At 39.5% G+C, this 64,019-nt stretch overlaps 1 protein-coding gene across 1 annotated transcript; it reads right to left on the bottom strand.

The window, feature by feature from the left end:
- Positions 1-27,402: 27,402 nt before the first annotated feature.
- On the bottom strand, positions 27,403-59,606 carry DCT (dopachrome tautomerase). The gene is made up of 8 exons (XM_081129212.1): positions 59,235-59,606; positions 52,088-52,387; positions 49,690-49,790; positions 49,404-49,570; positions 47,057-47,236; positions 44,750-44,885; positions 31,412-31,613; positions 27,403-27,831 (listed from the first exon to the last, which is right to left on the bottom strand). Exons 1-8 carry the CDS (start codon positions 59,527-59,529, stop codon positions 27,638-27,640), a joined length of 1,575 nt encoding a protein of 524 aa, XP_080985338.1. The 5' UTR covers positions 59,530-59,606; the 3' UTR covers positions 27,403-27,637.
- Between the last annotated feature and the right edge of the window lie 4,413 nt (positions 59,607-64,019).

Raw genomic sequence — 64,019 nt, 5'->3', positions numbered from 1 at the left:
AACATCTCTAGGAAGAACCAATCATTTATGTTGCTCATTTCATTGTATGTTCAGAAATCAGTATTGTCTTTCTCCAAATAATTAAGGTGCAATACAAATTAAATCAACCTTGATTTGCCAGAATATTTGAGTAATAATTTGTTTTTATGGCTTTAAACCCCAAGTCTTTCCTTTTTGAAATATGTCTGCATTGTCTTCTATGAAACAGATCAGAATGCCTTGCTTTTCCCTTGCTTTCACCCCCAAATGATTTTGTGCATGTGTGTGAATACACATTGTGTTAACAAATATGAACCCATGTTCTGTACATACTAAACACACAGATAACATATAAACACTTGTTTCATTTGTTTCAGCACCTTGGTTATTAACCTATTCATAATGGTTAGAAATAGTGATCCATATGAGCCAGGCAGAGAGCTGAAATGACTATCAGTTAATGATGCCACAATATTAGTCACCTGCATGAAGGTGGTCAAAATATTATTCAAATTGTACTTTCTGGTTTTTATCATCATCCTAATATGTCATATGATGTTCAGACTAATTTAACATGGGGTGTTTGGGGTTCTTTTTGCCTTATGAGAATTAGTTTAATCCAGTTACCCCATTTCAGAAGTATTTTGGAATTTCACCTCACCCCATCCCACTCCTGGCCAAATTACTTTCTCTCCTTTCAGCATCGTGATAGGGGAAGCAATGATGCTGCATTGTTTTTCATGACCTGACTTCTTTGCTTTGATGTCCTCTAGGTTCTGTAATGACATCATAACCTCTGTTACAAGTAGAGAGGAATGGGCTCACTGAAGTCGGACACTAGAAACTGTTGGGTGATGCTCATAACTGCAAACACTTAGCTTATTGAAGTGCCTCTATTTACATGTTTAGTTATAATATGTATTTTTCTAACAGAAATACACGTCTGTAATTGGTGTATATTATACTTTGTATATGTTATAACAAAAGCTAAACAGAGGCTAAAGTCTTTAGCAGAGGAGAATGAATTACAGATTCATGAGTTAGAGCTCTGCTATGGTTCTGTACTGAAGGACAGCCATGACAACCTTCTGTCATCTTAATGAAGGTCAAGTCGGCACTTTGATTATAGCCATCCTAGAACAGCCTTAGCAATAGCAATCTGACTCCCTTACAGTGACTTACCCAGATGAATATCTTGTATGACCTTGTTTTAATTGTAAGGGATGGAAATGCTACTTTGTCTACACTGAAAAACACTATTATTCATTGACAAGCTGTATTAATTATAAAAGGAGCATTCTATAACTCACACACACTGAAAATATTATTGGATGCAGAACCCTGCTATTTAATTTATATTCCCTGCTGCAGACATTAGCCTACTTTAATTCTTTAGCCATTACATACATGTTTTGGCTACACACTGAACACCAACTAAAGTCCCCAAGGAGGAGTAAAACCTTAGCAAATTCCTGAGTTGTGATTCTTTTGTTACTTCTGTTTGCAAGGCTAATTGTCAAGTGGTTTGATTAAAGGTGAAAGTGTTAGCAAATGCAAGTTTTGACTTATCCAAAACTTGTAGAAAATTCAAACTCATTTTCATTTACTTACAGTGACTAACAGACCTTTTAACTTTAACAAAACAAACAAACAAAAAATGACAGTTTAGCTTTGCCAGCAGAAGAGTAAAGGAGACCCTAACTTACAAATTTGCGATATGTTCCTCCTTGGTGGAGACATTAGCTAGTGTTTAGTTTTAGGCCAAATTATACAACTAGAGTATTGATCTGTATGCATTCTGGAGCCTTGCTATGTCATGGTTTGCTACAACACAAGGACTCAGCCTAGCATGGGGCCGTGTGAACTGCATTCAAAGTTGAGTAGCTACTGGAATCTTTGACCTTGCCTTGCAATGAGGTACTTCCATGAAAGGAAACCCAACGATGGCCTAATAGTGAGGTCTCTGTGTGCATAAGCGTAATATACATGCAGGAAAAATGTGTGCACCAATCAAACCTAAAATTTTATGTGACTGTCAAATGAATATTATTTGGGTTAAGATTTTTCATTTCTGATTTGGATAGAAAATTGCTATTAATCTTGTATTAAAATAGTTTTTAAAAATCTACCAGTGCCCTTTCTGCATTTTCTTAATTATTGTCATAGTCTAAATTTCAGAGTTTTTTATATTTTTTTTTTGTTTGAGACCTTTTTAGCAGCTGTAATATTACAAAAGAAGAGAAAAGGAACATAGATTAAATTAGCACCACTCACCTAAATACACTTGGCATTTGAATCCATGAACTTTTAAAACTTTAGAATATTTAGAACTTTCCAAACACATGTGGAATATACTATAATCTCTCATCTTTTGAATTAGTTTCTTCTCTAATTTAAAATTTAGTGGCTTAAGAACTGACCTCACTTTATGAGGTCAGAAAAATAAGATAATATGTGAAAGAACTAACAGTAACATGTTAAAGATTCGCTTAACAAGTATTTATTAAATTCCTACTCTCTACGAAACCTGCTGCAGGTGCTGATCACTGGTTGTCAAAACCACCAGTTGGAAATTATTCACTTTTTACTACAGCTAACCATAATTATTATAGATACATCATATATTTCAAGATGGTCTTTTAAATAAAGGAACCCATATAAATAATGTTATCAAGAATATAATGTTTAACTGTAAGCAATATTATAATTTAGTTCGCGTTATGACTATGTTGGTCTCTATTGAGAAAAGTGGTATCTACAAAACAATTAAGGAACTTTGGGATAATTTAATCTATAAAACTAGAAAATAACAAATTCTATTTGGAAATAAACTGAAAGCAATTTGATGGAAAGGAGACCCTTTCTGAAAGAGGCCATAGTTGATCCACATGGATGGTTTGAAAATTTACTTTATTTTATATTTTTATTGATTTTTTTATTGATTTGAGAGAGAGAGAGAGAAACATTGATTTGCTGTTCTACTTATTTATGCATTCATTGGTTGATTCTTGTATGTGGTCCAACTGGGAAGCAAACCTAAAACTTTGGCCTATCTGGACAATGCTCTAACCAACCTAGCTACCTAGCCAGAGCCTGAAAATGTATTTCAGAGTGAAGCCAAACAGATTAATGATGGGTTGGATGTAGCATTAAGGAAAAAAAAAGAGGACTCTATAGCACTCCTAGGTTAAGTGTGGGTGAACCAAGGACTTAAAATCCACATGCATCTACTCCAAAAGATTAGTGATCCAGGAAAGCCTCCCCAGGAACAATCGAGCTGTTTTCTAATGACAGGAGGGAGACAGCCTTGTGCAGACCTGCGAATAGAGATTTTCAGGCAGAGAAAAATCAAATCCAAAGTCTCAGCTCAGGAATGATCTTTGTGTACTCCAGTGTAGCTGGGGACCAATAAGTGAGCTGTCGGTGGTGGGAGATGGTCAAAGAGCTCAACTGCTGCAGCCATGTTAAGTTTGATGGCCAAAGCCGTGGTCTTTTACCACCTGGTGAAACCAAAACCCTGAAAGAACCCATCCCGAGGCAGCAGCCCTGCTGGTAACACTTACTAGCATTTTAAACCACATTTTAGCAAGGAACTATGCTAATATCTTTATGTACTTCATCTTTATAGGACCTCTATGAAGTAGGAATAGTAATGCCTGTTTTTATGCTGAATAAAATGAAGCACAGTGAGATTAATTAACTTGCCCAGTCACACAGGCGAGGCTGTGATATGAACTGAGATCTGTAACAACTAAGCAGAAAAGTGGCAGTATACAAAGATAATTTTTGTCTTTCATTACAAATGCCATTGAATTATCCAAGGGTGTTCTAAGAATTGGCACAAGCACATGAACAGGAATTCAGATGTTTACTTGCACAGAGCGTATGTATGAAAATTTTATTCCAAGTAGTGCCATTTAGCTGCTTTCTGCTTTAATTTTTTTATCCAAAATTAAAATTCTAAGTAAATAAACTACCGATTCTGAGTTCTTGCATAGTTTTGAACTTAAAGCCACTGTGACCCAAAGTTTGTGCCTAGGACAGGAACGTGTGTATCAAATCTGCTTTCCCCTTATTTGCATATTTGGCTTAAGCATGATGTTGACGGAAAGCAGTCATCCACAGTGCTTAGCCCAACTCTCCGTGGCTCTTCCCATACATTAGCCTTGTCTGTAATTTATTCAGGTGGTCAATCGGACTCAAGATATAAATCCAAACAATATAACAATTAGTCAATTCAACCAACCAGTTTGGCTGCTTGTTGACTAAATTGACTGTTAGAGCATCTTGCAAAGTCTATGACCTTGGAGACCCATCTAATCGAAGTCCTGAGGATGGTTTTCTCTGTTAAAAATAAGACCAGAGAGTGAGATACCTTTGTGCTTTTCTTCTTGTTTTTTATATTCCACCTTACACCTGATCAGAAAGCATGGGTCATTGTCCTCCTTACCTGAGAGAATCGAAGCTATTGATTTTATCCCTTTTAAAAAGGTTCTCCTTAAACATTTCAGAAAGGTAGGTGAATATCAAGTTAGGGAAATGTTTGTCTACAAAACTCTATTTCTCTTGCTTGATATAAAATGCCTTCTATTTATAAAAAGCATTTCATCCTAAAGGGAGCTTTCAAATTCATTTGCTGTCATAATCTTCACCACACCTCCATGAAATAGGCAGGAATTACTCTCTATTTTAAAGATCAGAGAAGCTACCCGGTGGATCCAAGGTCTCTCGCTATGTTATTTCTCTCCCTTTCTCCTTTTTCTCTCCCTCACTACCAGCTCTCCCAAATCTTAAGGACTTCAATGCAAGTCATTCTGGTTCCTCTAAACCACTCACTAATTTATAAAATCAGCCTAAGAGCTCTGCCACAGGAACCCAGTAACAAATTTTTCCAAGCCAAGTCCGGTAGAATGATGCCCCGACAATCTTCTGATTTATCTCTGGTCCTGAATCACATACTGTGAATTGGCATATACTGAGTTCCTGCTTGTGGAAAATTATATTAATCCAAACAAGTTTCACCCAAACTGTTTTATTAAAAGCTTGTTAGTGACACAATAATGATTTTATTGGTTTTTATTTGTTTGAACCACTTGCATATGAATTAGCATATTCATGCGATTTTTATACAGCCAAAGAAAAGTCCAGGTTCTGTGCATGTATTTATTTTTAAGCTTGAGGGTGTTGTGTGTTTTTTAATGGAAAATGGGAAAATTTACATGTAGTAGTATGTTATTAGACAGAGAGAATGGGCCATGAGAAATGTGCAACTAAATGGATTTTTCTGGGAAAAAATAAAAAAGATTTCCCCACATACAAAATCTTTCTTTCTCTGGAGCAATCCTATGATCTTTGCCCTCCTTGTGCCTCTTGAGCAAGGAGAGTGACATAGGGTGGCTTGGAGAAAGCAAAATGAAGACCGAATGAAATGAAGAAAGAATAGAAATCCAGTGCCACTTGAAACACATGATGTTTCCTACACGTATTTGATCATTTCTGAACCTTCACTGGGAAAGCCTCCTCTCAAAAGAAAGACTCTCTTTGGACAATATAAAATAATGGCACTTAATGAAAAACTTAAAAAGAAATCACAAAGAATGCCAACAAGCATATGAAAAGATGGTCAACATCACTAATCATCAAGGAAATGCAAAGCAAACTCACAATGAGATATCACTTCACACCCAGCAAGACTGTTACCGTCAAAGATAATAATAATAAGTGTTAGTGAGGATGCAGAGAAATTGGAACCCTTGCGCACTGTGGGTAAGGATGTAAAATGGTGCAGCCACTGTGGAAAATAATGTGGAGGTTCCTCAGAAACCTTCACATAGAATTACCCTATGTCCAGCAATCCCACGCTTCCAGATATATATCCAAAAGAATTGAAAACAGAATCTTGAACAGATACTAGCACGCCCATGTTCACTGCAGCATTATTCACAACAGACAAGAGGCAGATGCAACCTAAATGTCCATCAACAGATGAATGGATAAAGAAAATGTGGTCTAGCCCGGCTGGGCGTGGCTCAGCAGTAGAGCATCAACCAGTAGGTCAGGGTTCGATTCTCGGTCAGGGCACATGCCCGGGTTGCGGGCTCCATCCCCAGTAGGGGGCGTGCAGGAGGCAGCCAATCAATGACTCTCTCATCATTGATGTTTCTATCTCTTTCTCTCCTTCTCCCTTCCTCTCTCTGAAATCAATAAAGACATATATGAAAAAAAGAAAATGAGGTCTATAAATACAATGGAAAATTATTCAGCCTTTAAAAAGAAAAAAGTTCTAAAACATGCTATAACATGGATGAACCTTGAGGATATCCTGTTAAGTGAAGTAAGGCTGTCACAAAAAAGACCACAGTAGAAAGGGAGGAAGGGAGGGAGGGAGGGACGGAGGGACGGAGGGAGGGAGGGAGAGAAAAATCCCTGTTTTCAAGAAGTCCAGAGTCTAGTGTAATTGTGGGATACAGAACAAATTCACAAATAGCTGACTGTATAAATGCTGTGATAAGGGTTGTGATAGAGGCTTCTACCAAGTACCACAGAATAAAGAAAGAGACAAAAAGGTGCTGTGGAAATAAAACTGGTTAAAAAGAAAAGAAATAGAGTAGTTATGATACATTGAATGAATAAACACTCTTCTTCACACACGCAGTATAAATAAGACATCTGTGTGTCCCAACTTGTCCGACAGTCCCCCTTATGTCTGTTGTCCCAGCGTAATTATTAATAGCACCACTTTCACTCTCCACAGTGTCCCCTACTTTGAATGATAAATTATATGGTCTCTGTAGCGGTGAATAATGGCTATGCACATGATCGATTTACACTCAAATGTATATGACACCTTATAATTTTTCAAAATACCCACACAGATGGAGATGTACTGGGTTATGTTATTCATCACAAAACTACCTATTTAAATCCACCCTGCCTACCTGTTGTATTGAAAAACATCTGGAATCAGAATCAATAATCCAAAAACAACTTGAACATTGTCGAGAATGCTATACAATCCCAACTCACAAACACCCAGCACTAAAGATTAGCCTGCTTTCATCTCAAAATGAACCACACTTGGAACTTGATCCCAGGTGATTGACCCTTTCTACTTTTCAGCAATTTTTGTTGGATGTCAGTGAACAAAAGCACTGACAATTGATACTGCCCCAGAAGTTGTATTTTGATTGCATTTGCTGCTGCTGGAAAGATGTGATTTAAGGCATGTTTTCTACATTTGCCAATCTTAGCAGTCCAATAACAACTGTAATCATTTTCTTTGTTTTTTTGAGTCACATGTAGGATCAATTTCTTGACCACTATGGATAGGTTGGCCATCTATATCAGAGTTCTCTGCCCTAGCAGGAAGGATACATAATGTTCACATCAAGTGATATCTGTAGTTTCTTATGCATTCAATGTAACCCCAATCCCTTTTCCCCACTTAAATGAGCATACCAGAATGCAAGGAATCAATGGGTATAAAGTTGTCAGAGAGCTAATGATGAATTCACTCTAACTTATAGTCATTCACAAATTTTAGTCATTCAATTGCTGTTTCTAACAAAGTTCTTTTAACACTTTCTAATCAATTCCTACATTGGATTTATAAAGCTGTGTACTGTTCCACTTAACATCTGGGAGAATGTGTTCCAAAGAGAACAAAGTATGTTATAAAAGTGCCACCTGCTGATACTGTAGGGGAGGAAAAAGTTTTCCCTACCCTTCTAGGTTCTTTTGGCTGGTCTAATAATTAAATTGACATAAGGCAGACTAACAGGAGAAAAACAAATTTAATTATGTATGTACAGGAGCCCCACAAAGACAATGAGATTCCAGGATGAGTTGGGCAATTGAGGCTTGTATACCATCTTGAGCTAAAGAATTGGGATAGGGTCCTGGAGCTTCAAAGGGGAGGAGGGTAATTCACAGCACATAAGAAGAGCAGATGTTTGACAATTAGATGTTTGCCCTGTAATGCAGACAGGTCATTCAGATAAAAAGTTATCTCTGGTAATAGCTCTCTTTCTGGGCCAGGCTTCTTTTAGGTAGTTAAGGGAGAGGTAAAAGTTTTTCTAGAGTCTGCTGGGTCTTGATTGCCCTTAGCTCAAAACAGTCCACATGCCAAAGTGGCACATTTTGGGGAGGCTCATTCAGAACCCTTTCAATACCCAACATAAGATAAGATGCTTCTTAGATTGAAGGCCACTGACAGAGAGGAAAGTCAGCCCTTTAAGAGTACTTCAAGCTCCCTTTTGCAGGAGCACCTGTTACTCAGGATATTCTTAAAGGGTATTGAATGTGAATGTGTAGATTTGTATGGGAATAAAGATGAAGGTTTCTACTAGAATTAAAAATATTATGTAAGACTTCCAAAATCTAGCCAGTGATCTAAATTTAATTTGTAGATTTACACTATGATATATGTTTGGGAAGGTATATAATTGATCAAGACATACTCCCTCCCCTCAAAGAGAATAACACCTACTAAAAAATAATAACAGCCCAGTCAGCATGGCTCAGCGGTTGAGCATCACCTTACGTATGATCTAGGAGATCGCAGTTCCATTCCCTGTCAGGGCACATGCCCAGGTTTCGGGCTTGATCTGGGGGGGGGGGGGGGGGGGGGGGGAGGGGCATGCAGGAGGCAGCCAATCAATGACTCTCTCTCATCATTGATGTTTCTCTCTCTCTCCCCCTCTCCCTTTCTCTCTCTGAAATCAATAAAGATATATTTTTTAAAATAATAATAGTAATAACAAAAACAACACCAATAATAACAATGCTTAGAAACCCTTTCCATATACTAATTCATATTCTTCTAAAAATAAAATATCCTTAAAAATTAATAGGTACTATTATTGTCCTAAGTAGAGAGGTGAAGAAACTGAGACTCAGATAAGTTAACTTGCCCAAATCCCAAGTAGCTGGAAATCAGCAAATATAGAAAAATGCTGAAATCATTATTCGTAATAGCCAAGATATGGAAACAATCTAAGTCTCCATTAACAGATAAATAAATAAGATATATACATAAATATTATTAAGCCATGAGAAAGAAATTATGTCATTTGTGATAATGTGGATGGACATTGAGGACATTATGCTAAATGAAATGAGTCAGACAGAGAAAGACAAAGAATATATGATATGATATATGTGGAATCTAAAAAAGTTGAATTAATAAAAACAGAGTAAAATGGTGGTTACCAGAGACTGGGGGTGTGGGGAAACCTAGAGAGATGTTGGTCAAAGGGTACAAACTTCCAGTTATAAGGTGAATAAGTTCTGGGGGCCTAATGTACAACATGGTGAATATAGTTAATAATATTGTATTCTATACTCGAATGTTGTGAAGAGAATAGATCTTAAGTGTTCTCACCACAAAAAAAAAAAAAAAAAATGTAGTTATGTGACCTGTGACCTGAAAAAGGTATTAGCTAAGGCTTTGGTGGTAATCATTTTGCAATATGTGAGTGTATCAAATCAACATGTTATACACCTTAAATTTACATAATGTTATATGTCAATCAAATCTCAATAAAGTTGGAAGAAAAAGAAAAGAAAGTTGCTGAAATTAACCAGAGCTGGAAACACAGCATGGTTATTTGAAGAGGTATACATCTCTGAATGAATGGAGGCAAATTCTCCCTTCTATGCAGTAGCATAAGGGGAGAAGCTGTCTTTTGGAAATACTGATCTAGTGTGGGCTCCACTGCCGGCAAAGTACATGAAAAATAGTCAATGATCACCTCATTTCCATATATGCTTTTACTCTGCCAAGATTTTAAAAATTGTGTTTCCTGTACATACCCTGGGGTATGGGGAGAATGCATAGCTCTGGGAGGGTATGCATAAAGCCGTATGTATATGCACATAAATATATACAGGTTAGAATAATTGATCAAATGGAGACCTAGAGGTCCCCCACAACTCCCTGTGCTCTGGAGAAACAAACAAGGCAAAATATTGACTAGAATACTTCTGGCTCAATCTTCAGGTCTTGATGACATCAAGACAAACCACAGTGGCTTGTGCTGTTTATGAGATCATCTAACCTCTTGACTGAATTACAGCTCTATAACCATACTCTCCCATTTATTACCCTGCATTCAGCACTCCATTATCTAGAATGCTGTCAGAAAACACCTTCCCAGCTGCTGAATTACCCTAACCACAATTCTTTTCTAACCTGGCCCTGCTCTGGGCTGTGGGGATGGGGGAAGGAGCAGAGGGGAGAGTGCAGTTTTCAGTGACATCTAGAAGAAGGTGCTTGACATTTCCTCCATGCTCTCAGTCAGTGCAACACTCGACACTTTGCCCTAAGCCTTTATTAACCCAGTGTGAAATATGGCAATTTCCTAAGCCATGGTCATTAAAGTAAATACCATTTCTCCCCACAAGGCTCCTTTTAGCTGCTGTGTTCCTCATGCTTGTTTAGATCATGATATTTCATGCCAAATATTTCAGAGACAGTGCTCAGAACTGGCCTAGCCGCTGGATTGTGAAACGTGGTGCTCCCATCCATCAGGGGAAGGAGCAGGCTGCAGGGATGTAGTGTTTTGTATTTGCTTTACATTCATTATGTGTTTCATGCTGAGCCGGCCTTTTCTGCAAATATTGAAGACTGAGCTGACTAATGACTCTCTATTAACACCAAGTCATGTTGGTGATTCCTCATCTTCGGAAAGTACTTAATAAACACTATTAAAAGATTTTGCTTTACAGCGATGGCGATCAGGCCAGATGTGATATTGTGCTATTAGACAAAGGCAATCTTGAGAAGGTTTCAAGGTAACATTTAAAAAGTAATCCTACATTAGGTTGCCTAGCAAGATGCCCCGTAAGCGCTTAAAAGGTTTGAATTCATGTACAGAATGTGCTACCAGATGGCGACATAATTACCCTGTCCCCAAACTCAAATCGTATTTCCCCTGCCTTTTGCCTACAGAGTTGCCAATACAAGATGCAGCTTTCGGCTGGAGCACAGCACTGCCTGTTTCCTGCTGGCACACATGCATTAGCGAGCGTGGGCTTTTATTAACGGCGTAAGGCAAGAATATTGCAGGCAAGCTGCTGCACCCACTGCCTCATATAGATCACAAAGGGCAGGGATAAAGTTTAATTGGCAAGAACTCTTCGGAGCCGGAGTCATAGTTGCCCAGGAGTTCTTTGTCAGAGCATCCCGGCTCTTCATTAAGTACTCAGATGCTAAATTTTCTTCAACTCCGGCAGAGCAGCCAGGGAAGACTTTGGAAGCTCAATAAAAGGCATTCTCCTAATCTTCAAACCATCGGAAAGACTCTTTAGCATCTGTTAAAATATTGCTTCCTTCTAATCTGCCTGAAACGATAGGGAGAAAACCCTGAGATGTTTCTTAATTAAGCAATAAGAAATGGTGAGGGTGGTCTGTGCTGAGTTAATCACAGTTGTAAAGCATGAAAAAAAAGCAAGAGTTAAATACCTTAAGTCCTTAGGCATCTAACTTCTCTCGGAATGTGCCTTACAGCTATTATTAAGAAGTCTTCTTATATCAAAATAGGAAGACCCAAATGTGGAAAAGCCCAAAAGCAAGAGAGGGTCAAGGCTGTGAGTGGGTGCAGAAAAAAAACACACCTGATGCAAACAAAAAACAAACAGAAAAAAACCAGCAAATTCTGACCTTTGGCCTGGAAAAGGGAGGAAGGAGGGATGCAGGGACTAGAAGGGGCTCTTGCTTTGGACCCTTTATCATTAGCACCCTGGCTTCTGGGAGTGGCCTGCAGAACTGCCTCCTTACCCAAGCAGGAAATACAATTGTGAGAAATGCGAGAGGAGATGTAAGACGACTGGCTTGGAGGCCACTGCAACTAAGGAGCACCAGCAGCCTCCCAAAGGAATTCCTGGTGCTATTCCCAGATTTTCATTCAGCCCGCAGCTAGGCAGCTGGTAAAGAAGACGCATCTGAGAGCACAAATCTCACTCCCCAAAACCAGTGTGCAACCCCTTTTTTAAAATAACCAAAAAGGCAGCACCTAAACCCTCAAGCCTACTTTCTAGACACGATTTTCAAACTAGGACTCAGAATCCCTAGGAAGTCCATACTAGTGTTAAAAAATGATTAAAGACCATTTAAGTGATACAAATTTAACACTTCAGGAAGTGGACAGCATCTGTGAGAGAAGGGCAAAATGGGAAGGGAGCTTCTTGGGTAAAGAAGAAAGAACAAAAAAGAGAAAATACCTTATGGTTGGGGCCACACGGTCAATGGTCAACGGGATTGGCTGACCGGACAGCTGCGTTTCTAGTCAAACAAAGCCTTAGCAGGGACACAAAAGTTTTGGGTTTTTGTAACCCCAGAGAAACTTCATTTCTTTAATATGACCTTTCTTCCTTTTTTTTCCCTTTGATTCCAACTGGCCTTACCCGGCACCAGGACTCACCTGCCCCCTTCTCCCTTACACGGCCACTCCCTTAAGCATTGGGCCCTCAGGACAGTGAAGTTCTGATCAGCATCAAATAATCTCAGGAACAAAGCCTCGGGCCTGTTGACCACAGACAGGGTTAGCTCACACTAGAGATAATGTCTGGTCAGTTGTGTTTCAGCTCCAGGCCCAGGAGAGTGGCGAAACCAGACAAATTGACACCATGGCTGACATCTGGACCAGGTGCACTGATTACCGGTTACCCCTACCCTAGCTCGACCAATCGGTAGAGACCACGACCCTAACTCCCTTAGTCACCATGATTAATGGATTTTCCCCTATATAACCCACCCCCTGGAAGCCATCAGGGAGCCAGGTCTTTTGAGAATTAGCTCACCTGTGTTTCCCCTGTGAGCCACTTCATGAAAATAAACCCTCACTTCGTTTGCTTATTGAGCTGTGATACATGTAGGCAAACAGACCCCTTCAGTCAGGTAATATTTTGCTGACAAGGTACCGGGGCTCCAGGAGCAGCTCCATCTTGGGCCTGGAAAGTTATTTCAACACTAGCAAATCTGGAGTTTGCCAGAGGAGCAAAGCGACTCAAACATGCTCTCTCTCCAGGCCATTGACCCAAGAGGCCTTTCTATTATGATTATTTAACTCTGAGATCAACAGTAGCGATTCGCTTGGGAACAGTCTTTGACCCTATTGTATACCTTTCTCACCTCTGTGAAAAATTTACTCACGCCTTAGTTAACTTAATTTCATGGAATGTCTTGTTAAAATAGCTGCAATAACAACAAAATCCTTTATCCGCTCTGCCATTTCGATTGTGATTTTCATCCTTTTACCCATTTGAATGGAATAAGTGCACCATGCCACTCACACACTTCAAATTGCTTATCTTTTCACTTTAAATTGACATTTTATCCCACAAAAAGAGGAAAATCTGTTGGTTTGAAAGTCTACATTAAATACTAGAATTAAGTACCTAACTGGTGTTTTTGTACTTTGCCCTCAGTCCAGTCAATCCTCATGATGAGTTTCTGCCAATGTGCCTCCTGGTTAGAAATCATTTGTAACCCCAAATCAATCCTCAGGCACTTCCATGGTCATTCACAGACCTGCGTATGCACAGAGCAGTGAAAAATATGAGTCACGTGATACACACATCCCAGCTGAGGTCCAACAAGGTGATGGTTTGCTTTTTCACTCAGCTTCCCTTCTGTAAACTTGTGTCCATTGTGTAGTCTATTTAGTGCCATGGTTTCACATACTTGTGCTTGTTGGGTGGTGATTTCACTATTTAAAATGGTCCCCAAGCATAGTGCTGCAGCACTGTGTAGCCTTCCTAAACTCAAGGTGCCTTACAGGGAAAAGAAATGCATTAGGTAAGCTTTGCTCAGGCCTGTCATAGTGTTCTTGGCTGTGAGTTTAATGTTAATGAATACTGTTGAGTATATATTAAATAAGATGCCTTTAAACAGAAACACATATAAAACAAAGTTACGTATTGATTGGTTGATGAAAATGCTGTGGCCAGAGGCTTGCAGCAACCTAACCCTGTATTTTCCCCAGGGACAATAATTTACTATTTGCTAATTCACTGTTTGCTGTGACTTTATAGAGCATAACTACCATGAAAAATAAAAATCAACTGTGTTATCTAAACTGCTGACTTCATGTTTTCTCCTACTCAGCTCATACCAAGACTGATAACATTTGTGATGGTCGTGGGGTTAAGTCATGTCCACATTAAACAAGGTGTTTTTTATAGTCTTTTCTTTAGCATTATAGATTTAAATTACAGATTTTTTTTAAAAGCTTTTGATCTCAGACACAGCTGGACCTCTTTAAGGCCACGTTTCCCAACCTTCCCCTCCACTTATAAGTTTCTGATGTGAATGGTTGGGGCTACGTGAGCACAGAGGAGCCCTGCCTGGAGGTCTTGACCAGCTTTGGCCCTGCCCACATCTCTGAGGACTGAGAAAAGCAATATCTTGGCTATAAATTGGCTGTAATATCTCTCTTATAACTCTCCTTTAAGGAATCCGACATTGAAATGAGCTATCACAAGGAATATTCGGAAGCCTTCTTCTAGATTTTGCTGGCCTGGTGACTCCACTGACGCCCTATATGCCTTTGTAGCTCAATCAGTACCCCCGGCGGCACAGCTACATAACTTAGCAGGCCCACAGCAAAATAAAAATGTGAGGGAAAGCTTTATGGGTATGTGACCTGTACACTTGCACAGGTCCGGTGACCAGAAAGGCCATGTGGTTGCTTTAATGCACTATTAATTTCTCCACAATTGAGTGTGTATGTTTTCCTGGAGGCTCTACTGCTAATTATAAAAACCAATGTATTTCTAGGTTTCAATTAGCTGCTAAAAAACTCATAGCTAGATTTGGCGCCCCACTCTGTAATTAAATTATGCCAGGAACAAGATATTATCAATTCCTCTGCTCCTTTTGCTTCATTTTTATCCTTTTGATATTTCCAATTATTTCCTGCTTTACATTTTATTTACTTTTGTCAGCCAAAGTTTCTGAAGGTAAACAAGGCAAAAATCTCATGGAAATGAAATGGTCCTCCAGTCCTTTTTGTAATCACAAAATATGAACTTCAGATTCACTAGCTGAGATTCAGTGATTGGTCATAGAATACCTGAGTGTCAGCATCATTTTTAGTGCCTCCATACATGCTCCTAACTCAGTCTTATAGTGAAAGAGGTACTGCCGTCACTTTATAAAAGAAACTTGAGATTCTAAATAAACGAATGAGCAAGATAGATCCAGAGACATAGAAGCATGGAACAGACAGGAATCTCAGAGGGAAGGTGGGGGTGGGGGTGGGGCTGGGGGAGTGGATGTGGAGAGATTAATCAAAGAACTTATATGCATAAATGCATAACCCATGGACACAGACAATAGTGTGGGGAAGGCCTGGGGGTAGGGTGGATGTGGGGTGGAGGGGATCAGTAGGGGGGAAAAGGGAGACATCTGTAATACTTTCAACAATAAAGATAAATTAAATGCAAAAAAAGAAACTTGATGTTCAGAGAATATATATAATTTGCCCAAGGTCTAGAATTAGCAAATATTTATTTATTTATTCATTTTTTATTTTTTTTAAATTTATCTTTATTGTTGAAAGTATTACAGATGTCCCCTTTTTTTCTCATTGATCCCTTCTACCCTGCACCCCCCGCCCCAGGCCTTCACCACACTATTGTCTGTGTCCCTGGGTTATGCATATATGCATGTACATTCTTTGGTTAATCTCCCCCCCACACACACCCCCCACCTTCCCTCTGAGATTCGTCTGTCTGTTCCATGCTCCTATGTCACTGAATCTGTTTTGTTCATCAGTTTTATTATGTTCTTTAGATTCAACATGTAAGTGAGATCCTGGGATAGTTGTCTTTCTCTACCTGTCTTATTTCGCTTAGCATAATATTCTCCAGTCCATCCATGCTGTCCCAAAAGATAAGAGCTCCTTCTTCTTTACAGCTGTATAGAATTCCATGGTATGAATGTCAGAACTAGCAAATATTTAAAAAGAAAGTATAGACCCAGCTTTCTGCTTCTTAGTTCAGTGTTCCTTCTCTTATAAGATGCAGTTTCTCCTCTTTACCTTAGTGGAATCTTAATGATCATTTAATCCCAAACTCCCCACTTTTACAGATGGGCAAAATGGAGCTGGGAGAGGTCAGGTTGATTACCCAAGATCATTCTGCCAGCAGATGGAAGACTTGAGATTCGATGCCCTGTATCTGGACACACATTGTGGCCCTCCCTATGCTCTTTTTCTTTAATCCTTCCCACCTTTTTTACCTCTAGGGTCATTTCGGGGATCTCATCACCTTCAATGGTTTGATGATCACTTCCTGCAGATGAGATCCCAGACCAGTAACTCCAGCTCTGAACTTCCTCCTCAATGCCAATTTGCATCTTTAATTTTCTAAAGGTTGCTATTTCAGATAGTCAAAACTGTTATTTATTTATTTATTTATTTTTTATTTAATTTGTGGGCAATTTTATTTATCGATTTATTTATTTATTTATTTTGCTTTTCTTAAAAATTTTTATTATTATTATTATTTAAATTTATCTTTATTGTTGAGAGTATTACAGGTATCCCATTGTTCCCCCCAAATTGACCCCCTCCACTTCACTCCCACCCCCTCCCTAGGCCTTCACCCCATCATTGTCTGTGTCCATGGGTTATGCATATATGCATATAACTTCTTTGGTTAATCTCTTCCCACTCTCCACCCCCTTCCCTCTTTCCTCTGAAATATGATCATCTGTTGCATGCGTCAATGTCTCTGGATCTATTTAGTTCATCAGATTCTTTTGTTCACTAGCTTCTTCTTAAACAAGACTCTTCAACTTTTCCTGTAGTGCTGGTCTGCTGGTGATGAACTCCTTTAGCTTTTTCTTGTCTGTGAAGCTCTTTATTTGACCTTCAATTCTAAATGATAGCTTTGCTGGGTAGAGCAATCTTGGCTGTAGTTCCATGTTTTTCATCACTTTGAATATTTCTTGCCACTCCCTTCTGGCCTGCAAAGTTTCTGTGGAGAAATCAGCTGACAGTCATATGGGTGCTCCCTTGTAGGTAACTAATTGCTTTTCTCTTGCTGCTTTTAAGATTCTCTCTTTGTCTTTAACCTTTGGCATTTTAATTATGCTGTGTCTTGCTGTGAGCTTCTTTGGGTTCCACTTGTTTGGGACCCTCTGTGCTTCCTGGACTTGTAAGTCAATTTCTTTCCCCGGGTAGGTAAAGTTTTCTGTAATTCTTTTTTCAAATAGGTTTTCAATTTCTTGGTCTCTTTCTTCCTCTTCTGGCACCCCAATAATACAAATGTTGGGCCTCTTGAAGTTGTCCCAGAGGCTCCCTATACTATCTTCATATTTCTGGATTCTTTGTTCTTTCTGCTCTTCTGGTTGGGTGTTTTTTGCTTCCTCATGTTCCAAATTGCTGGTTTGATTCTCAGCGTCCTCTACTCTACTGTTGATTCCATGTAGATTATTCTTCATTTCAGTTCCTGTAGCCTTCATTTCAAATTGGTTCTTTATTATGTTATCGATTTTCTCAGTTATTTCCCTAATAGTCTGCTTAAACATCCTTATAAACAAAATTCTGAACTCTGTACCTATTAGCTTGCTTGGATCTATTTCATTTAGACCTTCTTCTAGAGATTTCTTCTGTTCTTTCCTTTGTGACATGTTTCTTTGCCTCCACATTTTGGCTGCTTCCTGGTGTTTGTTTCTATGTATTAGGTAGAGCTGCTATGTCTCCTGGAATTTGCAGAGTGGCTTTGTGTAGTAGGTGTCCTGTAGGGTCCAGTGGCTCAGCCTCCCCAGTCACCTGAGCTGGGCCTTCTAGGTGCTCCCCTGTGTGGACTGTGTGCACTGTCCTGTTGTAGTTGAGCCTTGGTTGCTCTTGGCGTCACTGGGAGGAATTGACCCCCAGACCAATCAGCTGTGAGGACCAACTGCAACTACAGCCAAAGAGCTGCTGTGCTGGAGACACCCCTATGGAGTAGGATTTACTTCAGTGGAGCTTTGGTGTTCACCAAGTACGCCCCTTGAGTGTCACTAGTGGGTGTGGTAGGGTTGTAATCCAGTGTGGTCGAGTCTGACCACCAGGTGCACTGTCTCTGGTGCAAAGTCAGCCTGTGCCAGTGCCTTGCCCAGGGCCACCCAGCATGAGCTACACAGCAAACCAAAGTTGGCTGCTACTTGTGCTGGGCTTGGAGGTGCCCAGGAGAGGCAGCTGCCGCTAGTGCCAGGCCTGGGGCCCCTTATCAAGCCGTATGGGGCCCGCTGCTGCTTGTTTGAGAGATTTTAGGAAAGTCCTAAGCATGAGGCTCGAGAGGCCACTTGCACAGAAAAGCCCCTGGAAATGGCCTGGATGAGCTGCAGGTGGGAGGGGCGGGGCCTCCGGGAATCACGGGGCGGGGCCACAGGTGAGAGTCAGGTGCTGGCGATTCAAATATGGCGCCTGCCTGCCGGCTGTGTGCGGGGAGGACTCGCCAAAGGAGCCATGGCCTCCACCAGCCCTTCTGCCTGGGAGGAAGCCGCCCCTCCGCCTCTCGCCCGGATCTCAGGCAGGTTAGTTCCTCCCCGAGTGTCCCAGGTCCTTTCAGGCCGCTGCTCGGCGCTGGGCTCAGAGGGAGCGTCCGAGTGAGTCCGTGCGCGGCCCTTTAGAGGAGCTGCTGGGGCTCCCGCAGCCTCCGCGACCCTCAGGGACAGTCCCGCTGGTTTCACAGCCCGGAGTCGTGGGGACGTCTCTTCCCGGCCCTGGAGCCCTGGGCTGGGGGCCTGCTGTGGGGCTGGGACCCCTCCCTCCTCCGGGAAACCCCCACCGCCGAGATTCCCTCCTGGGTTTTAACCACGGCACCGGGTGTGGGCCGGCGGCCGCGTCTCTGGGATTCAGCCCCGATCCCCCCGCGTCTCCCCCCTCCTCCCAGTCTCGGTGCTCCTTCAGCTCCCTGGTTGTGGGGCTTCTGTGCAGCCAGATCTCAGGAGGCTCCGAGTGACGGTGGTTCTGTGTTTTAGTTGTGATTTTGATGTGGTTGCGGGAGGCGGCGGGTGCAGCTGTGACCTGCGCCCCCATCTTGTTTCTCTCCAAAACTGTTATTTATTTATTCAGTTGTTTAACCAACATTTACTTGGTGGCTTCTGCGTGCCAGTGGGGGAAATATAGGTCATTTTGCTTAGGTTTAATAGTTTAAATAAATAGGCTTTACTTTGGTATGTTTCATGGCCCAGTGAGAAAGAATATCTGAGACAGGGACTGCAGATTAAAATTAGCCTCCGCCAAATACCATTTACCTGACAGCAGCCAATTCTCATTCTAATGCTAGTTAGTAAATATCCAAAGACCTAAGACATCGAACTTGAAAGCCCAACAACAAACATATATTCCAGAAAGTAAAAAAAATTCTAAAAATTTTAATTACACCTCACCATTGCCATGTAATCTTTGATATTTTTTCAGGATTTTTATTCTTATTCTTTTCCTTTGCTTTTGAACCTGCAGTTAACCAGTTTACATTCCACTGAGGTTAAATCTACCCACACTCGGTTTTCATCTTTATCCCAAATAGATTAAATTTGTGAAACTTATCACTAGTATTAATCTTCCCCTTTTTGCTTCATTTTTCAGTCACTTTTCTAAAATATTAAGGAGTAAACATAAAATTAAATACTCCAATAAGCACACAAATACTGTGGAGCAAAAACAAAATAAAAAACCTAACAACTCTGTTGAAACTGAGCAGTTGCCTGGCAGGTGGCACCCTGTGCAGCGTAGCTCACAATCTTCATCGGTTTGGCGATAAATGCAAATCCAACGTGCAATTTGCAAGGCAATCTAAGGGTATCAATGCATAATTTTTGGAAGACTCTAAGGGTACCACGGTCACATATGTGAAAGACAACAGATAAAATATGCAAAGTCAAAAAAAAAAAAAAAAGACCTCAGGGAGGTTGAAATTACATGTTGAAAACCTAAAGCATCTAGTCATGCATAAGCAGGGGGGCGTGTGGCAGAGCAGGGAGAGTCTCTTCATTTCTCTTGCTTGTTCTAAAGGCGATAAATAGCTCAAGCTCCAGCCTGAGGGAGGTGGAGAGTGAGTCACCCTATCCCTCCCAACTATCCAGTCCCCTTGCGTCCCTCTCTCACTTCCCAAGGATGCAAACTAAGGAGAGAGCAGGATCCAAAGTAAGTCTGCGGTAAATCCAACTGGAGTCGGCCATCCAAGTTCTTCATCTCTTAGAAAGAACTGGAAATTGGGAAGATTTTCCCTGGCCTCACTAGCACAGAAAAAAAAATGAAATTGGTAATGAAGCAGAAGCACCGTGTCAATTGCTTCAAGTTCGCTCACATTTAACATTTCACACACCATTTACACTTCCCTTCTCACCAGAGAGGGAGGGGAAAAGGGAAGAGAGGAAATGACAGAGAAAGGCCCTTCAAGGAGAGCCAGCCGTCCTGTTCCACCCCAAAGGGCACCACTGCCAGTATTTTATCTTCAAAGTGACCCATGGCATTGAAAATATCCCTTGAGAGCCCTCCCTAATTCCCAAACCAGTGCCAGACAAACAGGCGCGGAAAGAAACCTGCCAAATGTCAAGAGAGAGGATTATGTTCAGATTGTATTGGACACTGACTTGTGACTGGGCTCAGGAAAGACAGTGCTATTCATGGGAGCCCAGCACCCTTATCTTAGACTGTCAGAGGTTTCACACAGGAAGATAATTAAGGTCAAATCACTTACTGGTGGTTTGAATGGGGAAAAATAGGGGGCTTTTTAATGAATATTTTCTAGTGGCATTTTTAATGTACAGAGAGGAAGGAAGCAAGTTCTAGCAGGAGAAAGCTAGAATGGGAACTGAGCTGTGGCATCTTTGTTTTCTCCTGGGACTATGTATCGTCAGGTACATGCCGAGAAATCTCAGCAAAATCTTCCAGGGAGCGCAGCGTTCTCCCCTTCTGACAGTTAAACAGAGGTGAGCGGATTGCTCTGCGATAAAAGCCGCTCGGTTGCACTGTCTGTCCAGCAAGCGGAAAACCAGGTCCAAGGCAGCCATCTAGCTGCAAGGTCAGATCACACTGACTTGACGTTTCGAGTAACTTGTTTAAAACAATACATTTATCTGTGACGCCCAATGTCAACTTCAGAATGATTGCTTTTGTACAGCTAAGCTGGAAAATGTGGGCTATGACAGACTGAAGCAGAAAAGGAACAAATTTGCATGTTACGTGGGTGGAAGAGCCCTTGGGTTGTTGGAGAGGCCCAATGATGCTGTCAAGGGCTGGCAGACAGTGCACCTGCGACGCACCAGATCTGTGCTCCCGCTGGCTGACAGCACGCAGCTTAGAGTCGGCACCGGATCAAAGAGTTGGGACTATCACAAGTAAAAATGTTAAAAACACAAAGCAGCCTGCATCTTGATAAGAGGACATCGCTGCGGAGAGAAATGAACAGAAGGAAAGAAAACGACCTTGAGTCTATAAAATGTTACAAGCCTCAGGATTGTAAAATGCCTGAAATGAAAAGAAAATGTGCTGATCAAATAAGAGTTTCAGAGCTGAAAAGCTTGGGAGCTGTGCGCATACCACAATCGAAGCAGAAAAGAGGTTCAACAGATAACTGCACGGATTCTTATTTAGATTGCATTTCCGTTTTCAAGGCTGATCATCTGCCGGCGTAAAGAGGTCTGTGACTTAAAGCACTAATAATGCACGTGTGCATTGTAGCCGAGCATGCCTCTTTGGTATGAAACGCAAGGCTTTGAAATAAGAATATGTATATATTTTTAATATGTCTTTATTGATTTCAGAGAGAGGAAGTGAGAGAGAGAGAGAGAGAGAGAGAGAGAGAGAAACATCAATGATGAGAGAGTCATTGATCCGCTGCTTCCTGCACGCCCCCGACTGGGGATCGAGCCCACAACTCGGGCATGTGCTCTGACCGGGAATCGAACCGTGATCTCCTGGATCATAGGTCAGTGCTCAACCACTGAGCCGCACCAGCTAGGGGAATTTTTTTTTTTTTATAAGAAAAAACACTGATTAGTGGCAATAGTCAGACAAAACTTGCATTTTAAAGAAGCAAATAAAAGTATCAAAGATGAGACATTAAGTAGAAACAAATAACAAATTTGCTGCTTTGGAAATTAAGTTTTCAGCAAAGCATTCCATATAGTAACATATTTATCAATTGGGAGTAAATGAATGATTCTCCTGCAGGGAAGATTGCTTCTTCTGGCAGCATTCTAAGTGTATCCAATCTGACTGACTCCCCCAAACAGTTTTTTGTTTATTTGTTTCCTTTTTTCTACTCTCCATAAGAACAGCTACTGTCACCATGCCTGGAATCCCCATTCAGGGAGAACCAGAGAAAGAGGACAACAGGTAGAGCCAGCTGGAGCATTTGAGCCCCAATTTTTTCACTTAAGCAAAACTTCTCAGAATAAGCAAATAAATGCCCTGCTCCTGCTTTTCCACCTTAACCTTTACCTGGGTGCACCTACTAGAAGGAAAAGCTTTACACACACTAGCTAGACACCGTGTTTTCTTTATTATTTGAGTCCCTTTTTCAATCACCTAACATAAGCCACTGTGGGCGCTCAGATAAATATTTGCTTTTGGTGCCATCAGGCCAATAGTCCTGTTGTGAACAGTGAATTTCCCAGAGTGAAGGACGCTATCTGACATGCACGCCCACACCCATATTCAGGTATTTATAACTGGTTTCAATTCACTCATCCAGTATTTTTTCTAAAAACTTTTTCAGAATTTACCAGCTTCTCAATAACAGTTTTAATAGGAAAAAAAAAATCTTCCCAATCTCCAGCTGCAGTAGGATCATATAAATAATATTTAACTAAATTATACCCTGTGTGTTTTTGACAAGCATAAAAGAGTTTTGCCCAGCAGCCTGAAATGTTCCCCCAAATTTTTATGGCTTGCTGATGAACATTTAACATTTCCTAATATATTAAAAAGGAAATTCTAAGAGCCTTAATTATATGGTGACTTTACCTGCACAGAAAATTATTTCCTTCTAAGTAGTGTGCTTTATTTGTTCTGATTTCTGGATTCGTGGCAAATCTTCCAGCATTTCTTGTTTTTTTTCTCTGACCCAGGCAATGAACCACAGTAGAGAAAAGTAGCTGTAAGAACCTGACCAGATTGTGCAATGTTCTAATAAAACACAAGGGGGCAGGTTTTGCTTTATTGTGAGCCCAGTGCAGCTGCGCTGTTAATCCCGAAGGTCACTGTGCTAATTACATGTTCAGAGCCGCTCAATAACAGGCACACTGAAGGAGTAATCAGAGTGTGTGCTCTGGCAGGAAACCTCCGGTATTTTAATAAAGAAAAACAAGTTTAAGCGTTTATTTACAACACAGAACAATTATACTTGGGAGACACTGTGATAGTTTTAGCTTATGTTTATAAACCTGCAAAGGAGCAGAGAGTGGCTAGAAGAAGAAAGGACCAAATTCAGTCATATTATGCCCAAGAAGTCTGGCTTGAATAAAGGGGGCTAATGATTTCTGCCAAATAGATATGGTCTTGGTGAAAATAGATAGAATATACCAGCCTTGAATAGGAACCTTATGCTTTTGTTTGCTTTGTTTACTTTTAGAAATCTTTAACGTATCTAATTGACTCACAATTTTCTTATGTGTTGTTTTCAAGATTCCATTAAACTACCTGCAAAACAAAGCTTTTAAGATGTCAGGTAGTGGAGGGCCCTAAAATGACACTGTGAGGTCCCAACTTCCTATCTTTGTCCCTAGAAATGGTAGAAATAAGGCCTACCGATAGTGGGGACTTAGCCACTTTCTATACCCAAAAAGAAAGTACAACTAAAAAGTGTACATTGTATTAGGTTGTTTGAAGTAAAATTTTACCTACCATATGCCCAACTCAGAATCTGAAATATAGGTTATTTCATGTTCAAGCTCTACTTTGAGCTTATTCACGCAAAAATATTGAGTATTCTTGATGAGCAAGGCACCATAGAAACAGGAAAAGTTCAGCCTGGGGTTTTGCGGTTGCACTGAGACAGTGATAATCTCCCAGTGCGAGGTGCATTGCCTATGTCAATTAACTACCAACATTTTCTGAGCACTTAAAGTGCTTTGATACCATGGCATTGGAGCTGTACAGAAAGGTGTACAACCTGACCTCTAGAAGCTTCAAGTCTAGATGTAGAAGCAAACAGGGTATAACCATTACTTCACTGGCTCTGACTTCCTTCTTCTGGGATCTCCAACAAGGTGATTGACCTAGAAGGCTTTCCAAGAGGCTCAGTGAGTTAGCTGCGTCAGGGCGCCCCCTTGCTGGTCAGTGACTTGAAGTGGCCACCCTACCACACTCCCACCCCCGGATCAGTCTTCAGACTGTGAGGACATCAATAGTAACTCCTCACCTGGGGAAAGGGTGATGTTTAATTTTCCTACCTAGGTAATAGAGAGCCAGGAAGTAGCAATGTCTTAGAAACTCAAAAAAGTAGAAACACCAGTTGAAGAACTTACTTTCCAAAATGAAGTAGCTATTATGTATTTTATATTTATTTTCAAAAGTGAACTAGTTATTATGTATTAATAATTCCCAAAAATGTATACACACACTTTGAATAATTATTTTTTTGAATAATTATAAAGGCAGTGTTTATTAAAAATATATTTTATTTTCAAAATTGAGCTATTAGCTGTTAAAGTGTGTATACATTTTTTTGGGACACCCTAAAATACAGTTTGATAGATGATAATGATAGATAGATGATAGATAGATAGATAGATAGATAGATAGATAGATAGATAGATAGATAGATGATAGATAGATAGATAGATAGATATAGATAGATAGATGATGATAGATGATAGATAGATAGATATAGATAGTGATAGATAGATAGATAGATAGATGATAGATAGATAGATAGATAGATAGATAGATAGATAGATAGATAGATAGATAGATGATAGATAGATAGATGATAGATAGATAGATAGATAGATAGATGATAGATAGATAGATAGATAGATAGATAGATAGATAGATAGATAGATAGATGATAGATAGGAATTGATGCTCACAAATTAAAAAACAATAGCCCTCAACAGATGAACAATAATCTGCAAAACAACATTTATTTTTATTTTCTTCTTTACTAAGTTTTCTACTTCTTGTAAAATTAGTTGTTAGGATTATTATAATTAACAATGTTAAATTCTAAGCAAGACACAAATTAATGTTAAAGAATTTTAGAATTAGAAGAGAAATTAATTCACAAAAGAAAGATGTTATTGGATTTCATCTTACTTCTATATTAGATTTATAAAAACATTTCTTTTGAAATCATAATTCATATACATATAATTTTTCTAACACTAAGGATATAGCATATAAAATTACCTACTCAATTTCAAGGTTGAATTTGTTTCCCCTATCATTGAGAAGTATAGCCCTACAGTGCTTGGTGATATTTTCTGAGTTTTATTTGCATAATATTCAATGTACGTAAATACTAACTTTTTTATTCTACAGGTTTGTTCTACCTTTAAATTTGTTAAAAGGCATTCATCATTGATTTATTGTAATATTAGAAAATTTTATTCCTCTTATATGAACTATAAAATTAGGAAATTATTTCTTTCAGGAAAACATTATAAAATACAACATTTATAATAAGGTTCAGCACTACAGATAAAAGTAGCTAAGTATAAATGACTACTCTTTACTTCTACCTCAGATAGATCTTGCTTTAGTCAAATCTTAGGAGAACATGATGTATGAAAATTCTGATATACCTGAAATAGAAGCTAGAGGTGGTTATTTGCTTTATAGGATTATTCATAATAGTTCACCTATAAAAACTAATTTCCCCTGGTGATTTAATGTATAATTGATTTATACACAACTTTTCAGGAACATCCTACCACACACAACTATATCTTCATTTTAATATATATCTCATTTGGTTTGAAAATTGGATGTAAGAATGTGTTCTACAACAGCCCTGAGTCAAGAGCATAAACTGTAAAAGTGGAGCATGTGAATGAAACATTGTTGAATTTTCTATGAGCGCTGTTAAAGGCAGGAATTCAGATGTAGCTGTGGCTAAAAAAACGTCCCAGCAGGGGTTCCTCCCATGAAAGACTCTGGGCTACCTTGATTCTTACTCTCAAATATACCTGTATCTTTATGAAACTCAAATTCAGTTCAGACTGGGCCTTGTCCATTTCCCTGGCTTTCTCGGTTCTATTCCAGTGCGCAACACTGGGTGCTGGTGAATCTTGCACCTTCTAGGCCCCCGTAAGTAGAAGGCAGCTCCAGGATCCTCTTAACACCCACTCTTTACACACATCCATTCCAGAGAGGGGCTGAAATGAGCACACAGACAGGCCACCCTCTAGAACTTTGGCCTCACTCCAGATGCACAGATACCAAATATGAGCAGATGAAATCTTAAGAGCTGTTAACTTCTGCTCAGAAGTGGGATCATATTGCTAAGTCTAAACATCTTAGTAAAAAATGCCTCATTCTTCTCTCTCATGATCTGATGATTACTTAGTGGGACATAACCATTTAATTCTAAAGTGTTATATTTTGTATACATGGTTTGCTTTAAATGATAAGACTTAATTGATTAGCATTCAATAAGTAACTGTCAGTACAGTGCAGCATTAGTGAATCCAAAGTCAACTCTTTAAAACAAACCAAATGCATTTTAAGTGAAAAATTTTTCATATGAGGCTACCTAGCAAAGGAATTTGGTTCAGGGTCAGTCAAACGAGACCTCAGAGCAATGGAGCTCAGATCAAATTGTTTTCATCGTCAGGATTATAGCCTCAGCAGCCTTCTTCAGTCAGCCTTTCCTGGAAAGAGGGATTCTATTCTTGATAATATGTTGAAACTGCATATTAGTTAACTAGAAAGCTCTATAATTTAATCCCGCACCCATTTATTTATCACTGTAGAATTCGTTTATCCAGCTATTGAATCTCGTGATATATCTACTGTTAAGAACTTCAGACTTTTGATAAGTTTAGCAAAGTCTAATTTATAAAAGAACCAAATTGCTCATTCACTCATTCATTTATTCTCTATCCTACTTGGGAAATAAGGCATATTTTCATCCTCATGACCATTTTAAAGGCTGAAGAGGAAAAGACAGAAAAAAGAAAAGGAAGCCTCAAAAAGATAATCAGAAAGGCCCCTAAAAGCATAGGTATTTATAGCTGAAAGGGAGCTTAGAGACCATTGAAGCGCCTGCCGGCCTACCCCCACCCCATTACAAATGGAGGCACTTGAGCTAAGAAAGACTGAACCATAATCTTATTCAAGTCACAAATTACATTAACATGCAAATTACAATGAATCCACACTATCAACTTTTATATATATATATATATATATATATATATATATATATATATATATATATATTCTCAAAACATGAGGAGACTTAATCAATATGGGGAACTATTATGAGATACCATTAATCTTAGCTCTACCTTTGTTTGAGGGTAGAGATGGCCTCAAGCACGTCAGCTTGAGTCTGTTACACACAAAAAGCAAACCAGAAACTACAGCAAAGCATCTGTATCTGGGATCATCACCACAATGGAATGAGCTGTGCCAAAGACCGTCAGCGAAAGGAAGAACAGGGAGGGTTAGTTTGTCGTCAGGCTCCCACCACAGCTTGGCTGGCCTCTTCTCTAGGGTAAGGCGTGAGCACCGTAGGCTTCTTCTGTGTATCTTTTGTTGTTTAAATGTGTCTCCATTAAGGGTGCATATCCTTTGCGAAGTCTTCTGTACTGAAGGAAAGCCAGCAGCGCCAAAAGGCCAACCAAAGCTGCCAGCGTTCCCATAACCACTGAGAGAGTTGTGGTAGAACTTGGAGTTTCTTCAACTGAAATTAAAGCAGAAGATAAAGGCTTATGATTGAGGTTTTCATCATCTGAATACCCTTCGCAAAGGGAAAAATAAACCAATTTCCCTTTGACACATGCGTTTGTGTTGATAAAGCAAAACTACAATGGCTAGAATAAAATTTATCTTCTCCTTCCTCACCAACTATTTATCATATCTGCAATTGTTTTCTTTCTTGAGGAAGCAGGAAATGTCATTCCATTATTTAAATACAGCTTATTGCATTTTTAAATTTTTCTTACAATAAACATTTATACAGAATAAACCCTCCAAGGAAGTGTGTGTGACTACTTTTGTGAGTTAGAAACTCATTTGTAACTGCATACTAAAATGGTATCTGGTGAACTGCAAAATATGCAACCCTCAGGTGGAGAATTTCTGCCATTGTCTCTACCTTTTTTATAGGATGATAAATGTGCAAGACAGATCAGATGGGTTATTATAGCAGGAGGCATTCAGTAGCATCAACGGACAAAATTTGTACCCATTTAGATAGTTGTGAATAAAATCTGAATCTTCCACATGATAAATCCAATCCTCTACTCAAATGTATTTTATAATCATTCTTCCATAAAAGTAATGGATTTATTTCTAGTATATTTATGCTTATTTGTCATTTCTTTTAAAGTTATATTAACCTTGGACAACTGTTCTTAAATTCAGTTTCTCTGCACTGGGTTCTTCTTCTATACCCTACACTTATCTAAAAGGAGATTCTCCTTCTTTGCCTTCAGTCCCACAGAGGGCTCTGACCCATCCTGGTGGGATTCATCAAATAGGATTTTAATTCGTCTCCTTTTGCTATAATCCAGCAAAGTCTGTTGCCAGTCTCAGCTTCTTAAAACAGATTTTGACTCTGCCTTTCTTTGTTCAGGAACCAAATATGATTGCATTTTGCCATTGTCCAAACTCCCCTGCCTAGCTTTTTCAAAAGTAGTAGTATTTTTTTAATTGTGGTAAAATACACATAACATATATCTTACCATTTTAGCCATTTTTAAGTATACAGTTCTGTGACAGTAAGTATATTCATATTGTTATGCAGTTATCACCACCACCCATCTACAGAACTTTTTTCATCTTGCAGAACAAAAATAGGAACTCACTCACCTCCCATCTCCCCAGACCCTGGTGAGCACCATTCCACTTTCTGTCTCTATGAACGTGACTACTCTTGATACTTCATAGAAGTGGAATCATACAATGCTTGGTCTTTTGCACTGATTTACTTAACTTGGCATACTGTCTTCAAGATTCATTCATGCTGTAGCATGTGACAAGATTTTCTTCCTTTTTTAAGGCTGAATAATACTCCATTGTATGGACGTACCACTTTTTATTTATCCATTCACCCATCAGTGAATACTTGGGTTGTTTCCACCTTACATCTATTGTGAATAAAGCTGCTATGAACAGAGGTGTACAGGTATCTGTTTGAGTACTTGCTTTCATTGTGGTATATACCCAGAAGCAGATTTGCTGGATCATGTGGTAATTCTGTTTAATTATTTGAGGAGCTGCCATATTGTTTTCCACAGAGTCTATGCCAGTTTACATTTCAGCCAGCAGTGCACAAGGTTCCCAATTTCCCCACATCCCAATCAATACTTGTTTGTTATTCTCTGCTTTTTTTGGTAGTAGCTATCCTAATGGTTATAAAGTGGTATCTAATTGTGGTTTTTGCCTATCTTTTAAAGCCCTAGGTAATCAGGTCCTTCTCACAGATCCAACTTTATTTTTTTTTTTTAATTATTCAATACTCATTTTTTAATTGAATTTATTGGGGTGACATTGGTTAATAAAATTATATAGGTTTCATGTGTACATCACAGACCCAACTTTAATTCCCCATAATCTTCCACCCAAACCTTCTACTACAACCAGGCTTTCTTCTCACAGTTGTCTATCTAGACTACATGTGCCTTTCACAGTACTGATCCCTGGTCTTTTCAATGTAAAATGCTGCCTTCTTTCTTCCTCTGCTACCCAAGATCTACCATCTCTTTGAATCTAGCTCAAGACCTATCTCCTTTTCCAAATCCTTCATTCCCTTCTCCAACTGTCGGTTACAGTTATGTTCCCCCAGACAAGATTTTAAACTTATTTGTCAGACCAATAAATGAACATGAATGTGTATCTTCTAGTGTGTTAATGCATTTAGGGCATAGTTAGTCTCTCAGTCTATATCTGTTAATTGACTGATTTCAGAGATGGAAACATAGTCAAAATGCACATTGCAAACTTTTTGGTTATTATTATGTTTAGTCCCTGAGAAAAGAAAAAGAAGTTTCAAAGAGATATCCTCAGCTGCCCAAAGAAATAAAATTTCAAATCGGTAGGGAACACAAGCAGCAGTCGATGCAGAGCTAGAAGGAAAAGCAGGAGACAGTTTCTGGGGCCTGAAAGACTCTGAAGCCAAAGAGACAGATGCGAGCTGAAATTGTCCTGATTACTTTGTAGACTGAGATTTAGTGAAGATGAAATAGATACGAATGGGAAGAGCCACTGGCAGAGGGACTACGTATTTTTTGACTTCTTGACAAATTAAGATTTTTTCTTGTTCTAGCTTCTTTTCTCAATCTGTTTTAAGATTCTTTTCTTAATAAGGTATAATTGACATACTATATTAGCTTTGGATGTACAACGTAAGATTTAATATTTGTATATACTGCAAACTAAGATTTTTAATGGCACACGGAGCTATATTAGGGCCTGAGCAAGTTAAAAAAAAAATGTGTGCCCCTATGTAAACTTATCAAAATATCCTCTCATATTTTGAACCAAGTGGGAAAAGCTAATAAAGAATCTACAATTTAAAAACATGACTTAAAAAAAGACATTAGTTTATAAAACATATACATGAAGTTCCATGTGGTCCAATCTGTTGGCAGGCGATTGTCAGCTTTGCAAACCCGCCCATAAGGGGTGGTATGGGAAAATTGGAAAAAATGGTCTAGTTACAAAATAATGCAGGGATATAAAACAAACAACAGCCTGTCTTATTTAAAATTTTGATAATGAATTCATCAAAGATTTTTTGAATTGTTTTAAAATATTATATTATATCTTTACTTATCTAGATTGCTAAACTCTTTGGCCTCCCCTTGATCTTTGCTCTCCAAACAAGTGCTGCACTTGCCTTACCCTAAACCCAACCTTGCCTTCCAGTAATGATCGCCTGTAAGTCCCTGTCCACATGAGGCTAATGCATTTTGACTTTACTCATTAAACAGTTCAAAGTATGGCCAGCTTCCGATTAATTCAGACAAAATTGTCAAATCAAGTGTAGGAGTAGATACTTCCTCTGTGGAATAAGGTCTCTTAACAACTTTCAGTTTTCTAAAACAACAGTCATCCAACCAGTTCCTTTTCTGATGTTTAATGAGTTCTTTAAAGGCTCATTTTACTAAATATATGTATCCTAGAAAATTGCCAATAAACTTAACAAGACCTGAATGCTTCAATTTAAGGCCTTGGTTTACATTTTTAAAAGAGAGAGAAGGAAAGAAAGCTCCTTTAAAAGATCAGTGAATCACCCATTTAGAAGTTGTATTAGTTACCTGGCAGGTCAATGGCGTAGTTGTAGCCAAGCTGATCTGCGGTTTTAAAGAATTCCTGATTAGTCACCGAAGGAAAGAAAGGAACCATGTTGTACATCCGGTTGTGACCAATGGGTGCCAGCTCCTGAGGCCAAGCATCTACAGAAGGATTAAATCTTCTCATCCACTCATCAAAAATGGCATCAGTAAAGGAATGGAGGACCTGCAAGACAGGTGATGACGACGTTTAACATTTATCAGACTGTTTCAGTTAGATCGATCCGATTGGAGCTTTCTCTAATATGGAACAGGGTTCTTCTTGACACTAACAATTCTGTATACCCAATCTAATATCAGTGACATGTCCACTGGCGTTTTTAGTTAAGTTTCCAAGAATGTATGACATAAATCTCCAAACAGGATTACAAATCCCTTTGTCAAGTGAACAAATGGAGGTTCTGTTGCAGATTTAATATTGGTTTGGGAACATTTGAGGCCTTCCACTAGTGCTGTTTAATGATTAAGTTCAGAAAAAAGGCGAGGAAGGTGAGGTGCATGGTCTAGTCATTTTCCAAGTGCTTTCGCTTTAACAGGAGAGAAAGAGGAGGTTGTGTTTACCAGTATTGTAATACAAATGGACAGTTCAAAAAATATATCCAAATGGGTTTTCAATTTTTTTCTCACCTGGAGTACCCTTCTGTGTACTCATTTTATAACCCTCTCATGTGAATTTTCGGCATTGTGCCAGCAAAAGAAAGTCTAAAAATGTTATAATGAACATAGTGCTCATTTTAATTTTCTCAAGGAAGCTGTTAAAGTCCTTAAATACAGAAATTATTACATGTTTTAAAATTCCAACAGCAAGATTTACACATAGATAGCCCTGATTTCACAGCAGGATGTACATGTGAGTTCAGCTTAGGTTTTATGCCTGGTCATTAGAGTTCCCCTTTCATTCCTAGATGGTAAGTTCAAGGAGCTCAGAGGCACTGTCTGCTTTTCTTTCCTCTGTGTCCCCAGTGCCTGTCATCCCAGGCCTGTCACATGGGAGAGGAAGATACTTATTTCAATAAATACTTATTAATAAATTTATTCATCCATTCACCACTGTTACTTATACCCCAAACGTAGCACTGGTCAAACTATATTATAACTTGTTTTTTATTTACCTATTCACCCTAACAAGACCCCTAACTCCTAAATGTCAGAGATAAGGTCTTTTCACCTTTGAAGCCTTAAGCTTAGCACGCAACCTGGGCAGAGTTGATGCTAAGTATTTGTTGGCCGATGACAGTGACGGGCAAAGTAGTTATATTTTTTGTACAATTCACAGGCACCTTTCTAGCTGATCTGCAAAGTCATTCCGTCTGTTTTCTGGCATCACAGTCTTTCAAGGACAAACAAACTCAATGGTTCAGGCACATCTTCCCTGATTGCCCCCGGTCTGAATTCTTTGCTCTTTGCACTTCTTAACCCCTTTAATTATATTGCCCTTCTGGCTTATATTGCTGTTGTTTATTCAGAAGATAACATTTTCATATCTTACCCTAAGTTCCTTGCAGTTTAGTTGCCCCTGTCAGGCAACAGCAGGGGCTTTCTAGCTGCATTGTCTCAAGGGGCTGCATTCGGGATAGTAACAGGAATCAAGTGATTTACTGAAGGGAATTTGTTGTCATGAATGGATTTTTAAAGTTTATGGCAGAGACAATCATCTTAAAAACCAAAATATCAAATTATAAGACCTGGGATTTTAGAGAGAGAAAAGATTTCTGAATTCTAAAGTCTTGGCTTTGAGTGACAAAATTTACACCCCAAAAGGATAAAGGCATAGATTATTGTGAAAGCAACATCTTTGGAAGAATACTTGATAATGCAAGTGATCAGTGTTTCTCACAAGTAGATTTCAAAAAGAGTCATCTTTGAGGAGGGTCATCATTCCCGGGAAAGGAGCTAAGCATTTGTTGGTGTGTGTCCCTGAAAAAGGTACCACATGGCCTGTATCCTGGAACATCCAGAGAGGGCTAGGAGTTTCCCAGAGAGGGAAGGTACGCGTCACCCTCGGGCTGTGGCCTGGGGAGCCTGCCAGCCTCAAAAGGAAGTTTTGCCTCATGCATGGAGCCCAAGCCCTGCAGGGGGAATGTCTCGGGGCGGCAAACACTGTTGGCTGCTTACCCAATGCCCATTGCCTTCTTTCTCTCCAGTAACTTCCTTTGTATATTGAGTGAAGCAATATGCCAAATTATCCGTGAGATTTAATTGGAAGTCGTTGGATGGGACTTCTAGGGAAGTTCTTTGAAGGTGGCTGTTTCAGGTTTAAATGTCCCTTTCTCCCTTTCCGTCTCTTCTTGCTGCTTCCTGGAATGTGGATGTGATGGCCAGAGCTGCAGCAGCCACCTTCAGAGCCAACAACCGAGTTAAGAAAAGAAGCCACTCGCCAAGGATGGTGGAGCAAACAGACAGAAAGTGTCCATCATGACTGGAGATACTATACCAGCCTGGACTGCCTGCCACTGGAGCTCTTCTACATAAGAGAAAAATAAACTTATTTTTTGTTTAGGTTTCTGTAATTTGGGTTTTCTGTCCTAAGCAGCTGAACCAAATCTTAAGTGATACACGGAAAAAGTATCTAAGGGCTGTACCAGAATGTATTTTCCAAAGAAGTCCATACAATATTTCTTGAACTTGATGATACTGTCTGAATTCAAGTCAGAAATCAAATTGTGATTAGAAAAAAAGACAAGAGACTCTCTGGACATAGAAAGATCCAGATTTAGGGCTGAAAGAGGCAAATAACTTTTGGAAAGTACCAGAATTCACCCAGTACAGAGTGTAAATAATAAAGAAGGAGACAAGACTCTTAAAGCAATTGACGGTGTGAAGAGATAAAAGAACAGGAAAAGTAATAGGGAGAGATTACAGGTCTCAGAGGGCTATAAAACATTATACAATAAATGCTCTGGAAGGAACTCTATATAAAGTACCCAATTTATAGAATGTAGTTTAAAAAAAGGTGTAGTGTGTGCCAAGAAAATGCAAAGAATGCAATAAACAAAATACTGGAAGCAATAACATATCCACGGGCTAGAAAGAGAAGTAATACAACCTGTAGAATAGGTATTTTTGTAAAAGTTGTGAGCATTGTTCCTAAACAATATACTTTGAATTGCTCTTGAGAAACTAATGGTACCTTGGTTAGACACAAGTTGAAAATGAACTCAGATAATCTCTCTGTAAAGGCCAAATATAATTTTACAAATAAAAGCAAAAGTAAAATAAAAGTATGCTGTTGTTGCCTTATTTCTGTCATAGAGATACGTAGCTATATTTTGGTATTAAAAATAGAGTGCTTCAGAAATGAAGTTACAAATTTTGGTATATGAACCTATTCTATCTTTTCCCAACAAAATAAACGTAGATACAGGAAGAAGAAAAAAACACTAAATTTCAACTTGGAGAAATTTCTTCAACTATTGAAGAAAATGTAATTATACGAGCTTTCAAGGTAAAAAATTTAAATGTAACCCTTGCAGAGGAAAGTAATCAATCAACAAATATTGTGCTTACAGGCATAAAGAAACTTAACAAATTATAGAGAATGCATGCTTCTCTTTTTCATGATCATTGGAGGATAAAGTTACTTTCAAACTTAACCTTAACTCAGATGGTCGCAAATTCAGAATCTTGCCACACTGGTGACATGACAAGAGTATTTGCATCTGGGGGAGCAGCACCATGACAACCAAAGCTGGCCGCAAAGACGACTGTGCGTTACCAAAGACCAGCACGTGGGTGTTCATCATTTGGGTGCACGTGTGCTATCCAGAGACGCTGTTCAGTTCAGAGCGACTCTTCCTGTGGTAACGTGATAATGCTCTGGTCCTCTGAGAACTGATATGTGAGCACCTAAAGGTCATAAGAGAGACACACAGTTCCCTATGGGAAGTTCCAACTTAAAACTTCAGGTAGAAGGCATAATTAAAAAGTTGGGTCTGAATTCCTAACTAAGAGATTCCTAATGGTAATTCTTAAAAAATCATATTTAACCGTGCTTGTTATTTTATGGTAATATTTATTTATTCTTGCCTTGTTCTACCAAGGATTTGAAGCAGTGCGTAATCGGGATGTTGCATTTACATTTTCCTAAATAGTGGGGGGGGGGGGGAGGCATGGGGGAGTTAAACAACACCCAAGCTTCCACTGAGCTACCTAAGCTCTCCCACAGGGAGGTGTGTACTCCATACACAGCACAGTTGGTGAGACAGGAAACCATCGTAGAAAAAAGGACATCTGAGCAAGAATAGTCTTCTGGGCAGTGTGTAGCCACGATGAGGGGCTTCCCATTTTACTATACAGCAGGTCCTCGAAATGGTGTTTCATTCATCATTTTGTTATAAGATTAACAAAAAAACAAATTAATTCCCAGCCGAGGCCACTGTCTGTGTGCAGTCTGTACATTCTCTCCACATCTGCGTGGCTTTTCTTTGGGGACTTCGGTTTCCTCCCACATCCCAAAGATGTGCCTGGTAGGTGAACCGGTGTGTCTGCATATCTCCCTCTGAGTGGGTGTGGGTGTGTGCGTGAGTGTGCTCAGCGATGGAAGGGGGCCTGCCCAGGGTGGGTGCCTGCCTGCGCCCGGAGCTGCCGGGAGAGGCTCCGCCCACCGGAGGCCCTGAACTGGAATAAGCAAGTTGGAGAATAATTATCTTAACTTCTTATCCATCTTTCTTAAGTGTATGAATAGCTCACATTTATTTCCATATTTTATATTAGGAGTGCTTGGGGTCTTTATTTAGAAGTTTGGTGATGTTTTTGTGACCAGAAATATGCCATAGGAACTTCACTCTTGTTTTTATCAATTAGCCTATGTTAAAATTGGTTCTGGCCCGGCCGGGCCTGGCTCAGCGGTTGAGCGTCGACCTGGGATCCAGGCGATCAGGGTTCGATTCCCGGTCAGGGCACATGCCTGGGTTGCGGGCTCGATCAATGACTCTCTCATCATTGATGTTTCTGTCTCTCTCTCTCCCTCTCCTTTCCTCTCTCTGAAATCAATAAAGATAAAAAAAAAAAAAAAAAGAACACCAAAAAATTGGTTCTGTTACAGGTTGTTTCACTTAAAGTCACACTTTCCAAGAACCCATTGATGACATTAAGTGAGGACTTATCCTTCCCTATCCACCCTGCATCCTGAGCAGACAGAGTAGGAGGCATTTTTCAGGCATTTTGCAGGAGTTATATAAGTAGGGAAAACACACTTTCTCCATATATTAGTTTAATAGTACTGCAATAAAAATGTACATATGTATATGTAAAATGTTTTCAACATACATTGTATACAAGATATGATAGCATGCATAATAAAAAAGTATCAATAGCATTAAAATTTCAGTTGCTAAATTCTTGAGCAAGAAAGCTTGTAGTTTAAGGGTTAAACTTTAAGCAGATGTAAATAGAAACCTATGAGAAGTTTCTGCTATTAGTATGTCAGCTTTAATAGAAGTGACCAGTTCAGCATTCCTCATAACCAGATAATACAGGTTTCAGAGAGAGAGCCAGTGATGTTAAAAGAGAGTCTAGGTAACTGAGATACTCCCAGGCCATTCATGGCTAAGGAATCACCAAAGTTTTAGGAGAGAGTAAATCAAATCAATTCTAGAAGCATCTCAGATGTGTATAAATTGTGGTTTGCCATTATGCTACTTAATTTCATCAATAAGGAAATATATATAGTTCATCTCTTAGTATAGGTTTTGTTTTTCTCAATAGAGCATGGGTTTATCCTTATAAAGTCTAGAACCCCTTCAACTCTATCTAGGATTTAGCACCTGCCAAGTTAAGAAAAAAGAAAAAACAACAGCACAAAGCATCCCCCAGACTGAGCCTATAGAAATCCTGCCACTCTGGGAGGCCCTGCCCAAGCAGGTGGCCAGCCACCCTCTCTGGCACCCTAGCTCTTAAAAAATTCACCAAGATGTTATATTACTTACTGAATTGGTGATTGTATGTCTCAGTTATTTTTAAATATATATATTAAATAAGTAAATGTGGCATTTTAGAACTCATCGTAAAACCAATGCCCTATCTTTTTAAAATCTAAGCAAAAACTTTCAGACCTGCCCTTCACCAATTAGTGTTAATTCTTATCAACATAATCTAACAAGATTACATTTCCTCAGCTATAATGAAAGCAATTGTGAAGGGATCAAACTAAAAATTGTCTAAAATGACAAAAGGCTAAATTGTAGCTAGAGGCATGACATGGGGAAAGTTTCTAGAGTAGGAAATTTTTCTTGTGTTCTCTGCGCAGCCACTTACTGGTTCATATGAGCTTATACTCATTTCTTAGCCCCTCTGAACTTTATTTTCCCCATATTTAAAACAAAGAGAGTGCTTTATCATACATATTTTTTGTGAAGTTAAAAGGTTATGTTTTCATGACAACTAGATAGACACATTAATAAATACTCAATAATATAACATTTTCCTAACAAAAATTTACTGAGCATGTACTAAGTGCCAGGCACTGTTCTAGAGGCTGGATATGGTGTCAATGATCACGTTAGCTTATCATAAGCTAGTGAAACCTAGAAAACACATTTTATATGAGGAGAGTGTTAAGTTTTCATGAAAATAAAATATCAAAAGACCATGTTGTATTTTGTTACTAGCTTACATAGAGAAGAGATCTTTCACTAATTCTCTTCCAAAACTAGCTCTGTGTTTTTTTCTCTCCCCAGTGGTCATTATCCTAATGAACAAACAAATCACAGAAAAGCAAGTGCAAATAGTTCTTTAAATATATAAAAAAGGTGCTGAACTTCATTTATAAGAAGAGAAAGAAAAAATAAACTCACTAAAATATTTTCACCTATCAAATTGGCAAAGATTAAAAAGCATAATAACACACTGTACTAATGAAAGAGAACAGAAAAAATGTCACTCTGCTACATAGCTGGTAGGAGGGAAAATCATTCTACCTTCTAAAGGGCAATTTCTCTAACCTGGTCAAGGAAAAAGTCACACAAATTCAGGAGGCACAGGGAGTCCCAAGCAAGAAGAACCCAAAGAGGCCCACGCCCAGGCACATCATAATTAAAGTACCAAAAATTCAAGACAGAGAGAATCTTAACGGCAGCAAGAGAAAAGTGAGCCATTACCTACAAAGGAGCTCCTATAAGGCTATTAGCTGATTTCTCATCAGAAACTCTACAGGCCAAAAGGGAATGGCATGAAGTATTCAAGGTAATGCAAAACAAGGATCTGAAACCAAGACTTCTCTACCCAGCAAGGCTATCATGCAAAATAGATGGTGAAATAAAGAGCTTTCCAGAAATAAAAAAAATGCTAAAGGAATTTATCACCACCAAACCAGCATTGTAAGAAATGTTGATGGGACTGCTATAATAAGAAATTGAAATAGAGAGAATGACAAACATAGGCATAAAGAAATAAATTGGCAATAGATATGTACCTATCAATAATAACCTTAAATATAAAGGGATTAAGTGTCCCAATCAAAAGACATGGGGGGTAGGGAAAGATTAACATTAAAATTTATATGCATTTATGGACACAGACCCATGGATGCAGACAATAGTGGGGTGAAGGCCTGGGGGGACAGGTAACAGGGTGGAGGGAATCAGTGGGGGGGGGGGGGAGTGGACATTTGTAATACTTTCAACGATAAAGATAAATTTAATTTAAAAAATTTCAACTGTATAAACATAAAAAATATGAAAGGAAATAAGCAGAAAAACTGAGATGGAATTACAGACATTTTAAAACCTTTTGACAATATTTCTGCAATTATAAATCATTTAAAAATCATTAAACCATTAAAAATTTTAAATTGACAGAGGATTCTTGTTACTACTCAAACTACTAATCTAATTATAAACATTTTAAGAAAGATAAGTAAAATATATCTATTTTTATAAGTGCTTCTCTCTTGGGGAGAGAAAAGCAATGTCCTATGTACTTCTTTTTTACAATTGCAACCAAAGTCATATTAACTCAGAAGTATTGTATACTTGTTATTTTTTACTAATTATTAATATTACTAATTTTACTACAGCTTACAACAATAGAGTCACAAGGGGTCTTACAGGATTAACCTGGTATAGCCCATCAGATCTTTGTTTTCAGAAACTCATTTTCTCTTTTCTTGCTTTATTTTCCTAAATTCCTACATTATTCAATTGATTGTCATCGTTAAGAAATGCCAGTGGTATTAAGGCTACATGCTTGTCTTATTCCACTTAGAATTTCAGTGTAAAAGGTGGAGAACAAACACGAGCTGTTGAGTGGGTATTAACCATGCAATCTACTCATCCCCCAGCCACTGAGGAGTAGAAAGAACGAACCTGCCAATGTACCTTTCTAAAAGAATGGCATTCAAGCACACTAGAAGAATAGTATCTTTAGGAATCGGGAAGAGAATTACCAGTCTCTATCCTAGTTACTTCCATGGCAGCTAACTCAGCTACTTAACTCTATAGTCATTGGGCTCCTTTTTTTTTTTTTTTTTTTATAGGTTATATCTATAATTAATAGAAGACAGCACTATTTAGCTGTGACCTGATCTTATTTTCCATGATAAATGTGTGCATTTCCTTCGATTACTTTAGGAATTATTAGAATTTCAGAAATTGGTTCGGAGACTTTTTTCTGTATTTTATCATTATACCTTCTTTTACTCATTACTGTGATCTCATAGAACTTTATACCTCTCTTGCCTGAAGAGCTTTCACAAAAAATAATTTTAATAAATGCATGCAGCATATTTGCATGAATTGCCTCATGAATTTGAAATTCCAGAAGCTATTACTCTGTTAACTTAAATGCTTTTAACCTGGCTCTCGATATGTGAAAAATCATTTAAGGCTAAATTGGTTTCAGAATGAAACTCTTTGTAAATAGACTACAGTATTTGTGAGTTCTTGAACTAGTGCTAAAACATTATTCTTCTGTGCCTTCAAAGAAAGGCTGTAGCTTTTTGTTTATTTATGTGTACATGATAACATATCCCAAAGAAAACCAAATGTTAAATATTAAAGGCATTAAAAGTAATGAAGACAAGGATCATTAAACATCTAGTATCTTTGAACTACATGTAAGTCATGGAATTCCCCATCCATAAATTCATATGCGGGCTTCCAACTAGAACAGGAAGAGAAGAATAGCTAAAGAGATATCCCTAGTGCAGAGAGGGGACACTGATCCCTTAGAGCAGGGTTTGGCAAGCTAAAGCCTGTGGCCAAATAAGGCTTACCACCAGTTTTTATAAATAAAGTTTTATTAGAACACCACACTCATTTGTTCATGTATTGTCTATGGCTGCTTTCATGCTACAGTGGCAGAGCTGAGTAGCTGCAACAGAGGTTGTCCAGCCTGCAAAGCCTAAACACTTGCTATCTGGCCATTCAGAGAAAAATGTTGCCAAGCTGTGCACACTTAGTGGGCTTCCTCAAAAGGAAGAAATAAGACCAGCAGACCTTGAGACTTAAGATGCTGAAAATCAAATTACTAGGATCATCTTTATTGCCTTTAGTAGGAGAGAAAGATTTGGAGTATAATTCTCAATCTGTCAGAGGATTCTGCTTTTCTACTCGTAATATTTTGGAGTATTGGATAAGGAGTACTGTGACATTTTTCTTTATAAATATGGATTGCGTGTACAAACAACACACAGTTGAAAATGTATGTTTTAGGCCATAAAAATTAAATCTTACCATTGTGACAGCATGGATGGACTTAGTGGGTATTATGCTAAGTGGAATAAGTCAGACAGAGAAAGACAAATACCATATGATTTCACTTCTGTGAAGAATCTAAAGAACAAAATATTTGAACAACAAAACAGAAACAGACTCATAGATTTGGAGAACAAACTGATGCTTGCCAGAGGGGAGGGTGGTTGGAGGGCGGGGTGAAAAGGGTGAGGAGATTAAGAAGTACAAGTTAGTAGTTACAGAATAGTCATGGGGATGTAAAGTACAGCACAGGGAATATAGTCAATAATATTGTAATAACTATGTATGGTGTCAGGTGGGTACTGGAAATATCGGAGGAATCACTTTGTCAAATATATGATTGTCTACCTACAATGCTATACACATAAAACTAATATGAAATAATATTGAGTGTCAACTGCAATTGAAATATAAAACTGAAAGAAAGAAAATGTATGTTTTAGTAAAAATTTATTTAGAAATATAGTATGGGTAAATAGATGTATAGCAGAGAAGGTAGGCACCAGAAATGCTTGACATAAGCTGATTGTTGAGATGATAGCCAGAAAAATGCTGTGAAATACCACATTAGAACCATTGAACAGGGCAGACCTCTTACAGAGAAGCAAAGATAGCTGGGGAGACCTAACAGATAAGCCTTCCCCCTTATTAGACGTTGAGACCAATAGTCCACATTTGTGACAACCTTCATTTATTGCTTCCACACAGATGGGAGAGACATTTTTTAGAAAGAAGGAACAGCTCCACCGACTGCTCCATCTCAGGATTTCTTACAACTCACTCTTCCCATGCTTTTTTCTATCTGAGAGTCCAGAACACTACCTCAACCTTCACGCCACCAGGCAAGCTTAGAGTCGTGACAGCTAAACTTTTACCCCCTTCCCTCTTTGAATCTCCTTTTTTTGTACTGTGGATGGAATAAAAATAATAATCACCTTTGAAATACTTCTGACTTTGTGCTTGTCAGTAAATCATCTCAAGGCAAAACTGTCTGCTATGGAGAACAATATGAACCTTAATTAAGGTTTGGAAATTCAAATGCAACACATAGTTCTCTGATTCTTTCCCACCAACTACTATAAAACATGTCGATATTTTTATGATAACATTTGTATTGGATTTGACAGTTTCTAGACTAGCTTCATAATATCCTAATTTATTATGAAGCTGCTTTAATGAGCACAACACTTTTCCCCAACACCAGATCAGGCCTGTGACCGGAACTTTGCAGAGTGGGAAAAAGAGGCTCCACATATTTCAGTGAAGGTCCCAGGCTGCACAGGGCAGGACTGAATGAAATGGATTTGATGTGTAATCCTGCGCTCTTTTGATTATGTTGTATGGCCTTCCAGGAGTCCAGAAAAATAAACTGCTATAAACTAATTGTTTTAGGATGCACTGTGCTATGGATGGAATTGTGACCCCACCCTGCCCCCAAATTCTTATGTTGAAGCCTTAATCTTCAATGTGCCTATATTTGGAAATGAGGCCTATTAGGAGGTAATTAAGGTTAAATGATGTCATAAAGGCAAGACCCTGAGACTATAGGATTAATGTCCTTATAAGAGGACACACCAGGAGCTCACTGCCTCTCTCTTTCTACCATGTAAGGACACAGCAAGAAGGCAGAGGTCTTTCACCAAGAACCGGATAAGCCATCACATTGATCTTAGACTTCCCAGTCTCTAGAACTGTGAGAGATAAATTTCAGTTGTGTAAGCCACCCCATCTGTGCTACTTTGCTATGGAATCCTAAGCAGACTAAAACACATTGCTAAGGCTAACATCAAGGTAAGGAAAATCCTGGGCAGAAAAAGAACGTATAGTGTTTGTTATAGTACGATCTAATCTGAATAATATAAACTCAAAATACTAGCAAAATAAAAAAGTACCAGTGGTGAAATCTCTTCTTGTAATTGCTCTGAAACCATCTATCCAAGTCATATCGAGACAGGCTAGTAAGCCAGGACAAGTGGAACAGGGAAACCGACACAGGTAGTTAAATGGCCACACAGTTTACAGCCATTTAGTAAATCGCAAAACCCTATCTTCCCCAACTGGGGACGCTTAAGAGTAAATGGTTTGCACATTTCCTCCACAGCTACAGGGAAAATAGCTTAAATCACCCTACTCAGGGAGATAGATAGCAGAAATCCAGTTTCTGCCATTTGTGCCAACCACACCCAAGGATGAATAAAGTTAAGGGGATATATCTCTTTTTGGTGCATCAGCATAAAGCTGATGAAATTCTGCTAAGATCCTCCCCTAAAACCTTCCTTAAACTCCCAGCCTTTAAAGCCCTCAAGATGAAGGAGCCAGGGCATGCTCTCCCCCGAGGAGCACACCCACACCTTTCTTCCCCCCAGGCGTGCATCTCCTAAACTCTAAGGCTCCCCACTAGACTTGCAACCAGGAGAGAACTGGGCAGTGGCAGCTCGTCCTGAGCTAACCCCCTGAATCCATCCCCAAGTTCCCCTTTTCTCTGACTTCCTAGTGAGCCAAAGCCTTACCTCACTTCTTTCCCATAACATTTCTAGGGAGCCAAAGCAGCCTGGCTTAGGCTCTCACCTGTTGTTTCTTCTATCCTAAGCCTTTCCTTGTTTTACTGTTCTCAGCTTTAATAAACGCACTCTCAGAATCACCTGGACTCATGTTGTGAAACCTTTCCTGCACAAAGTCAAGAACCCACACACTATAGGCCCACCAGAGGCAGACCCATTCCAGGTTTCTGTCAGGTAACAACAGGACCAAAGAAAACACCTTCAAGTTTGCAAATGACCTAGCTTGGCTTGTCCATTCAGCTCTACCAGCTTGTTTTATATATTAGAAGCTCCTGCAATTGGGGTTGGACAGTGGCCATGTGTCCCACCATCTCAAGTATATTTGCTACTAGGTGTGTGAAACAATGAAAGCAAATATAAGACCAAATTCTAGTAAACCTACAAACACTTATTAGCAAGTAGACACAGAAGTGAAAGAACCTGTTCTTGTACACCCAGGGAAGTCCAAGCTTTCCTCTGGCAAGTGTCTTGCATGGAAGATTCACTCCAAAGTAAACACAATGATATTCTGACAGCAGGAGCAACTGATGTTCAATTAGAATCCTTTGTGAAGTGAGGGGACCAGGGCCAAACACCAAATAGAGCTTTGGACTTTGTGTGCTGTTTCTAAGGTGCCAGATTTGCTGGACTTCATGCAAGGATCATGGTGTCTACAAAATCCATCTAGCCCACCACTTACCTTCAACACCACTAATTCCACCAATTAAAAATCATTCATCATTATGCTAATTTATAGTATAAATTATGCTAAATTATGACATAATTTATAATATCATTACGCTAATTAACAAATCTACCCCTCGACTGTAAGCTCTTATCTAGAATCATTCCAAAGCTAACCATCTCTAAAGTGCAAGTTTCTGATAAGGGCACCTCAAACGCTCTATAACCACCCCTATGGTGCAGATTAAAGTTAGTTTTCATATGTATACATCCCATTGTTTGCACAGAGAATAAAACACATACCAAACTTTAATCTTATTGAAAAGAAAATAAATCTAACATATTATCTAGAAAATCTTTTCTCTATTCTGAGTCCTTGTACATACCACAAAAACAGGATCATTGGCAGCAGAATGTGGAAAAGCATTTGTCCCGTTCAGGAAAGAGTGAACCAAATTATGAAGGTTCATCACTTGAGAGTCCAGGGTCCCATCTGCTTTATTAAACCCCTCCAGGGCATTCCTAAGAGAAAGCAGTATGTCAGCAGCAACAGTCACAAATTGATAAAGGTCTTTTTATTTGCTCCAGCCTACATAATCATCTTCTAATTTGAGATTGGGTAGGGAAATGGGAAGCTCTGCCATGGCTCATTAACTAAGAAATAATCCTCTAAGGGGAGGGAATTCATATTCAGCACCAGTTCTTCACCTGCTCAGTTAGATTATATCTCTTTTGTGTCCTGTATGACAATTTTTTACCTTCACATCTGTCTCCCATGCCAGGTGATGAACCCCTAGAGGGCAGTTTTCTTCAGAGTTTTATTGTCAGGGCTCAGTGCCATACCCACCACTTGGTCTGTGATCAATAGACATTTTTTGAATTAACATATAATATTTTATTCTTATTTCTCAACTAAATAAACCTGAAGCTTACTGTAATTTATATTCAGTGTTCTAAACATCCCCAAATTTCCCTATCCTTTTTTTTCAACCTCTCCATTTTCAGGAAATTCTAATTGTCCATACTCTAACTCAGTGATCCTCAAATTTGAGCATACCCCAGAATCACTGGAGAAAAACTCTTATTTCAAGCCCCACTACTGGAGTTTCTGATTCAGTAGGTGCAGGCTGGTTTCCAACAATTTGTATTTCTAGCCAAATTCCAGGTGATGCTGTTTATGGTTGTCTGCACACCACATTTTGAGAACCACTCTCTTGAATCTATATGGAATGCAATCTATGTCAGAAGCATTTTTATCCCAATGGAAAAACTAACGCACGTTCCTTTTAAAGTCAGTCTTAAAAGTTGCCCTTCATGTCACACTACCCTGAGGGCTGTGCCAACCCACCACAGACCCTGAGACCTGCTACGCTTAACACAACCTCTGCATTTAAGTTCAGTCTATCCTGCCCCTGGCCCTAAATAACCGGTCAGTTACACACAGATGAGAGAGAGAAAATCCAGTTTAGGAGAAGAATATGAATCTATCCACCATTTCTTTTTGGCATCCCATTTATCTTTGTTGAAAATCATATACACACATAATTCTCGTAATTCTTAACGTTTTTTTAGAGGGAGAGAATTATTAGCTGGCCTTTACATTTCAAGCATGGTAATGTCATTGCTGTGTTGTAATTTGAGTTGCGTTAAGTCTGTAATTCTCCTCTGAGATATCAGACCCCAATATTAAGATCTATGGCAGATACTTTTTTTAAAAAAAGAAAGCAAGCCCGGCTGGGCATGGCTCAGCAGTTGAGCATCAACCTGGGATCCAGGAGATCGCAGTTCGATTCTCAGTCAGGGCACATGCCCAGGTTGTGGGCTCGATCCCCAGTGAGGGGCGGGCAGGAGGCAGCCAATCAATGACTCTCCCATCATTGATGTTTCTATCTCTCTCTCTCCCTCTCCCTTCCTCTCTCTGAAAATCAATAAAGATATAATTTTAAAAAATAATAAAAATAAAAATAAAAAAAGACAGAAAAGTAAAAGAAAGATCATGGCCTGGCAAGGCATGGCTCAGCAGTTGAGCATCGACCTATGATCCAGGAGATTGTGGTTGGATTCCCTGTCAGGGCACATGCCTGGGTTGCGGGCTTGATCCCCAGTTGAGCACGTGCAGGAGGCAGCTGGTCAATGACAACTCTCTCATCATCTCTATCTCTGTCTCTCTCTCTCCCCTCCTCTCTCTGAAATCAATAAAGAAAGATGTATTTAAAAAAAGAAAGAGCATGAACCAAACTTTTTTGCAAATATTTTTAAATACTATGTTTAATGAGGTACCATTGTTCTGAAGACTGTACTTATATATAGGGTGTCCCCCCAAATGTATACACACACTGAGTAATTATAAAGGCAGTGCTTATTAAAATACATCTTATTTTCAAAATTGAGCTATCAGCTGTTAAAGTGTGTATACATTATTTTGGGATACCCTGTATGTACAGAAATTAGAGATGCAAAAAAAATGGCTTTAAATAGCTAAGTTATTAAAACTACATTGTTATTTATAGGGGGTAGATGATGACTTTTCTAACACTAATCCCTGGTTATTTCTCCTTATCAAGCCCCCCTCCATTACTTAGTTTTGTAAATGTCTCCTAACACCTGGATTTCCTTTCAGTTCATTTCAATCATGGGCATGAAAACCTAAAAGTATTGTCAAGTGCCAGTCTAGCAGAGTTCAGAGCACCTACCTGAAGCTCAAGGTGGAGTTCTGGAAGAAAGGAGGGTTGTCAAACTTGTTGAGAGACAGACAATTTTGTACATCTTTTAAGGATGGCAACTTCTCACCATTTCTTCCCACTTGATTTCTTCTCAACAAACCTTCATAGGTTCCATTACACAGAGTGACCCGGCGGTTGTAGTCATCTAAGCTAAGATTCGTGAGGGGATTAAAGAAAGGATATGTCAATGTGTAGAGAATATCATAACTTTGGGCCAAGCAAATCAATCAGAGTGATACCATAAAGTGTGTTGCAGTTAACTTACAAGGGTCAAAAATATGTGGTAAAAGTGCTACCTACAAAAGTAATTATGGATTAAAGAGCTTCAAAAATATAGATGCAACTATGATCTATGAATAAGTATGCATAAGTACCATTCCACTGTAAAGACTGTAAGAGAATTTACAGACAAGATTGTGATTCCTATTATGTGCACTTGAATCCTGACGAACTGAAGAGAGAAGAGGGTGACCAGAACTCCCCTGAACTAAGCCAGTTGGGGCAGAAGGGCCTACGTAAAGCTAGGAAAGCATTTTAGGCAAACTGAAGGCAAATGGAGGCGGTCAGAGTGGAAACAGATGAAACGATATGGAGGGAGGTATTAGGACAAGCGCTGTATTAGCAAATGCTCCAAGGCAGTGGGAATGGTTATGTCATGAACATGGAAGCTGAGAAAGTTCCATGCCCAAAAAAGATTATATTCTACATGCCTGCTGTGGTCTGACATTCCACCATCAGAGTGTCATTCCACTGACAGAGATGAAACTTTAAAGCTGTTTCTCTGTGGGTTTTAATGGGTGAGAGAATAATACCAGGGGTGTGAGAGTAGAATCAGCGCACACGAGGTTGAAAGAGGCCTGTCCCTAAAACTAGGCCAAAAAAAAGCCTCCACAGCAGCATTTCCCAAGTGTGTCCCAGTGACATGGTCTGTGAAATAAGGGTGCCAGGGTCAGATAAGTTTAGGCAACTCTTGAAGAATAGTAACACACTTACCAAAGGAACACCCGAAGTCATTCTAAAATTCAGCATTCCCTAAATTTATAGAAATCTCATGCCACCTATTAATACCTCAAGACACTATGAGAAATGGTGCTTTATGAAATTCTGCTAAGTCACATAAAAAGCACTGCTACACCCTCCATAGTGTGAACCACTGTCTGGAGGGCTGGAGGGAAAGCTTAGGATGTAGACATGGGATCCCTGCTAGCTGGGCTTCAACCCCTGAATATATGCACATGCCCGGCCTCCGGGTATTGACAATGAAGCTCTGTGCCCTGGAGCAGTCAAAAGACACCAGACAGGGGAGCTAGATAGCAGGGTTAAAACAGGATATTGGAAGAAACAAATGAATAAAGGAAGTCTTTTGGGAGATCTTTTTCTGCCAGGAAAGAGAAACAAATTCAAGAAATCACTGAGGACAGACTTCTTTCCTAGCTGCTGGCTGCTCACCTTCTTCTGTGTTCTTTAGTATTTAGAGCTCACCCGCACCCTGCCCCACCCCCTGTTCCTCTCAGCTCCCAGCACCCTATGGTTCCAGCCAAACCTGACTGCTTCCAGAGACTTTCTAGCTTTATCCATGATATTCCCTCCACCTAGGACACACTTACCACCCTCCCCTACCTGGTTGAGGTCTGTGGCTCCTTAAAGTCTCGGAATAATCATCGCCACTAAGAGCCTTCCCCTGCCTCTCTCCTTAGCTTTGCACATACATCTATTATGATACTTCCCATGTTGTACTATAATTTGTTTAGAGGCAATCCACCTTTGTAAATATAAAACAATATTTTTTTTAAAGTCCTTATAGTCCCAGCATTATTACAATGCTTAGAATATGACAGGTGCTAAAATAGTTGATATAAAAATGATGACCAAGCGTATTCAATTAAAATGATTTTCATACCACTATTTTTTTTTAATCGTCATCTGAGGATATGCTTTTTTATTGATTTTAGGGAGAGAGAAAGAGACATTGATGCAAGAGAAAAACATGAATGGGTTGCCTCCCTTAGGAGCTCCCACCGGGATCGAACCTGCAACTTGTTCGATATGAACCCTGACCAGGAATTGAACCAGGGACCCTTTGGTTCATGGGACTGCGCTCCAACCAACTGAGTCCCACCGACCCGGGCCATACCTCTCTTTTTTATGAAAGGGCTTAGAATGTTTAGAAATCCCATCTTCCCCAGGAAAGTCATTTTCAGAAACATGTGAACAGAACCCAACATGCATTAGAAACAGAAATATAAAGTGACTCTCCATCCCTCAGACATAAGAAAATCCAGTCTCTGGATTTCCAGTCTGGATCAGATGTGGTTACCTATCACAGACAATTTCCCAGCTGGAGAATCTTGAGTTCTGACTAATCAGAGTCGGATCATCTTGTCTTGCTGCCCCAAGCAGTTGGTCTGTACACACGTCACACTCATTCCTCCCAGTGGCAAAATTCCAGTAGGGCAAAGCAAAGGACTCGTTGCCAATAAGTCGCTAAAAGCAAAGAGCATGTCATCAGAAACAACAAGAAAGCATATAATGCAAAGACTGATATGGATCTTCACCAAATGTATAGCAGAATTTAAAGAACCAAAGATATAGTTTTCACCAACCTGGAGATCTCTTTCCAGCCACAACAAATGATACCGGTGCCAGGTGACAAAGGCAGGTCCTTGGTGTGAGAAATCAATGGCCTTGTATGGGTGCCCTGGTCCTAAAATAATTGGGAAACTAATTAGAGATCACAGAATAGAGTTTTTTAAAAAGTTAAACCTTACCTAGAATGTGTCTGCAAAGCCAATAAATCCATAGTGTTTTAGTCCAAAGAAATCGTTTTTGTGATTTATCTCCCTGAAAGCAACATCAACAATAAAACAATTCAGAAGCAACTAACACTTTTAGGATAAATTCTCCTTCATCTCTCAAAAGTTTGATTGCCAACAGAGATCCAGAAAACTTCAGATCATTTTCAGCTTTAAGAGCTCATGTTATATATTTAATTTTAAGCAATATTCCATTAAGATGACATCAGAGTAGCCAAAGGAATAGATCATTAAAGACCTAAATGAAATATGTTTTTAAAAGACATTTTCCAACCGATTCCTTACAAATGCATACATTTATAAGGGAGGGATTAATTAAGAATAAAGCAACTTTACTGCACTTAGTCTAATTCGGCATTTATACAACCAAAAAGAACTTTCACAAATTTTGCCTTAGCCATCAATCGGTTACAGCTACTAGCTGACAAGCGTGGTCACTGAAACTAGAAGAGTGAAAAATACATTCAAACCAATTTGGCTGCCACTGGATCTGCCAATTTTACTGAAAAGTTGTGGGCAATTTAATGACCCCCCTACTTCCTGGTCCATGCTTCTTCCACCTTTCTTGACAGCTTTTGACTGTTATGTAGAAACTTTAGCTAACTTTCATTCTTTTTCAAAGTACCTATAATAACTTCAGAGAGCTGAAGAGACATGAATATAAATTTAATTCCTAGATACGACCAGAAGCTATAGGTTTCTTTTCCTCTTGAGAGACTAGCCTCTCATAAAGCAAAGATTCCTCGGAGTCACGACAGGAAAGCTATAAAGGTTTATAGCCAGAAGAGCCTCCTTCTCTCTCGATAAAGAAAGACAGATGCTTACCTGAGAGACAAGTTTTTTAAAGACTGCCACGGACAGAAGGACTGGTTGGCCACACAGTCCTTTTTAAATATTTTAACCCAGAACAAAGTTTAAAGTTCTCAAAACAAAACAATGAGGGAGAATATTATTGGATGTCAACTGTAATTGGAAAAAAAATTAATTCAAAAAAAATAAAGTTAAAATAAAAAATGATGAGGAGAATCAAGTGATGGGGAAGCAGGGATAGACACAAGGAAAGACAATTCCAAATGAGAAGGGGACTATTCAAAGTGAGCTTGATGTCATCATTCACCCTGACCCCCAGGGAGGGGCCCCAAAGAGGAGATAATTGCAGGTGTAGCCAAGGGCTCAGAACTGCCCTGAGCAGACCCTGGAATGGACTCAACCCCCCGCCCCTGGAACAAACTAGGGTTTATGGCTTTCTCCTGCCTGATAAGTGACTGAGGATGAAACTGAACCTACTAGATTAATGAAGGTCCTCCCATTCTACATCCTACCCAGGCTCCAATTTTTAGGATCCAGAAGGGCAGAGCACCATTTTCTCTAGTATCAAATGTAACTGTAGTCAAATAACTAAGCCAGAAGGAACACTCCATTGCTGTGGGTATGCTTTTTCTTGACAGTACAACTCCAGAAAAACCCTGGGCATTCCAGCAGTGCACGGACACCATAAACAATGACCTGAATGTCTAAAGACTAATACATGTGAGTTTAATGAGATGCTTCCAACACAAACACTCTACTTCTGCCCAAAGAAATTTCATGTGCTTTATCACATGTTTAGTTAATTCCTCTAATCTGAAGAAAAGGTCAGAGAGGGCTTCCATGGACCGATTTAGAAATGTTTTCTTCTGGAATCAAAAGGAATTTGCCTTGCCCTGGTTGGTGTGGTTCAGCTGGTTAAGCATAGTCACATGCACCCAGGGGTCACTGGTTCAATTCCCCAGTCAGGGCACATGATCCCCAGCAGGGAGGCATGCAGGAGGCGGCCTACTGATGTTTCTCACCAATGTTCCTCTCTCCCCCTCCTTCCCTCTCTTTCTAAAATCAAAAAACATATGTTTTTAAGAGGAATTTGCCTTCACTTTACCTGCTTTTGAGAATTAATCACCTCCTAGAGAAGAGCTGGACTTTGAACTCAAAACACAAACCACAGGAGAGAGCGTTTTCAAATGTCTGCAGCCAATGCAGGCAGAAGCTGCGCCAGCCTAACTGGCAGCGTTGGACAATTCTCTGCCTCTCACAAACCTGCCCCTCCTTCAGGCTGTGCTCTGGTTAATTAGCTTGCCTGAAATTATCGTCCATCCACCCACCCCAAACCCAAACCTATGATAATATACATTAATCTAATGGGGAAACCCACCTAATAATGTATCTCTAACAGAATAGTAATGGAGCCACACAAAGAAATCATAAATGCTGCAGTTGGCGATCTGTGGCTGAGTCCCATTGGGCCCAAGCAGAGTCAGCCAGTGTTGCGTAGTGATCACGTAGTCCGGGTGTGTGGTGTTCTTTGCAAGGTCTAAGGCACCCAAGAACTGCTCCCTCTCCTGAGGAGTCAAAGAATGAATGTTCTTTCGAATAACCAGTGGTTTCTTCTGATCACAGTTGGGGCCGGTCCAGCCAAACTTGCAGTCTCCACAGTTATAGCCAGCAAAGTTTCCTAGAGCATTAAGGGGAGATGGAAGAAATAAGTTAATGGAGTTTGAAAGAAATTTCTGAATTTGAACTTTAGGGTAGAATGGACGAGAAGGTGAAGGTGCTTATAAGAGGGAAAAGAAAGCCAATTTCTTCCCCTTACTCTCTTGAAACGTTTGTATCTCAAAGTGACCTGAACACTAGAGAGTTTCCTAGATATTTGTCCTGCAAAGAAATGGGATACAAATTGTATTACATGCTGTTATGGAATGAACTTTGTCTTCCCCTCAAATTAGTATGTTGAAGCCCTAACCCCCAGGACCTCAGGACGTGACTGCATGTGGAGATCTCCATGCCCCTCCCTGGGGCCGAGCAGCAGCCTCGGTGTCCAGCTGCTGAGCCCTCTATCCTGTGGCATACGCTAAAAGGCTGACACAAAACAGTTCATTGATTTAGAGGAGAGATTATACACTAAGATAAGGTGAAACCAAAATAAATAAGCTGATTTCCAAGAATTTAGGTGAAACCTAACATTAAGAAAGCTGGTTCATTTCACAAAGGAGACAGAGTTAAGGCAAAATCAATGGAAGCTGGCAGGTCGTAAAGGTGAATTAGCTGCCATGGTGTCAGGAAGTGCAAATCACTGCAGGTTCCCTGTGGTTGCACAAATGCCTCTGCTCTGTCCGCCCAGGCAACGAGCACTAGTCTTCTCAAGCTATAAGCATCTTTCTGATAAACGCTGAAGTTTACATTATTTCAGCTTGCTTTTGACTTTTCCCTTCTTAGCCTTGAGTATTGCTTTTGTTATGGCCAGTACCTCATTCTTGAGCTTGTGATAAGTTAGAGAGTAAACATTTAAATATTACTGGAGTGGAATATTGAAACAAAAAGGGATTATAATACTTACCACCCAGGGGATGGGAGGGGGTTTGTAAAGCATTTCACCTGCATGACTGCTGTGCTCCCATAGTACCTCCTCCTCCCCATTCACTGTATTTATTACACTGACTGGAAACTTCTACTTGACACGCACCTGCAAGGTGGTTGTCCTGCTGCTGAGGCCTGTGCCTGGCCTTGTAAAAAATGAATATTTGTTGAACAAATGAAAGAAATATAAAGCTGAATCACCACGATATACACTTTAAATATCTTACAATTTTATTTGTCTACTATACCTCAATAAAGCTGAAATTTAAGGGGGGAAAAAGTTTTTAAATGTTTTAAAAATTAATTTAAAAAATTAAGTTTTAAAGAAATGAGTATAAAGCATATAGTAGATAATTCAATAAACATAAGCCTTCTTTTTTCCTCTCCTGTCCTTGTGGAGTAGAAGGAAAGCTGGCTTTGTAAAATAGTTTTGATAAACAATAGGTACCAAAATAGAAATAAGTACAAAATACTCTCACCATAATAGAGAGAGGGCTATTTGGATCTCTAAAGAAAAAGAAAACTTTCCAATAGCAAAGCAAAACAATGAGCTCTTGTTTCACGTAAAGAAAATGCACAGCCCTCTTTTCTATTAACTCAAAGGATTTTTTGATAGTTAAAGAAAATTCCTTAAAACTGTCGTAAATAGTAGGATATTTTCCAGAGTAATTGGTTATTTGTGCTCAATGCTCTTTGTCACATGCAAAATAATGTTCTATACACATTTACAAGCTCAATTATCTGTATTTTCCCATGTTTCAACTCCATATGAGAACATAAGTAAAAAACACTGAAAAGGAAAAATTCTACTAGTCCTGAGACTGAAGAATCATGTGTTTTTTTTGTTTCTTCTTTTGTTCAGTTTACTGTCTTAAGAGAACCTACCACATATTCTAAGTGGATGACTATAATGCCTGAAGAACAAATAGAGTTCTGGCTTTTCTAAGGGATCCAGCATCCCCACTGATGCTTGGACACCTCAGTAAAATAGAATCTAAAAAACATTGTATTCAATGAGAATATTTTGAAGAATTATGTTTTTGAATAATTTGAGTTAAACATTAAAATTCATATTGATTGTTTGAGTGAAGCTATTAAACAAATTATTTAACAAGTATTTATTGAGCAGCTACTGTAGTATCAGATGCTACTCAAGGTGCTTAAAGCTTCATGGAGCCTGGAGTCTATTTTCCCTCAGGGTACCTACTGAAATTGTATAACTATTTTTTTATTTTAAATAATTTTTTATTTTTCAATTATAGTTGACATACAATGTTATATTAGTTCTGGGTGTACAACCCAGTGATTAGATATTATATAAGTACTAAGTTATCACCCAGTAAATCTAGCACCCCTCTAACGCCATACATAGTTATTAAAATATGACTGACTATATTTCCTATGCTGTACTTTGCATCCCTGGGTTGGACTCTTGATGAAGAGATCGCTAAATAATTGAATAAAAGGCATTAGGCACTAGAGGATACAAACATAAATAAGGCACAGTGCCTTCATCTAGGGGAGGTGGAGGACATGTGGGGGACATGGTATTGAAGAAATATCAGCGCAAGTCTAACTATGGGGAAAGTGAAACAGAGGAAGCAACCAAGGGTCATGGATGACAAAAGACAAAAAGATTAATTCTAACTGAGAACACAGGTGTTTCACAATTATGTTGAACAAAGATCTCTCTTTTCCCAAAGCCAGAGTTGCCCCTGAAAAGCAATGTAGAAGTAGTAATAAGAAAGCATTTGTCTGGATTTGAACTCACCTGCGACCCAGAAATGTATGCAATTTAAAAATTCATTTTTCACTATGTCTCAGAGAAAATACTCCAAAGCTCTGCAGATCTTTTTCATTTTTTAGCTCCTAAACCTGGTCTAAATTTTTTTTAATGCTGAAGACAAGTGAAAAGTGCAACAATGAAAAAACCCTAGCACCCAAAATATTTATTTCTTAAATTTAGATTTCCTAGACGCTCCCTATATCAATTTAACATGAGTTAATTTTTCCCCTTAATCTACCAATAGCAGCAGCAAAAAAATAAATAAATAAAAAAATAAAAAAAAATGAGGGCCCTTTTAGAAACTGAGAGAGAAGAAGAATAAAGAATCCCTAGATTCCAATCTATCTACAATTGAGTATGTCCTTAAGCAAAACTTAAATTTAAAAAGATGAAGTCCTGACTTAGGACTGGGGATAAAAATGGAAAGAGACTGAGAGCAACCAAACAATGCATGTTCCTACATGAACTACATCAGCTCAACCCCAGGAGGCTATTAGACTAAATAAGCTTAAAGACCACCGATTAGTGAATTTATAAGAAGCTCTAAATAGCCTATTCCTTTTAATTAGAGATTCTATTATTTTAATAACAATACTTTATACTCACATAGGGCCTTTCATCTATAGAGCTCAAAAGGATTTTACAGGTGTGGTTTCATCATTACCTCCATTTCAGAGATTGGAAAATGGAGGCACTTAGTCACTTGTACAAACAAGAAGTTCTCAGACAACTGTTCAAAAAGTATTTGGTGTTCATGTTTTTCAAAAGTCTAAAGACAGCTGCAACTGGTTAGTCTCAGAAATGCCATCTGGCAGGTACGACTTATAAAGTGAATGGCTGAGTCTCCTGAAATTCAGTTCTTCCTGACAATTAAGTTCAGTAATGTTATGGTTTCAATTTATCGTCACAGAAAATAGAGAAGTTCTCTCTAGAGAATTTGAGCACATAATTTAGGGCTTTCCCCCTCAGAGTTTGCAATTATTTTAATTAAATAGGCTAAAGTGTTTTACCAATTTCAAGGTCATAAGAAGTATGGTGTGTTAATCTTTTTATTTTTATTTTTTGTGGCAAGAACAGTTAACATAAGATCTACCCTCTTAACACACTTTTAAGTGTGCAATACATTATTGTAGGTACAAAGCTATAGAGAACTGTCAGACTTATCTTGCTCAATCTGATTAATTTAGATACTTCATAGAAGTGGAATCATGCAGTATTAGTCTTTCTGTGACTGACTTATTTCCTTAGCATAATATTCCAAGTTCATCCATATTGTTCCATATTGCAGAATTTCCTTCTTTTTTCAAGTTGAATAGTATTTAATTGCACACAGACACCATTTAGCTAGGATGTGGAGAAACTGGAAGCTTTGTGCGCTATCGGTGGGAATGCAAACTGGTGCAACTGCTATGGACAATAGTATGAAGCTTCCTCAAAAACTTAAAAATAGAACTATTACATGATCCTGCAATCCCAAGGAATTCAAATTAGGACCTCAGAGATATTAGCATCCCCATGTTCACTGTTGCACTATTTCCAGTAGCAAGATATGGAAACAACCTAAATGTCCAGCAACAGATGAATGGTGTATTTATTTTTCCACTAAAGTAACAAAGTTCAAGGTCATCAATAGTCTGTTTGCCAGAAGCTAATCTACACCTTTTCCTTAAATTTTGGGTGACCCCATAAGAATCCCAGGGATCCTATTTGCAAAGCAATTATGAGGCTACCAGAGAAGAGGGCTTTGGAGCACTCACGATTAGGTTTAGCCTGGCCAGGCGTGGCTCAGCGGTTGAGCGTCCACCCACGACCCAGGAGATTGGGGTTCCGTTCCCGGTCAGGGCACATGCCCGGGTTGCTGGCTCGATCCCTAGTTGGGGGTGTGCAGGAGGCAGCCGATCAATGACTCTCTCATCATTGATGTTTCTATCTCTCTATCCCTCTCCTTTCCTCTCTATGAAATCAATAAAGATATATTTTAAAATAATAATGATAATGATAAATAAAAAATTAAAAAAAATTTTTTTTTTAAATTAGGTTTAAATTCTGAAGACTGGCTCGTAGGTGATGAAAAAGCTACCCTAGGAAGGCAAGCAGCTCACTCTTTAAGAAGAAGACACTTAAAACATGTGTCTTGCTTTGGAACATATGATGCATCACAGTGATTACTGTGTATACTAAGTAACTTTCCAGCTCAGTCATTAAGGACTTAGTCTGGTGCCCTGAGACCCAAAGAAAAAGACCATCTAGCCAACATAAGTGGAGCCATCCAAAGTTGGGATGGGTGAGTCTGCACAGATAAAATCACCATAGCCAAAACGAGTCATAATTCTGTAGTGGGTCTCAGAAGCAGTCTTGGCCTTGACAGTGGCTGGCATTGGAGACCATACAGCCTCAGGAAGCTCTGCTTATGGACATGTGAGGTCCTTACATCCTGGACTTACAGGACAGGCACTGTTTCTGTCCTCTGCCTCTTAGGTATGCCGATCCTCCTCAGAGCTCAGGGTCCCTTTTTATGTTTTGAATGTAAGTCACTGGGACCCTAATTTACTGTCACTTCTAGAGAAATATTTATAAGCATTCCCTCAGGAAAGGGAGATTACAATTATCCCTTCTATCCTGCCATTCTCTGTTTTTTCCATCCCCACCTTTACAAACAAACAAACAAACAAACAAACTTGGTTTTTTGGACCCAGGTCAAGAAGATAAAATAGATGGTGATAAGAACAGTGAAAGGTTATAGCTGATTTCCTAATGCTCTCTGTCTCAAGATACCACAACAGAGATTTCCAATCTGTGTACTGTGTGGTACTCTAACATTGATTAACAGGGATATAAGTGCTCTGGAAGAAATTTTGAGTCATAGACAAAGAAGTTACTGTGTTGTGTGCTTTCCAATTGCACAAATTACATGAAGCCTACTGCTTCTCATTAGACTGGAAAGCCATGAGAATCTAAAGATAATGTCTATAGAAGCAAATACTCAATTGGCTTAGAAAACTATGGATAGTATATATTCAATATGCTATTAAAGACTTCTTGTCACAATTAATGCTCAAGGCAAAACTAACAGTTTTCTTTGAATCACAGAATTAACTATATGACTACAAAATTATCATAAAGCCAGAATTCTTTTTAACGTTTAAAATAACTAACATCATTCCTAATTAACATCACAATCCTTTGTGCATTCCCTTAGTGTACTTTTTATAACCTTATGTAGCTCAGTTATCTGTATTTTCCTGTGTTCCAGTGGCATACAAAAACATAATTTAAAAAGGAAAACCTCTTATGCAGCTGGACACTGTAGGATCACGTCCGAGGGCCTTGCTAACATTGCCGCATATGCTTTTTGTGTTTCAAATGCCCTGGCCGCCTTTGAGAGTTTATCGGGGCTGTCGTGGCTGCTGAGCACTGGAGGGGAGCCCTGTGAAGAGGACTTGAGAAGGCTCAGAAGGGCCAGAGGAATTAGAAGTGCACAGAGATTTCAAAGAAATAAGAGAGACCAAAGCTGAAAAGAGGGACACTGAACAAATTTGAAATGCCCACTCAAACCCAGACAAGAGCAAAAAGGCCACTGCTATCTAATAGCAAGCCTCCCTTCCCAGGTGACCGAGAAAGCTTTATCCTGCCAAGTCTCTCCAGGCCTGGAAAAGTTACGACCCAGGCATAACTTTCTCCTGCTTGAGACCTGTTGAAATCATTCGAAAGGCGGAGACGAAGACTACAGAACACCTGCCTTTGACGCCTGTCTTGTAGATGCCAACCTCACCCACCCCCCTCTTCAACAAGTGCAAACCCATTTCGGGAGAGGGCATTGAATCCATCGTGAAAGGACTTGCACTGGCTTTCAAAGCTGACTCTTGAGCTCTGCAGCTTCCAACAGACAAGCCAATGGTATGTTGGCATGAGTTCATATAGCCAGGCTTGGCTCGTGTGATATTTATTTAGATTCCATAACTACATGTTCCAGAGGGCATGAAGAATACATAAAACCAAGACACTAGCCTCACTCAATTTGCTGCCTCTGAGGAACAAACTTGGTTTGCCTTTCAAAGCCTATCTAGCAGTCTCATGAGCCTCATCTTGTCCTTGGAAGGGGCTCCTTGCCCAGCTGGGTCTTGGAGCAAGCCAGGTCTCCCCGAAAGGGCCGCCTCACCTGTGCAGTTGCAGGTCCGGTTGAAGAACTTCCGTGGCCACCGCTCGCGGTCGTCCTGGTTCCTCAGGAAGTAAGGCCCGCCCCAGGGCCTGGTGTCGGCCCGCGCCTCCGAGCACTGGCCGCGGCCCTCCTGAGAGCCGCAGACGTTTGCCGGCTCCGCACCCAGGGGCGGGCAGCACTCCTTGGACACCAGGCTGGCCACCGTCATGCAGACCCGGGGGAACTGCGCCCGGGCCCGGGGCGGGAGCCCGCAGCCCAGGCAGCTGAGCAGAAGCGCCCACCAAAGAGGGCTCATGGCTTTATAATCAGGAGCACTGTCTCTCGCTTTCCACTCCTTCTGTACTGCTTTCTTCTTGTCTTCCACTCGGGCTCTTGAGCATTCACTCAGTTTTTTATTTTTGGTTGTTTTTGTTTTTTGTATATTTTTGTTTTGCGGTCTGCTCCTCTCCTCTAAAAAATACCCACAAAATCACAGAACCCACGCATATGCACGTGTGTACATGCACATGCAGACTGTTTTATGTGATCCAAACAACTAAAACGAATTTAATTTTATTAGAAAACGCATCTAACAGCCGGATTTAATGAGGGTAGCGCTTCTCACCCTCTTTCCCCCGTTAAATCAGACTTTGTCTAATTGAGTTAATTTGCAGAGCACTCCAGTCATACTACTTATTATGATGGTATTTTTAACCCCCCTCCTTTACTCTTTAGCCCATGACTTTAATTGCCTTGAACTCAGTTCAAAAGGCAAACGCCGAGCTGCCTTTATTCTGTCTGAATTGCCAGCCACGGGGCCTCGTGGGGTTTGTGTAAGGGCTGGGAGAAGCCGTCATTAGGGGGATTAGTGTTAGAGAAATCCTCATGGTTAGCACATGACCCAAAGTGCACAATGAAGTAGATAAAGTTTCTGGCTTTGTTTCAAGAGGGTAAAACCATCTTCATTATCTGAGTTCATGTGCTCCAGCCAAGCTTGTGACCTCAGACTTCCCAGGGAGTCAATAGATGCAGTGAACTCCTTGTCAAAGGCCCTTTACAAACGAGCATGCATTGCTAACTGCAATTCACTCCTGACTGCTCCCTGACGTGCTAGAAAGACCACTACAGGAGGTCACGCAACTTTAGAAATAAAGAAACATTTATTTAGGGCTGACATACAAGGAATTGCTTTGTTCCACAATTAGGGACCCTTTTCCCTCCAAATAATAACGTACTATTCTCCTATTCAGCACATCCAGGCTGCAGATTTTTTTTTTTTTTATTACATGAAGTACCATGCCACAAGAAATTCAAAATTTTCATTATTTAACTGTAAGGAAGGCAGTGAAACAATTTGGAGCAAGGGCTTGCCTGTGACATCTTTTGATTTGTGCTAAAGTTAAGCATCATCAATCTAGAAGGCAATGCCTCCCCTAGTGCTTCTGGGGCAGCGAGGGGGGCATCCAGATCTGTCAGAGCATCCATTTACCCCTTCGAGGTGGAAACAAGACTGCCTGAGTGCCCAAAAGGTCCATACAGATAGCTGACATGAAACTGGTCCAAACAGTTCCTAAGAATACTTATATTAGTAGGCATAAAGATACAGAGCGTTATTTCCAGAGCAATTTCCTAAGGTTAAAAAAGTTTGTACAGCTGTTCCCATTCCATGTACTCCTGTGTCACCCCATGATATTAAGTTGTTGTGACTAATTAAATGACAGTTTTCAACCCTGACTGTACACCAAAGCAAGCCTGTACCCCAAGCCCAATGAAACAGAATCTCAGAGGGTGTGACTCAGACTTCAACCTTTTTTATAAGTTCTCCAGGCCATCCGAATGTGCACTCAGAGTTGAGAATCACTGGGTCAGAATGAAACACAGCTCCAAAGGATATGTTAGAACTGAGTCAGCTAAAAGAGTCCACGTATGGTAGGTTCCCCAGGCTGCCCTGACAAACTACCACAGTCTGGGTGGCTTCAAATAACTGAAATGTATTCTCTCAGAGTTCTGGAGGCCAGAAATCTAAAACTGATGTGTCTCTGGGGCTGTCTGGAGGAGCAGCCTTGCCTCCTCTAGCTTCTGTCAGCTGCCACCATTCCTCAGCATCACTCCAGCCTCTGCCGTAGTCACAGGGCCTCCTCCTCTGCTGTCTGTCTCTCCTCTGTGTGGCTCTTATAAAGATACTTGGCCTTGGCTTTAGGGCCCAGTGAGATGATCCAAGATGATCTCATCTTGAGATCTTACATCCACAATGACCCTTTTACCAAATAAGTTCTCATTCACAGTTTCTGAGGCACAGAATGGTTTGTTGGAGGCCACTCTTCAACCCACTATGTCATGGATATGAAACTTGATTAATACTAGAATTTCAATATCTCAGACTTGGAAGGATGTTTTGGAGCTTATTCACTCTTCCCATGTGTATTTATTCACCCTCTTTATGACAACCTTGTGACACTTTGGGATTTAACTCTATGTTTTGTGATGCCCTGGTTCCATAAATACTAGATTCAAAGTTCCTGGATACTGACACTGATGGAGTCAACAACTCTCATCAGAATGGCCTCAGGTCTAGGATTTGGGATCTCATTTATTTCATAGCAACACTTGCTAAATAACTACTCCCCTGGTCTGTGGCCTTAAATGCAGGCTATGGTGACTCCCAAAATTACAACTCAAGCCAAGCCTCAGCTGTGAGCCCCAGATTCATATATCTAACTTCCTCCTTGACCTCTCACCTGGAGGTCTAGACATTTCTCACTTAACGTGTTCAAAGCAAAACTTTTGCTCTCTTCCCAGATTTGTCCCTCCACCAGTCTCCCATCTTGGCGAGAATGCCACCACCGTCCTGTAACGGGTCCTTGATTCTCCTGTTTCTCACCTCCCCTGTGTATGCTTCTCTCTGCACTTAGAGTAAAATCCAAGGTCCTTTCCATGCACTACTCAGAGTGTGGTTTACAGATTCACACACATGTGTTCCTGGGCTGCATGACCGTACATACAATAAGGAGAAAAATGAGAAGTCCTCATTTAGAAATTCGTAGCAATTTGACATCGCCGCAATGTCAAGCACATGATCAGTGAACCCATCTCATTGAAAACGGGGCCCCGTTGGGGTGGGGGGGTATCAAACTTGCATGGTGATGAACTTGTAGCACATGCTGCAAACTAGTCACGTTGGATTACATAGTGGCCTGTGGCTGAAATTTAAAGAAAAAAATTTTTAAGTTCTTTACCATAGATAGTTTGAGAAGAACAGTCACATAAGATTCTCCATGATCTGTCCCTCGCCCACCTCTCCCTCCCTCCTGTTCTGCAGTAGCAGAGCCCAGCCATCACCCTGTTACTCAAAGATGTGTCTGTTTCCACCTTGACCTTTGTACTGCCATTTCCTCCGCCTAAAATATTCATGCTCAGAATCCTCCTTGTCACTCAGATTTCGTCTCAAATGTTAGCTCCTGAGAGAGGTCGTCTCAGACCACTCGCTTTACTGTGTCTACACATAGCCACCTACTCTCCACCACATGGCATTATCTGTTCTTTATAGCACTTCTCACTATTTAAATTTTTCTTATTTATTGGTTTAGTTGTTGATCATCTGTCTCCTCTACTCAAGTTCTCCAGGAGACCAAGAAACTTAACTGTGTTGTATTTCCAATGCCAAGAACAGTACTTGGCAAAGCGTGGCTACTTGATAACAATTGATGAGTAAATATTCCCAATTCTAGATTTTTATGATCATCAGAAAAGCCTCACCGTTATAGTAATTGGCTTTATACAAATTAAGTGTTATTAATTTGACTGTATACAATAAATTTAGACTAATAAACAATACTATTTTGTTGAGGGTTCCTTTTAAGATTTTGTTACATTACTAAAAAATGTTTAGAAACCACTGGCCCCACATTACCAACAACAACAAATTTTCTCCTCACTGTTTCTGACAAGGTATCACCAGTGTTTGGTTAAATACTTCTGATATTGTTCATCTTGTAGCAAATAAAGTAATAATGAGAAACTGCTTATTGCTCACTTCTGCTCACATTTCCTTGGCAGAAGCAAGTTTCATGGTTAAGACTGCTGTTCTCAAAGACAGGGTCTCTGTAAGGAGGACCCCTACAGGGAGGGTCAGCAAGTATTTTATTTTTACTGTATTTAAAATAAACTTAAATCCCTGTATGTCTTTCATATAGCTTTGACATTGCTGCTCTAAAGCCAAATGTCTCTCCTATCTCCATCCCCTGTTCTTTTCTTATGGAGTTTTGTTTGCTCCAGTTACAACAATAAACAGAAATTTATTTTCTCAGTTCTGGAGGCTAAAAGTCCAAGATCAAGGTGTCAGCAGGGTTCCTTTCTGTTGAAGCCTCTCTCCTTGGCTAATAGACTAATGAACACCAATCTCATGTTGGCTGTCTTGTTCCCTCTTCATACAGTCTTTCCTCTGTGTCTCCTTGTGTGTCCAAATGTTCTCTTCTTATAGGACACGAGACATATTGGATAAAGCTCACCCTAACAGGTTCATTTTAACTTAATCGCCTCTTTAAAGACCCTGTCTCCATATACAGCCATATTCTGGGGCTTAGGGTTTCAACATATGAATTGTGGGAGAAAACAATTCAGCCCATAACAGGGTGTAAATGCAAGAGTCCACTTCCACTTCTATTAAATGCTGTCATATTAAATTTGTGTTCCAAACAATGTGATTTCTCTCTTTCTGGCCTTAGTCTTAACCATACATTTGGTTGATGTGTCATCATTGTCTTCAGAAGCCAACTCATTATGAAAATAATAATGAGACCATAGAGG

This window comes from Miniopterus schreibersii (assembly GCF_964146895.1).
Source record: "Miniopterus schreibersii genome assembly, chromosome: 2".
Classification (NCBI taxonomy): Eukaryota; Metazoa; Chordata; class Mammalia; order Chiroptera; family Miniopteridae; genus Miniopterus; species Miniopterus schreibersii.
Note: the sequence above shows the minus strand (reverse complement) of the source record. Positions and strands in the feature narration are given on the sequence as shown.

Coding starts and splice junctions, on each gene's coding strand:
- DCT (XM_081129212.1), bottom strand. CDS start 59,529: ATGAGCCCTCTTTGGTGGGCGCTTCTGCTCAGCTGCCTGGGCTGCGGG. Junction 47,237..49,403: donor TGGGAAATTGTCTGTGATAG/GTAACCACATCT, acceptor CACGAATCTTAG/CTTAGATGACTACAACCGCC. Junction 44,886..47,056: donor AACTCCACCTTGAGCTTCAG/GTAGGTGCTCTG, acceptor GCTTTCTCTTAG/GAATGCCCTGGAGGGGTTTA.